Consider the following 72089-nt stretch of genomic DNA (forward strand, 5'->3'; position numbering starts at 1 on the left):
GCATTGCCTTTGTGGATGAGGACATGGTGAGGGCAGGGGTCTGCTGTGTTTCACAACAGATAAATAGAATAATTTGGCTCTTTAAAATACATTCAGCTATAACTGATAAATACAAAAACTACCTTAGAAAATCAGTGTAATTTATCTCATTAACAGCTTAAAGGAGAAAAACCATATAATCAAACAATAAATACAAGACACACATTTAATTCAGCATTTACCTGTGACAACCTCTCTTAGTTAACTTTCTTAACCTGGTAAATGGTAATTTAAAAAATTATAGGAAGTATTATGCTTAATGGTGACATGGCAAAATCAATATTAATATTTTCAAAGATGGGTAGGAGACAGGGATCTCCACTGTCAGCAGCTCTCTTTGGTATAGCATTGGAGATTCTAACTGGCATGATAACACCACAAAGCATGGGAATAAAAGGAAAACACGTGCATCATTATTTGGAAACGATCATAGTGCCTATCTAGAAAACCTTACAGGAATAGAACTAATTCAATGTACATATTTGAACTAATCAGGGAATTCAGCAAGATTGCTGGATATAATATCCATGTACAAACCACATTAACAGTTCTATACAAAAGGAACAGTTAGGGGTACCTGGGTGGCTCATTTGGGTGAGTGTCTGGCTCTTGATCTCAGGTCAGGTCACGACCCTCAGGGTCGTGGGTTCGAGCTCCTCATTGGACTCCATGCTGGTATTGCAGAGCCTGCTTGGGATTCTCTCTCCTCCGTCTCTCTCTGCCCTTCCCCTGCTCACTCATGCTCTCTCTCAAATTGAAGAAATAAGTTTAAAACACACAACAAAAAGAACAATTAGAAAATTCAATTAAAATGTCATTAAGAATAGCAACGTATTTTAAGGACCTAGGAACAAATGCCCAAAAAGTTACCAAAGGCATTTATGGACAAGCTTTTTAAACTTTATTAAACAACATAAGAGGAGACCTAAATAAATGGACAGGTGTGCCCTGTTACTGAATGGATGACTTGATGTTACAGTAATAGCAACTGTTATCTATAATTTCTATTCAAGAACTATAAAAATTCTGTATATTTCTTTTCATAGAATTAAAGCTAATTTAAAATTTTACTTAACAGAATCAAGAGAAGAGCCATGGCATTTTTGAATAAGAGAAAGGAGTATTTAACGAATTAAGACCTATTATAAACCTACAGTGGTTAAAAGTGTATGGTATTGGCACAAATGGTATTCAGTGGAATATAATAGTTCAAACAGAATCATGCACATATATGTACATATGGTGAAGGAGACATTGCAAATCCTTGAGTCCAACTACTTGATAAGTAGGGCTGAGTCAACCACCTATCTGCGTGGAATTCATTAAAATAGATCCCTACCTCATATCATGCACAAAAGTGAATTCCAGATGGACTAAAGACCAAAAATATGTAAAGCAAAATTTATAGAAATTAAGAGAAATAGCTTTATGACTTCTAGGGAAGGCAAAGGTTTCTTCAGATGAAAAATCAAAAGCTATAAAAAACATGAATTTAACTATGTTAAAATAAATGTCTTTTAATCAAAAGCTACAAGCAAATTCAGAAGATAAGAGACATACCAGGAAAAGGTATTGGCAGTGTGTACAATGACAAAAATTTAGTATCTGGAGTGTAGAAAGAATTTCCACACATAACTTGTTAGACAAACGGGCAAAAAAAAAAAAAAAAAAAAAATAAGAACAGGCAACACAGAGAATAGGAACCCCCAAAAGCTAATCCTTTTACAAAAGGATTTATGTGCGACTCCTTTAATGTGGGAAATACAAAATAACAGGCTACGAAATGCAGTTCCACCCCTTTGCTTTTGTAAGAAATGACAGTCTCTCTGCACCATTTATTGGTCCGGTTGTAGGCAAACGTGAGTCAATTCCTTGCAGGTGGCAGTGAAATTGCCATAACCACCATGGTAGCAGTTTGGCAATACCTGGAAAATCATACTTGCAGATATAGATCCTAAAGGAGTGGTTCTCAAAGAGTAGTCCACAGACCATCAGCTTCAGCTTCATCTGGGAACTTGTTAAAAATTCCACATTTCAGGCGCTGCTCCAGACCTACTGAATCTGGGTGGGCTAGTTGAAGGAGCTCTCCAGGTGATTCTGATCATGTTAAAGAAAGAACCATTGCCCTGGCGTAAATTCTTCATGTATACTTATGAGGAGACATTTAGATTTTTATGAAGCATTGTTTGGAATATGGAAAAAAGTTGGGAAAATGTTTATATTTTATTCTGTTCACCTAACAGAATATGATAGAGCAATTAAATTAAAGAACTAGTTCTTGAATGTTTTGACATGGATAATTCTCACATGCAATGAGAGTGAAATATCCATGTGGGGAACATACATGTAGAACAGTGGTTCTCAGCTGCTAACATCTACTGGATACAAGCCAGTTATGCAGCGACTTTCCACCATGAGTAGGATGGCTCTCAAGAAAGAATTATTTGGCCTGTGGTAGTCTCTGTAATGGTTCCCAAAGAGGTCCGTGTCCTAATTTCCAGAACCTGTGAGTGTTACCTTCTGTGGCAAAAGGAATTTAGCAGATGTCATTAAGTGAAGGATGTTAAAATGGGGGAGTTATCCTGGATGGTCTTGTTGGACCTGAAGTGTAATTACAAGGGCCTATCTAGAAAGGCAGGGAGAAGGTCAAAGATGAAGAAGGCAATGTGATAATCAAAATGGGGAGAAAAGGCTACATGATGCAAGGCCACAAGTTAAGGAATGAAGACATCTTTATTCATTCATTCATTTATCTTTTTTTAAGTTTATTAATTTTGAGAGAGACAGAGACAGCATGAGTAGATGGGCAGAGAGAGAGGGAGAGAGAGAATCCCTAGCAGGCTCCTTGCTGCCAGCATGGAGCCCAGTGCAGGGCTTGAACCCACGAATCCGTGCGACCATGACCTGAGCTGAAACCAAGAGTCAGACACTTAATCAACTGAGCCACCCAGGTGCCCTGAAGACATCTTTAGAATTTGGAAGAGGCAAGGAAGTGAATTCTCTCTCAGGCCCTGCTGATAGATTGATTTAAGCCTTGTAAGACTCCTTTCTAACCTCTGACCTCTGGAACGGAAAGAGAATGCATTTGTGCTGTTTCAAGCCATTGAGTTTTGGGCCAATTGTTACAGCAGCAGTAGGAAACTAATACACCATCGAAAATGTCAATAGAGCCAATGTGGGGAATTCCTGGTACAGAATGCCATTTCGAGAAGTTAAAGGTTATACAAAGCCATACTACATATTTTTAGTAAATTCCTATTTACTTAATATTGAAAATAATGCATGGGAGTGGTAAGCATCAACTTCCAGGCTGCAGTAGACTTTCACGGGGTAGAAGGAGAGGAAGGTGGAGAGGACGTAGTTGGGATTTAGCTATGTCTGTAAAGAAAGAAGAAAGAAACGTGTAATGTACGGAGCAAGATGTTAAAATGTATAAACTCTGGTTGGTGGGTGTGCTTTTTTTTTTTTTTAATAATTTCTATACAATTTAAAATTAGAAACAATTTTTTAACAGTGTTGAATTGCTATCATCTTAGCTTTTGTTAGCCTCCCAGTAGCTAAGATCAATGATAAAACTTGTCTAGAGAGGGGGCTGCACCCTAGAGAAAGATCACAGGATGTTAGTAGGTGCTAAATTGTACGTTCTATTACCTTTGTGGCCTGTTCACAGTTGTTCATGTCAGCAGAGCTTGTCCTGTGGTACATACTAAAAGAAACCCTTTCTTGGCAGTCTTTCTCCTGACAAGAATGGAATCTTTCCTTCTCAGAGATACTCCTTCTTTCCAAATCTCTTTTCTACTTCAGGACCCAAGAGATGTTATATAGTCCATTCTTCCCCTAAAAGTCTACACCTGGCAGAATCTCTGAAGGAGGCTCCTCTCCCTGTGTGTCCCAGGAACCTGTCTGTGTTCATACTTCCTTATTTTTGAAGTCCCCTGGGCCAGGGTCCGGATAAGGCCTGGCTTCATGGATCATATTATTATTGTTTTTTAAAATTTATTATTTATTTTTTGAATCCTTATTTTTGAGAGAGCAAGAGAGAGACAGAGACGGAGGCAGAGTGCAAGCAGGGGAGGGGCAGAGAGAGAGGGAGATACAGAATGTGAAGGAGGCTGCAGGCTCTGAGCCTTTAGCACAGAGCCCGATGCGGGGCTCGAACCCACAAACTGCATGATCATGACCTGAGCTCAAGTCGGATGCTTAACTGACTGAGCCACCCAGGCACCCTTATTCTTGTTTTCCCAAGTGGTAGGGGTCTACTTTGTCTTGAAGATGCTCTATCTCCATGTTGTTGTGATTTATAATAAGAAATCTATATTTGGTCTTCGTTCCCATTTCTGGCATAGAGCTCCTGAAACCATTGGAATTTCCTAAGTGATGAGAGTAGTCAAAATTCTTTCATTATGTTCATGAGGTGACTTCTGGAAAGCAATGAAGAATGGTGGCTGGTCACCAGAGAAATATGACTGGAACTTTCAGTACCACCCTTCTCACCTCTGGGCAGGGTAGAGGGGTCAGAGATTGAGTTCAATCAACAATGGCCAGTGGCTTAATCAGTCTTGCTTATGTAATGGAATCTCCATAAAAACCCAAAAGGACAGTGTTCAGAAAACTTTTGGGTAGGTGAACACATGGATATTTGGAGACAGTGGCAGAGTCTGCAGAGAGCATGGAAACTCTACACCCTTTCCCCACATCTTACCCTATGTACCTCTTCATTTAGCTGTTGATTCATATCCTTCATAAACCCTTTTAATAAACTATTGTCCCGAGTTCTGTGAGGCACTCTAGTAGACTGATTGAACCCAAGGAGGGAGTCGTGGGAACCTCTGATTTAGAGCCTGTTGGTCACAAGCACAGGAAACAGTCTGGACTTGCAATTGGCATCTGAAGTAGAGGGCAGTCTTGTGGGACTGAGCCCTTAACCTGTGGAGTCTGATGTTCTCTTTGAGTAGGTAGTGTCAGAATTAAGTTGAATTGTAGGACAGCCAGCTGATGTTCACAAATTGCTTGGTGGTATGAGGAGAAGCCAACATGTTGGAATTGTGTTCAGAATTATTAACTCCTGAGGACAGATTTTATAATTGACTCTTAGGAGCCTCTTGTCTCACGTATTTTAATAATTATCTGTGAAGGCAGGCAAAATTACATACCATTTCAATCCCTCTAAGGGTTAATTCCCAGTTAGATTGAAAGTTTTGTTCTGAAGTTTTCGTGGCTATGTCTTCCAAACCTGAACACAAATTCATTCCAATTGCATCGCAGTCTCTATAAGGTAAAAATGAATGGTCATGGTTTCACAGGGACTTCTGATATTTTGGAGTTTGTGCTTAATCTACATACCTCAAAAGAATTTTTACTTTTGTAAACCCTTTCACTATTGTAAGGTATTATTCATTATTGAAAAATCATGCCAGTTACCAGTCAATAACTTCCTCTGTTTCTTCTCACATGATTACTTGTATTTTGGTTATTCACTTTCAATGGAGCATATAAGAGAATCGATTTTTTTGGACACATTTTCATGTATTTATATACCAGCAGATGAAGCATGGTCGGATTTTCAAACAGCTGGTTTTTCAAAGTATTTTTCCAGACAAAATCTCAACTTCAACGTGGTGCAAATTATTAGAACCCTGTGGGGATATTTAGTGCTTCTCTGAGATTTTGGAGAGATCCCAAGAAGAAATCTGTAGCTCTGAGTTCCAAAATTCCCGTGGCTTAATCCTTCAGGAATAATAAAGGTAAAGAAGGTAACTTAATCAGCAAGCTGTGCTTCACTCCATACAAATGATTCCCATTTCTATTCTGTCTCATCTTAGAAAATAAATACTTTCCTGCAGAAACTGAGAATGAATCAGAATGACTTATAGATTCCTGCAGAAGTCCACTACAGATAAATTCATTCAAATGTCGCTCCAGGTTTAAGTTTGCTGGAAACTATTAGCAGAATTATTGGAAAGGATTTTACTAATAGTGCTTCCAGTTGAAGTGTTGGGAGAAAGTTGAATTATACCGGAAAGGGCCCTTACAGCTCACGAATAACAAAGTAGAGTTATTTTACCTTGGGCCAAGGGACACCGGAGAGATAGTTACACACACATAAACAAATCGAAAGTCCTAATCCTGGCTCACAAGATGCTCAGCGGTATGTCCCAGATCCCTATATCACTGCTTGATGAAGGTGAACCCAATCTTACTTACATTTGGAATGTGGCATGTCAGAAGGCCACAGTGTTTAGGCAGAAGCTCCTGATCAAAGGATTTTGCTTAACTTGGACAATCTCTTCTCTGACATTATTTTCTCTTATATATAATTGGGCTCAGTGATTTTTAAATTTTCTTCCATTCTGTTCCCCAGTCAATTGTGTTTTCTCAGTTATGAGCCCAAAGATGACTTCTGAGCTAAATCCTGGATGGAAAAAGCACTTAGTAAGCTCCTAAACTTTACAGACCAGGCTTTAGGAGGATGACTAAAGGAGGCAATATAGCTATTAACCTTTTGGACACTCTTATCACGTTCCTAGGGTTTTAGTTGCAGGTTCATCTTTCACATGGTGGGGTCTCTTGGTTTTGGTGAGCTCAGTTTCTTTATCTCTAATGGGGATAATAGTACATGCTTCATAGTTGCTATGAGGATTAAATGAGATCATCTTAGAAAACCCTTAGCCGTATGCATTTTCCACAGAGAATATGTACCATGCATGTAGCACTCAGGGTTTGATCAAAGAAATAGAACTTTGGAAATGCCAAGAATGTGGGATTTATCAAAGAGGATTGACATAAGATTTCTGAATGGCTCCTGCTTCTGTATCTGATGTTGGCTTTGAAGTCACAGGGAAAAATTCTTAACCCCATAACATACTTCCTCTCAGCTCACAGGAAAGTTCTAGCACAACTAGTTGATGGAGTGGATTCTTTGAACATTTTAACAGAGGTTCCCAAAGATATTGCCTACAGTTTATGGTAAGCTATGGGGCAAGTTCTCAAAAAGAAGAGCAGATTTTAAATTATTATTGATCTCACGATCAATTGTTGATCATTCTGTTATGTTGATCGTTATGCTATTATTTGTGTAGGTTGGTCAATTAATGTTGCCTCAAGCATGGAAAAGAAACAATGAGTTTGCATCTTATTTATTAAAATGCTTCCTTCCATCGGAGACATTTGAACCACAGGATAATTTGGGTTGTCATAAAAACAATAAATTTATATCTGTACCACACATTTTGGTGAATTGAGAGGAAGAATGAAAATGTGTGCCCTCACTGAAATGCCACACAGGTATGTCAATGTTCCTTGAGGAATTGCCAGTGTTTCTCTATGATGAGACTAGACCTGAAAAATGCAAGTGGATCTGAAAACTGCCACGCTGTGGTTTTAAAATGAAGCCCCAAACTTGGTTATTACTAAAAAATTTTAGCTCATTGGTTCTCCTTTCAGATATGAGGTTGAGTATGTAATGTATGCCAAAGGGATGTTTCAAAATCTATATGTGGTATATAGATTCATAAACTTAGCAGATGCTTTAGAAACTGCAAATTAGGACCTCTGGTTCAAGACCATGTGGATTTCTAGAAATTCTTCTATGCTTCCTGCTTTAGAAACCAAAAGGAAAAGAACATATGTGAAATCTAAGGGAACATCAGAATAAATATTTATAGTCTGGAAATATGCACTTCAATTTGTCACTCAAACGACATTAATTCCAACTGCTGTAAATGGCAAATACCTGAGATCTTTACATTGGTTAGTGTTGTGGGCTTGGCTTATGAGGTGCGGCTTTGGTGCCCTTCGCAATGAACAAATTCAAGATGGAAAGAAAGTGAAACCCAGAGTCAGAAACTCTTCATTCTGTAGTGAGAGACTATGACACTTTGTCTAGGCAATGACGGTGAAATAGAAAAGGATGAACGAGTGAGAGGAAGAAAAGGCTGTGCTAATGAGTCATAAAAATCATCCAGGAGCAGCCCAATGTGTGGTACTTGTTAAAATTATGCAAGGACCTTTTATCCTGTGGAGTTCATTGTTGGACTAATAATGTTAATTTAGCAGAAAAGTTGATTTGTACGTTGCAGCCGTGTGGTGCAGTGGTAGGGCGCATGGAATTCTCGGTGACACTGGACTTTGGTTCAGATTCTGTGTGTCTGCTGCCTGTCCATCCCTGAGGAAGTAGGTTAGCCTCTCTACGAATTAGGCTACTCATGTGGAAGTGGCTAATGGCAGGGTTGGGTTGATGAAATCAAATAATCATTTAAACCTCTCAATACAGTGCTTAGCGCATATTAAATGCTCATGATAATGATGAATTTAATTACTTCCTTTTAGTCAAGTATTACCTGAAAAATGTGTGTGTGAAATTACGTAAAGCCAGACTCCATAAAATGTCCTGCTTTCAAGAATATTACAATTACCTGGATACTGAGTTCTTGATATAGTTTGTCCGTCATGATTTTAATTCCATACTCGGGACTCAATCTCCTTTGTCAGGTTCTCTGCACATAGGCCATTCTCATCTGTTTTAAATGATCCAGGGAACATCCCCAGTAGGTGGGGGGAGGGTAGGATACAGGGGTGATTCTGGAAGGTTTGCCTCCTTTATGGGAAGAGCTGAGCATCCACTGCAAGTGTCTTGAGTCAGAACGTTCAGGATGACTTGGAGGTTAGGAGGGTGCGAGATATAGGAGATTCTGAGAAATAAAACCTCACTGCTTTTATTCCAGTCTCGTGGCCCCAGTGAATCCTGTGAGTCGTGAGCCAAGAGGACTTCTTACTATGAAGCTTCTCTTCTCATAAACGTACTCACAGGGGAAGTTTGCAAAAGCAGAACCAGGATTGTAATCAACAAGAGTTATAATAATTATTAAAGTTGTTAGCCTGAAGTTCATTTGTTCTTTTTCTTTCTTTCTTTCTTTCTTTCTTTCTTTCTTTCTTTCTTTCTTTCTTCCTCCTTTCTTTCTCCTTCCTTCCTTCCTTCCTTCCTTCCTAGCATAAATTTCCCTACAAAGGGAATTTTATTGAGGGCACTAGTTTATTTCACACTTAAAAGACCAACTGCAACCAAATGAAGTGAACGTAACCTCAAGATTTTATTGTCTTCATAATGTAACAAAATATGAAGCTTAGAACTGGATCACTTGGCTGTTTCTCTTCTTATCTCCTCCCAGTTCAGAATGCTTGCATCTCTTAATAGCCAGCATTCTCTTAGATCTGCAGTTGGGCTCAACACATTCAAGCCTCAGCACAGTCTTCTTTGTGGTTTTAGCCTTTTTCCAGAAAATTGGCTTAGTTTGCCTACCAGAGCCACTCTGCTTCCTGTCATAACGCCGCTTTCCCTGGACATAAAGAGAATCTTTGCCTTTCTTGTACTGTGTCACTTTGTGGGGTTGGTGTTTGCCACACTTCTTGCAGAAAGTCTGGCGGGTTTTCGGAACGGTCACTATGGCTGTGAGAAGGGTATCAGCACAGAAAGCTCTCTTTCTTTCTTTCTTTCTTTCTTTCTTTCTTTCTTTCTTTCTTTCTTTCTTTCTTTCCCTCTCACATGTCTAACTATTGGTCTCCTATTCTTTTACTTTCAAGTTAACACATCACCACTGAATTAAAATGCAGCAATTATTCATGATCATTCAGTGCATTTCGTTTTTCTTTAAAGCCTGTCTATGCCTGATATTACAACTTTTGATAGCGAGGCAGTTAAATGAAAAAGACAATCTTCTGTATCAAGATTTAGACTAAGGCAACTTACATTCCTAATGGTGTAAGCACTTTTGTCTGGTACTAGTAGAATGGATACATATGAGGGCTGTTAATTTAGCTCTAATGTGAGCTGCATGGGAAACGCTATAGGGGTTCTATTTAGTTTGTAGTAAACAACTTCGGAATCAATGTGTTTTCTTTACTGAAGACTTGCTTAGTGCATTGGAAAAAAATTCTATTAGTTTGCCTCATTTGGTAGTCACCACGCATCCTGACGTTTGAGCCAGTGGCCCCCATTAAGGCCGGCATGACTGTTTGTAGCAAAATGAACCAAGCCATCTGAATTCAACCTCAGTGTCATCATTCAAGCAAGCCAGACAGAGCCATGATTTAGGATTTTCCCAACATTTTATGGCAATTTGTTTCATTTGCCACAGGCCCGTAATGATGCAAATTGCCATAAAGTGGGATAATCAGGCAGTGGAAGTGTCATAAAACTGCAGGAGAAACAAATTTCCATCTTGGAACTTTGCATGCCGATGAATGTGGGGAAGAGTAAATGTGGACCTGGCTTTGCTGGTGTTATCTGGTTGCCAAGCTCTGTGCCAAGCAGAAATGATTCCATTTTGTCAATTTGTATTCATTTTGAGGCCAAAGAATGGGAGCAAAAGAGGACCTGAAAATGAAAGGAAGCCCCCGGCCAAAGTCTCTCCTCAGGTGTCTGGGCTGCGAGCCGGCAAGGGGTGATCCAGGGGAGAGGAGGCCAAATGTGTGCCATTAGATAGATGGAGGATAAATTAAAGGGCTGTCACAGATTGGAGTATTTTGGCCTTCTGAAATGTCATGGTACTTCTCCTGCTATGTTTTTGGGATCCCTGCCCTGCCTTGAACAGCCCTGCCTCTCTTCTGCCATGAACAGCTAGTGCCACGGAGGGAACCAACAGGCTGGAAATGGAATTGTTAGACCAAAGCTCTTCAGGCTGTGCTGAGACCTGGGACGTGGTTGAAATGAAAGAGTCCACTCTCACATATTCATTGCTTACCCTTGGAAGTGAAAATTTTGTTGTTTTTTGGTTTTTATGTTTTTAAATGCCTGAGAAACAGACTCCCTTTGTCTCTCTGCTTTTTTAATTTTCATTTGTTCTTCTCCTGGCCACATTCCTACCCTCTAGATCATTTACTTTACATGGTTCAGGTATCACGAGTCATGCCTTGAAGGATCACACAGCCTGAAATTTCCAGGTCTCACTCCACAGCTGATAATGGGATTGTTCTGTCTTTGCCCTTTGTTTGTATGTTGTCCATTTTGTTTGCTGTTTTGCAAGATTGCATTAATGGCACTGGTTTGAAAGCGCCCCAAGGACACATTCCGTAGCCTCACTCCTGCTAACTGAACTGGTTTTGACAGATATCTTAATAACATTTTAGCTCATTGCCAAGCTGCGAGGGGTAAGAGCTACATTCATTGCTCGTTTCTTCCTTTTTTAAAAAATGAAATATATCCCAGGAAGAACTTCTCTAAAGTTCTCTTCTGATTTTATTCTGTAAACTCAGTTTCTCATGGACTCCCCAATGAACAACTCCGCTTCCTGATTTTGACACTGTTGTGTCCTCAAAGTGACACAGTAAGGAGGATGAAAAAGTGGTATCTTTCTGGCTCTCCCAATGGTGATATTTTATCTATGGCTTTCACATATCGTCATTTTCATGTTCTTATGTTTCCTATTTAATTTAGTTTGTATTCTGTGATGTTCTTTTTAATGTGTTTAGAATATGAAAGATCCTGTTTTCAAACACTGCAACTGCCTGGTCTCAGATAATTGTAGCTGGTGTTGATTACACACACTTACTGAGAATGCACCACTGTGGTATTCCTTTACCTGCATGACCTCATTTTCAAAAACAAACCCATGAGGTGTTGTCCTTTCAAAATATTGTTTCATTTTAAGCGACAAAATGTGAACAGGATCATGTAGAGTGTTGAGTAGACTGATTTTCTTTCAAGCGCAGGGTCAGCTCTGCTGGGCTCTACTTTGTAAAGATGTCTTGCAGGATACACGGTCACACTTGATAATTGTGCATCTAAGTACAAGGTGGAAATTGCAGTTTGGAAATTGGAAAAGGCCTGAACAGATGAAAATTACATGATTTTTGGATACTTGGAAAAATTAATTACTTGGAAATGCATGTGGTATTGGTGAAATGACTGAACTTGATGTGGGAGTAGGGTTTCTCTTGAATGATCTGGTCTGTGGTCTCCACTAAAGTTAAAGTGCAAAGAATTAACATTTGCTTCTGGTGCCTCTTTAAACTTCCTTACTTCCTTCAAAGCCGTCTTCTTCCATGATGTTCTTGTCTTCTAAAAGTTTCCATGACTGTCTGGGTGTCTACTGTTTTTTTTTTTTTTTTTTTTTTTTTTTTTTTTTTTAGCGTTTATTTATTTTTGAGACAGAGACAGAGCATGAACGGGGGAGGGTCAGAGAGAGGGAGACACAGAATCTGAAACAGGCTCCAGGCTCTGAGCTGTCAGCACAGAGCCCGACGCGGGGCTCGAACTCACGGACCGCGAGATCATGACCTGGGCCAAGGTCGGACGCTTAACTGACTGAGCCACCCAGGCGCCCCGGGTGTCTACTGGTTTTATTTCTCCAGGGCTTACTTCAAGTCTAGCAGGACCTCCCTCCTACTGTTCTGTTCATAAACATTTCCTTTCAAAAGATTCTTGGTTTTTTTTCCTTCAATTTTAGGCAACTAAATGTGAACAGGATTATGTAGACTATTGAGTGGATTGACTCCCTTTCTAGCAGAGGACAAGTCCTCTTGGGTTCTTTTTTCTACAAATGGTGTCAACCAGCTTGAGCCCATTTTCCACTCTTATTTTCATCTTCATGGATAAGAAAGAATAAATAGAAGATATAAGGGGAAAGACAATGGCAAGGAATATTTTCTTGGGGGGCTTAGTGGTCAGGGTTAGCAAAGCATAGCAGTGTGTGTTTTGGTACGTGTTTATCATTGCAACCTCCACCAATTTTCATGGGATAAATACTCCCAAAGGAGCCTTTTCCAGGCTGTCCACATGATGTTACTGAATGTAGAGTTGGGAAGAGATGCTCAGACTTCCTAGAACATGCCAATTCTAGCATGCCCCTTTGCACCAGCTGGCCAAGCAAGAACTCCAGTTGAGGACTGGGAGCGAAGTTGACAGTGGCTGGCAAGGTCCTTTGGACAGATGAAGGGCCTATGGTATTTGTTCTGGAAGAACATAACTTTATTCAAATCATAAAGCCATTAAAAATGATGTAGTTAGTGAAAATTGTCAAAACCTCTAAGAACAACTTAGGACTAAGTGGTTGAATTTCTATAAAGAGTCTTGAATATTTTAGGGGATAAGATTAATTTTATAAATGTTATGGATTCTTGAGCAGGTGATTTTTGTATTTTTGATTTAACAAAAGGTTATTTATTCATGGAAAAAAAAATAAGGCAGCAAGAAAATACCAAATCTGTAACAGAGGCACAGCTTGCAGTGGATATTGTTATGTTAATAAATGAAATAAATACAGAGCTGTGCTGCAGCCCAATGCCAATTCCCCCCCCCCCACCCATTTCTATCAAATAGAATGAACTTTACATCTAAAAGGGCTGAACAAATGTTTGTGAGAGGGCATTGGTGTCTAGATTAGTTGCAACTTGGGGCCCCTGGGTGGCTCAGTCGGTTAAGCGTCCGACTTCAGCTCAGGTCATGGTCTCACGGTTTGTGAGTTCGAGCCCCGTGTTGGCTCTGTGCTGACAGCTCAGAGCCTGGAGCCTGCTTCGGATTCTGTGTCTCCCTCTCTCTCTCTGCCCCTCCCCTGCTCATGCTCTGTCTCTCTGTCAAAAATAAATAAACATTAAAAAAATAAAAATAAATAAATTAGTTGCAACTTGCTTTTTGTCCCACTATATATTAAGGCCAAGATAAGTACACTCAAGTCACTTATGTGGCTGGCACAAAATATTCATTAACAGTGGAAGAGTTAGGGACGCCTGGGTAGCTCAGTCAGTTGAGTGTCCGACTCTTGATTTCAGCACAATCCTAGGATTGTGGGGTTAAGCCTCACGTCGGGTTCTGCACTGAGTGTGGAGCCTGCTTAAGATTTTCTCTCTCTCTCTGCCTCTACCCCCAAGTCGAGTTAGAAACGGAATTAAAAGAAAAAAAAAAAACAATGAGAATTTCAAAAGATCTAGATCTGGAATGATGGGATGAATCTAATAAGACCACACTTACTAGGTGAAAATGTTAAGCCTCTACTGACCCAAAGGTCAGTAGTCTAACAGCCCAAATATGAGTGATTTCAGGTAATTGTAAACTTGATATAAATCCCCACCTTGGGTATCATGTAGATGCTGCAAATAAAATATAACACAAGGGCACACACTTTACTTGGAGAACATTGTACTATCTGGAGGAAGGGAGATCATTATTTCACTGTACTTTTCATCTATTAGTTTATCTCATTCACCATACTCACCCATTCATTCACTCATTCATTGACTCAATTAATAATTTGAGGATCTATAAAACCAGATAAGTGATGGATACAGAGTCATAAGATAGGCACTGCAATGCCCACATGGAGCTTATATACGGTCAGTTATTGTTCAGACTATGTATAAAGTACAATGGTTGGTCTTGGATATGACACTAAGGGAGTTGGTAAGAAAGTAAAATCTTCCCACAGGCTGGCAGTAAGATCAGTCTGGAATACATTGTCAGTCATGTAAGGAAGGGCTGAAGTAACCAGAGGAGAGAAGAGTTTAAGACCATGCCCCGGCTTTCTACAAATATCTGAATAATCATCAAAGAGCTCATGTGTTCCATATGGGAAGGGAAAAAGAAATGAGTAGTTATATCTGGATGAGTTGGGAGAGGAAGAGGGAAGGTTTAGCCAAATATGTAATTCTTAATCTGAGACTTGAAGGATGAATGGGGCATCATCATCATCATCATCATCATCATCATCATCATCATCAGAAAGGGTATTTCCTCAAGAGGAAGGAGCACTGTGTGCAAGTGCTCAAAGCCACACGATGGGAAGATCTTTGGTAACTGCCTGTGTTTTTGCGTGTTTGTAGTACAGAGAATAGGAGTTGGAGGGGAGAGTTGAAGGGGCGTGGCCAAAGATGAATGTGGAGACAAAGTCTTGGGTCAGATCCAGGAAGTCTTTTATGCCAGGGAGTTTAAATTCTATTTGAAGTCACTAGGGGAGGTGGGGGTGGGTGGGAATCAAAGAATTACAGGCAGGGGAGTGACATACTTAGATTTATGTTTCAGAAAGATCACTCTGGTGGCAGTGTGGAGGAAGGATTTGGGGGAGGGTAAGTTTCCTGACTCAAAGGGAAGGAGGAGTTTCTGACATAAATGACCCTAGGACTGTATTTTTAGGTTGAGTTTATCTCAGAGAGTCTGAAATGCATTGTCTTTGTAGCTGTGGTTCTTTTACACTGAGCTGGGTTGAGGGTCAAAAAAAGGTGTCTTTTCTTTCTGTACTCAGAACGCAGAGTATATAGTTTTCTCTTGGTGTGTCTGGTTCATCTTACCTCCTTCCTTCCTTCCTGCCTCCCTCCCTCCTCTTTCCCTCCCTCAAAGATGTATTGAATATCTCATAGGTGACAGCCCTGTTCTTGGTCATGGAGACATAGCAGATATACAGATAAGTTCTTGAGGGTTGGGAAGGGGGAGGAATAGAGACAAACAATAAACAAGAAAACACATGAAAGGTAATTTCAGGTGGTTTTAAGTGCTGTGAAGTTACTACAACAGAGTAACTTGATTGGCAGTAGCTTGGGTAGGAATAGGTTTGTCAGGTGGGTTAGTCCAAGCAGTCTTTCTTAGGAAGTGATACTTGAATTGAGACCTGAATGAGGATGAGGCAGTCATCTTTAGATCAAAGGGAGGCTCTCCAAAGAGGAATAACCCACAGGATCAGAATTATTTTGTCATATTCAAGGAAATTTTCGTGCTATATGGAACGAAGACAGTCAATGAGTGGGAGGGTAGTACTAGACAAGGTCAGAAAGGGAGGTAAAAGGCAAGCAAAATACAGTCATAGGATTCATAGGCCTTGGTATAAGGTTGGGGTTCCATCTTACCTGTATTGTAAAGAAATCACTCTGGCTGCTTCTAGTGGGAGGTGGATTGCAGTGAGGCAGGAAAAATAGCAGAGAAACAAAATGAAAGTTATTGTAGATGTCCAGGTGAAAAAAAATATGGCCTCTACTATGGTGGTGGCAATGGTGATGGAGAAAAGTTGGTGGGTTCTGGGGATCAAGCCAAGAGAACTCACTGATGGATTAGATATGGGGAGTGAGACACAAGAGAAATCAGGAATGAGCCCTTGATATTGTGGTTCACCAATGTTCCAGTTTTGGGGAGATAGGAGAGGCTGAGGGAGGAAAATAATTGGATGGGAAAACCAAAAGTTCTCTTTTTTCTGTGTTAGCTTTGATATCCTTGTCAGGCTTTAAGTAAAGATGTTAAGGAGATGGTTAGATACCTGAGACTGAAACTTAGTGAGGTGAGGTCAAAGCTGGAGATAGGAATTCAAGGGGTACTGGTATTAAATTCATGATGGTATGATTAGCAGCTCACAAGGTGTTCACTTGGTCAAGTGATGGTGGTCTCTCCTAACTCACTACACCAGCACACTTAATATTTGGTAGATACTTAATAACTGTTTACTTATTGCCCTGAACTATACTAGACTGTTCCGGAGCATTAAAGATAAGTACATTGGGGCGCCTGTGTGGTTCATTTGGTTGAGCATCCAACCTTGGATTTTGGCTCAGGTCATGATCTCAGTTGTTGAACTGAGCTCCACTTCAGGCTCAGAGCTGAGGATGGAGTTTGCTTGGGATTTTCTCTCTCTCTCTCTCTCTCTCTCTCTCTCTCTCTCCCCCCCCCTCTCTCCCCCCCTCTGCCCCTCCCCCACTAGTGTGCACGCGCACGCTCTCTCAAAAAAAAAAAAAAAAAGAAATAAAAGATAAGTGCATTACTTCCAAGTATTTTGGCTGCTTCCTACCAAAAATGTATCTTTGTCTTTATGGTTAAAGTCTGGGAGGATATACAGAAGGATATACAGAGGATATACACAAAAACATTTTGTGTTTGTTGAACATGTCCTCTTGGGCACGTGGAAAGAAGTTTACAAGAGTGTTTCTTCTCCATCTCCTCCCTTCTGTATTTAGAACTCATTGGCTTCTAAAGAGAATTCAAGCATTGGGTCTCTAGTCTTATTGGATGATTTTAATGATATTTCAAACTGAAATTTTAAGCCATATAAAATTGCTCTTTATAACAAAATATCCTCAGTATGCACATCTAAATCTACATCACAATGGGAGTTAGTATCCCCAGAACTGCAGTCACTTGGACTTGGATCCTGATATTAGTGTTCTTTTCCTTCTGACTGTTCTAGAATTTTTTATTTCTGCCTCAATAAAATACTACCTACAGTTTAAAATACTGCTTAACATTTGTGCAGTAATCTGACTGTAAGCTTTCATTCTTTTTTTTTTTTTTTTTTTTTTTTTTTTTTTTTTTTTTTTTTTAACATTTTTTATTTATTTTTGGGACAGAGAGAGACAGAGCATGAACGGGGGAGGGGCAGAGAGAGAGGGAGACACAGAATCGGAAACAGGCTCCAGGCTCCGAGCCATCAGCCCAGAGCCTGACGCGGGGCTCGAACTCACGGACCGCGAGATCGTGACCTGGCTGAAGTCGGACGCTTAACCGACTGCGCCACCCAGGCGCCCCAAGCTTTCATTCTTAAAAATAAGATCACAACTAGTTTAAGGCATGAGAAATGAATATTTTCTTTGAACAGCAATTCAAGTCATCTATTAATTACTAGAAAGATTCTGGGTGCCAACTTTTACTGATTTTTCTTATTGTTGGCACTCTGTGTAAAGACAGACTGATGATATACTCTTGGTTCTCTTTCCTCTCTTATTTTCAAATCTTTATTCCATTTCACGAATGCTTTTGAAATCCAAGTAATTGAAGAGCTTGACAAGATTTGGAAGGGACGAGAGTCTGGTCGTGATGATACAGCTGGTCCCAGGGGAAGGTGAAAACACTACTCTTAGTTGTCTTAACATTTATTTCTATTATGGAGCCTTTCTCATGGCTCTGCAGACCAAATTCCAGCTGAGGTTTGTACTGAAGACAGCATGATATAGACTCTCACGGATGGGGCTGAGAAATATTCTTTAAAAATGCATTCTGTTCATTTCCCGGGAAAGATATGAAGGCATATTTTCAAATTACCTAATCATTAATGTTAGGATGAAAGTTACTGATTCTGTAAAGTTTTATAATAACAATCTAGGTTTTATTTTAAATTAATGTCACAGGTACATTAGATAAAAATGTTCAGTTCATTTGTTTATATGTTAATTATATCTATTTCACGACATGTAATACACACTTTTTACATCATGTATAATGCATTTTAATTTATTCACTGTGTCGCAATTGAGTTATCTCTATGGATTTCCTAATTTATGTTATAAAAAACCTTTGCAAAAAGATAAATTCTTTGTTCCTACTGATCTTTAAAACAGATTTATGGCTTTCAAATAATAGCCTCAGAAGTTAAAATTTTAATATCATTTTAATGTATTCTCTAAACACTACTTCAACATTAAATCTTGCTTTTAACTCTTGTATTATCCTATTTTTCATTATACTTTACCAGCATGAGCATCCGACACCTCCTTATTCTCTCTTTAGAGGATTATATATTAAAGTTGGAAGACCTTCAAAGTTCATTTCATAAATGGGACGATTGAGGCTGAAGAGAGCTTCTCTCTGTATCTGCATAGTCCTATCATACTGATCTCATCCTTATAGAGAGTGACATTTTCAACATCACCTTCCTTAGAAGTAATAGACAAAATCCAAAGAGACTGGTTGAGTTTGCAAACATATATTCAACCCCCAAATTCCCATGAAAGGAGCATTCGCCCAAAATGAGTAATAAATTACCTAATGGGACATGACCCAGTAAAGGGAAAGCTGAGAATGTGACCAACTGAAATTTGGGATATAAGCTGTGGCGTCCTTGACTAATGCATCTGCCTTTCTTGTGTCAACTAAAATTCCCACGGTTCATTTCTAGTAGTGCGGCCTTCACAAAGAGGGCATGGCCAGAAATTTTGTTTAAATACAGAACGTAGCCCAGGAAATGGGAAGGAAGGGTGGTTTCAATAATGCGGCTCGGAGAGTATGACAGATTTTATGAGTTCTGAGCATTGGGGAAAATTTTTTTCTCCTTGTTCTCAGACTTCGCTACTCCTCAAATTAAAAAGCCAAGAGCAGTTTGGAAAGAGACTCACGGTAGTGGAAGAAAGAGTGGGTGGCAGACGTGCCAGATCAGGAGAGGTGTGTCAGTAGCAACGTTTTGCAGAGTGAACATCTACATTTCCCGCACGTACACGGGTCTGTGCACTGTGCAGCAGAACCATGGATGGCTCCAGTGGTAGAAATGTACTTGTTGGAGCCTTTGTCTTTAAAGTCTCTGAGAAATGGCAGAATGCCAGATGGAGATTTTTTTTTTTTTGCCACCGGTATTCAGATCTTTGATGTGGGAAAATGACATTACAATGGAGATTGCTTAGGGGAAGACAGGTGGACAGGTGTATCTCACCTGCCACTTGCAGTTACGGTTTTAGTGCTTAGAAGGAGCATATCTCGTAAATAGCCCCTCATTATCGTAAGGTCTTGTCAGACGCGTTTCTTTCTGATGATGACATGTGTCACACTGGTTCTAAGAAGAAGTATGACGCAGAAGATAATTTGTTACTGAAGACCCAGCTGTCTATTAAATCTTTTTTCCTTCTGCCTCAAGTTTGCTTCCCAAACCTGTTCTCAGCAAAGGAATTGTACCCTCGCAGCAGCTTACAGTGTCAAAATCAGACAATGGCTAAAACGGTTAGCCTTCTTAGGATATTTGCATTTTATCAGAAATTGAAATCTTGAACCAAGGAAATGAATGCCTGAGGTGCAATTTTCAAGCAGTTAATGAGCTAACTAATAAGGATTTTGTTTTTAGTAGCAAGAGGACTTTCTTCTTACCTTAAAATTATGCCAATTAAAAAATAAAACCAAACAAATGAAATAATCCATGGGCATTTGATGGGTAAAATTTATATTCATTTTTATTTTAATTTCAAACATTTCAACAGTATTTCCACTTCCAGAAATTATATCTATGTGAGCTTTAGAAATATAAAAATGTAATTATTGTGCTATAAATTTGCATTTTTTGAGTTTTTGTTAAATTGACATATAACTGATGTATTAGCTTCAGGTCTAGAACATGATTCAATATTTGTATATATTATGAAATAATAACCACACCTAATAAGTCCAGCTAACATTTGTCATTTTCTTGTGATAAGAACTTTTAAGACCTACTTAGCAACTTTCAGTATTTTTAAAGTTTAATTGAAATGATCTTTGTACTTCCTCTACCTGATCCTGGATTTGAATACATGTTGTATAATTTGAAATATCTTTGGAATTCTAGACTCAGGACTAGAGGATCAGTGGGTAAATTAAACCTTGGTCTAATGCTCTCACTGACTTGATGTGTATGTTTTGGAAGTCCTAGATAGACTTGATGTGTATGTTCTGGAAGTTATAGATATAAATATATAAAACAGTATATTTTGTGACGCTATCCCAACTAGGTGATAGCCTTGAGAGGGAAGAAACAGATTATAGTTACAGGGGTTCATCAGTGAGCCAGGACTAAGTAGAGAAGATGCATTGGTGGATGTGATCAATGATAAAGAAGAGAGAGAACTTGGAGTCTGATGGGCAGAAGTTTCAAGTGTGGTTCTCTCATTTATTAGCTGTGACAGTTTGTGTAGTAAGTTTATCCTCTCTGAAGATTAGTCTTTTCAGAATATGTAGTATATGTAGTATATATAGGGGAAATAACATACTGCATAAATTGGGAATCATGGTCTAAGCAGAACATCAAGTTCAGTATCTAAGATGACACAGAAATGAAATAGGAAAGAGAACTTCAGAATTCAGATTTTCAGGCTTGAATTAGGATGTTTATTGCTTTCGAATTGTGACCATGGATTAAGGTTTTTTTCTTTGAGTTGGAAGCCAAATGTATTATGAGTGAAGCAGCAATGATAATACCTGCCAGATACAGTTACATCTCCTAACACGGAGACCAACACCAGATACACCTTATGAGCCTGCCCTAATTCCCTAAGGTACTGTCACCTCCCAGACCTTCAGTTATATGGCCAAGGACTCTGCTTGGATCCGTGCTGCTCAGCTTAGTGGAGCTGACGAGTTGTCACTGAGCGGCCAAATATGCTCCATATTTTTGACTTTTTTTGCTACTTCAGGACTCCACTGAGACCCCCATAAGAATGCATGGGATGTGGAATGATGCCACCCAGAAACATGGGGCGGTTTATTCCTTATGGCACATATTTTCATCAGTGTGCATCAGGGGATGGGGAGAACATGGAAGATAAACCCTCACCGACTCCACCACCATGTCTGAGTTTATCCACATATCCTATCTGAAGAAATCCCATAGGGCTGAACTAAACTCACCTGGAGAGATGTATGGTTGATTCCTGGCCCATCATGATGCCATGACCAGTGTAATAATGCAATAGCTTGCCTCCCTTTTCATCCTTCTCTATCTTTTTAAACTTATCCCTCATTTTCCCTACGCTAGAACTGCACCTCTCGAAAGTATCAACAAAAAATTCTTAAGATTCTTTTGCCTAGAGAAGCCAGACTAAGATGATGCTTAGCACTTAGAAGTTGTTCATTAAATATCAATTTTCCTTTCTTCCTTTTTAAAAAATATTTAAAAAAAATTTTATTTTTTTTTTTTTTTTAGCGTTTATTTATTTTTGAGACAGAGAGAGACAGAGCATGAATGGGGGAGGGTCAGAGAGAGGGAGACACAGAATCTGAAACAGGCTCCAGGCTCTGAGCTGTCAACACAGAGCCCGACGCGGGGCTCGAACTCACGGACCGCGAGATCATGACCTGGGCCGAAGTTGGCCGCTTAACAAACTGAGCCACACAGGCGCCCCTAGAAAAAATTTTTTAAAGTCAGCTCTTTGCCCACCTTGGGGCTTCAACTCACAATCCTCACATCAAGAGTTTCATGCTCTGCTGAATGAACCATCCAGGAACCCCTGCCTCCTTTCTTCCATTTCTATTAATTTTATCTGGCTTTGCTCAGTTTAAGGCTGAACTTTGACTTTGGTGTCTTAGTTGCCTCCATTCCTTGTCTTATCTTCCTGAACTCATATTCTACCTCAGGTACTGATTTTTCATGTTTGTTTTTCATTTGGGCCTGAAAAGCAATCTATCCCTTTGATGTTTGGTTTCTAGAAATCTTGAGTTGGTCTAAATAGACCCTGATAGAATGCTCCTATGTAGGCTCTTAGCTTAGAACTCTCCATGTACAGGGAGTTCATGATTCATTTTACTTGTATGAGATTTATTGATTCCTGAACTTTGCTAGGACAGCCATTTTGATTTGAGAACAGCATATACATCTGTATTTAGACTTTAGTGAGTCTTCCTATGGTTTTTTAATGATAGAGTCATTGTTCGAGAGAATAGAAGAATTTGGGGTCATGCAAACTCTAGATTATTTTCATGTGAGAAGGTGTCAATCTGAGGAATGAGAGGGTTTCCTGCAGATTAGAATTCTCTCTCCTATAGTTAGAGACTTATGGCAACCCCTTTTTAGTAGATCTCATGCTTAGTTCTCAATAGATAAAGGTAGATTTTGGATATCCAACCTCAGACCCATCTTGGGAAGCATAGATACTTCCTGTTTCCAGACCTGGTAGGTGACCAGAGTGCCTTTTCATCTCTGTTAGATGTGTGAGGACTGGGATAGTTCATGCAGACTTCATGGAGGAGTTGAGGCTTGGGTGTCACCATGAAGACTGTTGATTTTCTATAAGCCCGTGTTTCTGGGTTTTCTCACAGCATACACTGCTTTGTTTCTTCATCCCAACCAGTCAAAAATCCTAATGGTTAAAGATCCATTTCAAATATCACTTTCTCTATGTAACTCTTCCTCATTTTCCTGTCTGAAAGTAATTGCAACCTCCTTTGGGTTTCCACATGCTCTGTTTATGTCTCTTTTTAGAAAAAAAATTTTTTTTCCTTAACATCCATTTATTTATTTTTTATTTATTTTTAAATTTTTTTTTAACATTTATTTATTTTTGAGACAGAGAGAGACAGAGCATGAACAGAGGAGGGGCAGAGAGAGAGGGAGACACAGAATCCGAAGCGGGCTCCAGGCTCTGAGCTGTCAGCACAGAGCCCGACGCGGGGCTCGAACTCACAGACAGATCATGACTTGAGCTGAAGTCGGACACTCAACCGACTGAGCCACCCAGGCGCCCCTGTTTATGTCTGTTTATATACAGTCTTGTGTTATTGGCACACTTGTTTTTTTGTACATGAACAACTGCTTGAGGGCAGGGGTGGAATCTTATGTATCTTTGTGTCATGTCTTAGCACAGCATTTAGCACATAAGGTATTTCAAAATATCTGTTGTATTGAATTTTCTCTGTCCTTCATCTCAGACATCTTGAATATTTAGTTTGTGCCAAGAACTATGTTAAACATTATGTAATTCAAATCAATTCTCCTAACTTGGACTCAGCAAAGATCACTAAGAGAATGTCTTCTGAATTATAGTCCTTAGAAGAGACCAATATTCAGAACTGGGAGTTTTACAAAGAGCGTTTCAGGTGGGGATCACTGATTGGTTTGAACAGATCTACATGACTCTTTTCCCCTCAAGATCACTTTCCCCCTTTTGCCTTTGAGTCTTTCTCTGCCGCTGTCTTCGAATTTTCTCTGATTTAAAATCTTCCCAGCTTTCTCCCACTTTCCAAATGACTTAGACTTTAACCCCGTCAAGTGTTGTAATTTGTGGGAATTTAAGGTGGCTACAGACATGCGGTGTTCTGCTCTGTTTCCCATTTTATTTTCTGTGGAGGGAATACTCCTTCTGAGAATTGTTTTAGAACAATTATTAGTTGGTAGGTAAAATGATGCTGTTCAGATTCAGTATGAAAGGCCACCCAGTTTTTAGAGTAAAGCTTTCTGTAGAGATGGAAGTATTCTACATCTGTCTTGTCCAATACGGTTGACACTAGCTACTTGTGGCTAATTGAGCCCTTGCAATATGGCTTGTGTGACTGAGAAACTGAGTTGTAAGTTTTATTTGATTTTAATTAAAATGTAAATAGCCCTGTGTGGTTAGAAGCCGCTGTACTGGTCATTGTAGGTATAGACCAATGACAGTTATTGTCTCACATTTTTCTATGAACACATAAAAATGCCCTTGGATAAGTACTTCTGGATAAATACTACCAGTATTTTGGTACTTTTGGATAAGTACTTTGGATAAATACTACCTGTATTACATTATCTTCCCTTTTGCAGATTCACCATGCACACAAATGTGATAAAGGCTCTAAGAAATCTTCCTTCAAAAACAAAATCTGTTTATATTAGTTTAACCCAGAATTGTCTGCTCTCAGGTGACCGTGGAATCCACTCTCCCCCTCCTCCAGCATTAATTCTTTTTTTTTTTTTTAACGTTTATTTATTTTTGAGACAGAGAGAGACAGAGCATGAACAGGGGAGGGGCAGAGAGAGAGGGAGACACAGAATCTGAAACAGGCTCCAGGCTCTGAGTGGTCAGCACAGAGCCCAACGCGGGGCTCGAACTCACGGACCGTGAGATCATGACCTGAGCCGAAGTCAGACGCTTAACCGACCGAGCCACCCAGGCGCCCCCAGCAGTAATTCTTATAAACAACTTGTGGCCTCATTCTGCAGAACTCTTGGAAAAAGTCTCCTTCAGACCATTTTCCCTATCAAAAGCTTGTGTTATGTGTTTAGCCAGGCTTGTTCCCTCTTCTATTTTGTGGAAACAGAAGGGTGACTTAAGTAAGCATAACGGGTAGCTTTCTCTAACCTTTACACAATCTGTTCTGAGGAGATGGGGCGTTTATATTTGCCCCATAGGCACGAAGCCATGGAGACTCTGAAATGACGCTTTATGGAGGGATGGTATGTTTTCTAGATATAGCTGTGGCTGAGCCTGGCTCGCATTTAGTCCTTGGAACCATATGTCCCCAGTTTGACCTAAGCCACAGGTAGGCCTCCTTTTTGTGGGCCTTAGAGAGACAATCATCTGTCCCCCACTGGAGTCGCTGTTGTCATGGGTTTATCCCACCAACAATAATACAGGAAGGAGTATGATAACGTCCAGTTGTCTTTTCCTCTTACTCGTAATAGACCAGCTAGTGATGCTTCAGATGAAATTGGTCTGAAGGCTGAGAGCAGGTCCATTATTGGGAGCATTTGCTTTAAATTATGAAATTCAGGAAGGCTTGTGGCAGAGAGGCGGCCAGTTCTGCCGCAAAAGGCGCTCGCTTGTCTGTTTCTTGCATTCTGTTAAATATTTCTTATTTCCTCAGAATACACCACAAGGACCATTTGACTGTCCCCTCTGGCTTCTGCATCTTGCTTCCAGCATGAACAGACAGGTAATAACCGTTCAGCAGGGCCATTACCTCTTCTAAAGACTATTATCAAAATGGTCATTATACATAATGGAGATTATTACAGGCAGCCTGAGAGATTTTTTAGATACATCTCTCCAGTAATAGGTGGCCTTTTTTAGCCTTATATATCTGTGGGGATAATACCAGGGCACAGAATACATGACAAATGATGATTTTTAGCAAAACTCTGTCAGCTTTTAATGCATTAATTGGATTGTGGATTTAAATTGTATTTATGCAGAAACTCTTACATTTTACTCTTGGCAAATACACGGCATGGCAGGAACATTTCAAGAATAGACGTTAAAATACATAGAATGTATCGTCCATGTTTATACTATGCAATCACATATGCAAGGATACTGGCAGTAATGAATCCTTTGAGAACAAAGTCTTTTATAATGAAGTGGCTGGTCTGTAGTCAGCCAATCAATAAGTATTTATAGACCTTGGGCTTCATGCCAGGCCCTGGAAATATGGCAGTTAGAATACACAGAGGGAAGCTTAGACACTTAGGGTCTAGAAGTCTGTTTTTTTTTTTTTTTTTTTAAAGTCAAATCTCAACATTTTAGTCCCATGAAGATAAAACCTCCTTATATATCTTCCTTTTGTCCCCAACTATTTGAAGGTTAATAGGTCCTGTTCCAGGTAAAATGTGAATTTTGCTGTGTGATACACAGTTGGTTGCTTACCAAATGGCCTTTCTCCCTTAGAGCAATGACTTTATTATTGTTTGGTCGGTAAGGTATAATATATACCTTAAGTCAAGTATAATAAGATGTTAATATGGGCTTCTTGGCATTTCAGGAATGACTCATGACCCAAGAACAAAAAAAAGTAGTTGCCTAGTAATAGGTCATTCCAAAGAGCGATGGTGGTGGTATTGGGTCACTGATGCCTGATTTGCAAAAGAGGTATCAAAAAAACCCAGTTTTGTAAACCCTCACCCAGCATCCTTTTTGGAGTGTAAACAGTTTGAGGTTAAAGTGAGTAGGGAGAGTAATTTTTGAAAAAAGTTGTTGGAGAGCTGTGGCATTTTGCTTTCTCACAGTGGGACTTACCCCTCACTTGATAAGTGAGAGGGTTTTGAAAAGAGCACAGAGATCTTGTCATTGGTACTCATGGGGTTGATAGAGCAGAAGGAACTAGTACTTGACCTTTCCTGAGAAAGGCCAGGGACTTTGGTTAGCAAGTTACTCTCATAACCAGGCAAGGAAAGGTGGCTTCGTGGAATGTGTGGTACTAACAGATTTTATGGTGCCAGTGATAAATGAGTGTTTTGTCTGGGCCAGATAGGGTCATTGAGGAGAAAGAGCTGAGCTGTTCTGGAAGGAACCTACTGAGTCCCCTTTTTCCAAGAGGGTCATCTGGAGGGGCACTAGAACTCTTCTTAGAGCTGATGAGGGACAGTTGTTATGGCCTGATGCAGGAGACATTGCATTTATGGGTACCTCAAAGATGTCCCAGCTTTAGGAATTTCTTTTGCAGCACATTTTACTCATCTGCTCTGTATCTTACGATTGAAATCGTCCTGTTTGGTACATTGGTAAAATAATATCCTGCCAGTTTCCTCTCTCTGGGCCTGCCTTGCTGAAGATGTTAGTCCCTACTTTGGATGTCCTGTAGGGTTGGCTGCACTCCCAAACCTCCAGTAAAGAGAGAGGAATCTACAGTTGGTCATTATTTTTTGCCCACATGGTTTTTTTTTTCTGTTTACCCCCCCCCCCCATAATCTCTCACCTCCCACATGCTCTGTGACAATAGCAAGATTTTCCTTCTGTTAACCTGCGTGTAACCACCCTAAATCACTTTCAATCAGCATAGTTGACTCCATCTTTGATTCCATAGTTAAGCACCTGTCTCCAAACTGGCCAGTTGGCATAGTCACATGTGTTTAACACAGTGATTAGTTCTGAGATGTGATCTAAGGTGATCTGAGGAATTTTGCCGGGACTATTTAGAAGAGGTATTTTCTTTTTACTAGGATTGCTAAGCAGGTAAGATGTAAAGGAGGGGTACTGATGGTTTACTTGCTTCTTGTCAGCTTACCTCAGCAGAAAGCATAGCCAAGAGTCAGCCAGAAAGATTTGTGGTGACCCCATTTGAGCATCTGTATCCAAACATGTCTGAAATTATAACCATTCTACTTATAAGAAAAGAGTAAATTGCCCCCCCCCCAACCATTTTGTATTGGATTTTGTCATTTAGAACAAATAAAGATCTAACTGAGGAGTATTTATATTATGGTTAAGCTGCTCCGATCAGGGGTTAAAAAAATTATTTCCCTCCCTACTTTCTAAGAAGGGAAAGTTTTAAACGTATGGAATGAAGAAATAGTAGCAAATTGATTTCCGTATGTTCTCTACCCAGATTTTAACAATTAACTCTATCTTTGCTGTATATTTTAGACATTATGACATATTATTCTAGATATTTCAACACATCTAAAAATAAAGAATTCTGCTGTATAAACACGATACCATTATCCCACTTAAGAAAATTGCCTGTAATTTGCTTTATTCTAATATTCAGTCCATATTTAAACTTCACTCTTTTTTTCCTAGTATGTCTTTTACAGATGAGTTTAACAGAATGAGTTTCCATTGAAGGTTCACACATTGATTTTGATTATTAAATCTCCTTAGAACTGTTTCCCATCATGTTATTTTTTAATGACATAGACCTTATAAGGAGTCCAGGCCAGTAGTGCTAAGAAATGCCCTTCATTTTGAATTTGTCGGATTGTTTCCATATGATCTCATTTAAGTCATGAAATGCTAGTAAGTTGGAAGGTGTAACTGTACCCTGTGAACTACTAGTAAATCAGACGTTATGTCTAGAAGCTTGATTATGTCCAAGTTAGTGTTTTATTTCTTTTTTAAGAACACTTAGAGATAAATAACAAGCGTTGGAAAACAGGGAACTCTTGTGTACTGGTGATGGGAATGTAAATTGGTGCAGCCACTATGGAGAACAGGATGGGAGTTTCTCAAAAAATTAGAAATAGAAAACCATATGATCCATCAATCTGACTTCTAGAAATTTACCCAAAGGAAATGAAATCACTATCTCAAAAATATATCTGTACCCCCGTGTTCATCACAACACTGTTTATAGTAGCAAAGATGAAGAAACGACTCAAGTGTCCATTGACAGATGAATGGATAAGAAAACTGTGATGTATATTAGGGAAATATTATTCAGCCAAAAAAGAAAAAAGAGGAGAATTCTTGCCATTTGTAACAATAGGTAAGGACCTTGAGGGCATTGTGCTAAGTGAAATAAGTCACAAAAAGGAAAATATTATATGATAACACTTATCTTTGGAATCTTAAAAAACTAAACTCACAGAGAGCACATTGGTGTTTTCCAGAGGAGGTAGGGGGCAAAATAGGTGAAGGTGGTCAAAGGTAAAAACTTGTAGTTAAAAGATAAATAAGTCTTGGGGATGTTATGTGCAGCATGGTGACAATACTTAACAATACTGTGTTGTGTGTGGAAGTTTCTCTTTTTTTTTTTTAATTTTTTTTTTAACATTTATTTATTTTTGAGACAGAGAGAGACAGAGCATGAACAGGGGAGGGGCAGAGAGAGAGGGAGACACAGAATCTGAAACAGGCTCCAGGCTCTGAGCGGTCAGCACAGAGCCTGACGCGGGGCTCGAACTCACGGACCGTGAGATCGTGACCTGAGCGAAGTCGGACGCTTAATCGACGGAGCCACCCAGGCGCCCCTGTGTATGGAAGTTTCTAAGGGAGTAGATTTTAAAAGTTCTCATCACAGGGTAAGTTCTCACCCAGGTGGGCGGCTCAGTTGGTTAAGCATCCAATTCTTGACTTAGGCTCAGGTCATGAGCTCACGGTTTGTGGGTTCGAGCCATGTGTTGGGCTCTGCACTGACATTATGGAGCCTGCTTAGGATTCTCTCTCTCCCTCTCTCTGTCCCTCCACTGCTCATGCTCCCTCTTTATCTCAAAATAAATAAATAAATCTTAAAAAAAAGTTCTCATCACAAGAAAAAATAAAGTACATGTGGTGATGGATGTTAACTTATTGCAATCATTTTGCGATATATACATATACCAAATCATTATGCTGTACGCCCAAAACTAATAAATGTTATGTGTCAATTATATCTTAATTAAAAAACTGCCCTAAAATTTCATAGGGATGTGATATTGTAGGTGATATGGTAACATGTTGTTCCCATTGCTCACATAGGTCAGGTTGCTTAAAACTAGGGATGCTGAGCTTGACTGTTTTGCTTGAGATGGTGATTCCTATCTCATTATATAGGTACAATTTTTTCGTATCCTTTATCCTTAATAAGTAATCTATGTTGTTGTGAGATCATACTTTAGCATCATGAAAATCCTAAAATACTTCCACATTTGTTTTCCTTTTTCTGTAAAGAAGAGTTTTGCTTTCTTCTCTCCCTACCTCCATTTGAAATTTTTCTTCCCCTCTCCTTTTTTCTTTTTCTCTTTCTCTCTCCTTGCTCTTTCCTTCCTTCTTTCCTTTTTTCTTCTTTCCTTCTCTCTCTTGTGTTCCTTTCCCCACTTTAGAGTTGGTATGGTGTTGATGGATTTGTTTGGTTTTGTTTTTATAAGAATGTCTTTATTTTTATCTCTTTGAAGGATATCTTCAATGGGTTTTGAGTTCCAGGCAGGCAGTTCTTTCTCTCAACTTTGAACATACTATTCCGTTATCTTCTGACTTGCATCGTTTCCGTTGAGAAGTCAGCTGGCAGTCTTACCGTTGCTTCTTTGAATGTAAAGTACCTTTTATTTTTGACTACTTTTAAGATCCTTTTGTTTCCTTTATATTTAAATTGTTTTACTATCATACACATAGGTCTAGTTTTTCTTGTATTCTATGGCATGACAAGAATTATAGATGTCTCTACTGAGAATTATTGAAATCTCACTACATCACTCTGTTTTAACTCCTCTAGCTTTACCAGTTTACTTATTTTGCTATCGATTTATGTATTATTGTCACTTTCTAATTGAAAAACAACACAAGCCCACAGAAAAATATTAAAGTTATATATTATAATATCGTAGAGACCATCTTGTAATGGTAGGTTGCAGCTAGTCCTCAAGAACAAACTAGAGCAAGGAACTTAAATCGTAGGTAAGAATTTCTTACCATCTTTTTTTTCCCCATACAGCTGTTAGTTTTTATATTCCTTTTCATACTTCTTTTGTTCCCCTTTTACTGCAGACTTGAATCTATCTATGCATACATAGCAGAAAAAAAGTGCTTAGAGTTTCTAAGTTTATGCCTTCTCCAATCAAGAAAGCAAACAAACCATGTCTATAATGTACACCTAATTCCTTCCCTGAGAAGAATTTCATAGCCCCAGTGGCAAGAAGGGCAAAGCAGATCCATCCAATTGGCCCAAGCCAGACTGGGTATTTTTAAGGTCATGGCTTCTGAGAGGCCAATGTTGTAATCGTATGTATTGAGGGGGAGAATTTGGATAGACAAGTCAGTAAGTGTTGGCTACAACTTCCCATTGTCTGTGGAAGCCGGTCCCTATGTTGCTTTACTTTGTAGAAGACGAGCTTTCCAGAATGTAAAAATGTCTTGTATGTAGACCAGCTAAGAGTCATCTTAAATATTATCAGATTTTAGAAACTTAAGATACTTTTTGCCAGCTGTAGGGTCCTGATATCCATAAAACAATCTTTTGGAAAGCTAACCTTAAGTTGTACTTCCCCCTACTCAAGCTCTTGCCCTAGGCCATATCATTCTCTTTCAACATTTTTGTTTTTTAAACTATGTTCTGCTCTTCCCTAGGTGCAAGATCTCTGTGTGTATGTTTGATGAGTACTGTCACATCTTACAGTGTTTTATGTGATGTTAAATAACTTTTATACCATCTTCCTTTTATCTGATATTGCAGAAAGCAGCCCTCTGGTTCTTTAGCTGTTTTGCTTTTGGAGTAACTGGAAAAAAAGCATATCACAGGAATGAATCTTCTTTATTAAGAAAGGAATAATCCTCCATAGATTTGATATCTCAGAGCAATGTATTTAGCATCATTTATATGAAAATGAAGTATATGCTTAAAGCCCAACAACTGCTTAGATGTTCTTAAAGTAAAAAGTTTTAATTTACTTCAGGATCTGAAAATATCAGCATAGACCTCATTTAAAACTATGTTTGACCTTTTTTTTTCTTTTGCTTCTTGTGCTTTTACTGTATACCCTTAATGTATGTGTGTATGTATACATGTGCACACACCACATTTTAGTAATTCTGACATCTAAAGGAAAACCCTTTCCCTCACATTTAAGGGAATATGCAGTTTTGTTCTCAGATAAGAAGCCAACAATAGTAACAACATTAACAATAGCACTGAATGATTCTTTGAAAAGATTTTCCTGTTCCTTATTCCTAACACTGAGAAAGTCCTTAGGAAGCCATCGTTAATTTTTGCTAAGAGAAACACCTAAATTTTTGAGACCAGGCTTTAAACAATCTTGTGAGCTCATCACATTTCAAGAACATTGGTATGCAGGGGATACAGTTGTTATAATTGGAAAAGAGGATCGTCATGGTTCAGCTTTGTCTATGGATTGTGATATAGTTAACAGCATCCAGGAGAAGCTATGTTACTGAACAGCCAGGTGATAACAAACTATTCCCTAAAGAGTCTGTTCTGGTATATGATTTTCAGTTATAATAATGTGTGCTGGCATGTTCTGATGAACTTGGTGAGGCATGTTCAAGTGGCCCAGTCTTGTTGGCTTCCTAACAGCTCCTCAGAGTTGCTGAGGGGCTGGCCTGGTTTTGTTTTCCAGGCTCCCTGAGTGCTACTCATCAAAGCAGCATTCACCAAGCATTATGAATGGTACATTGCTCCTCTGAGCAGGTTAGAAAACAAGATGCCTGGATCCAGGCCCTTCAGTATGTACTTCTGCTCTGATAGCCTTCAAGCCCATTACAACATAGGGCATAGGTGGTGGGTATGGCCTCATTTCAGAGGAGAGCTGCTGGTGACATGACATACTCTAGTCTGTATGCATTCTGTTTCAGTGTAATCCTTTAAGAAGATTAGGTTTTTTTGGTGTGTTTTTCATTAAGCACTTTGTAACATAGGTCCCTCATCAAAGAGAACATAGCGAATGTGTAAGTTTTCTAGAGCTGCCTTGGCACGTTCTACTAATTTGGTAGCTTAAGATACCAGAAATGTATTCTTTCACAGTTTTGGAGCTAGAAGTCCAAAATCAAGGTGTCAGCAGGTTTGCTCCTTTTGGAGTCTCTGAGAAAGAACATGTTCCATGTCTGTCTCCTACCTACTGGTGTTGGCTGGTAATTCTTGACATCCCTTGGCTTGTAGCTGCATCACTCCAATCTCTGCCTCTATCATCCCATGACTTTTCTATATATCTCTCTGTCTGTGTGTCTCTCTTCTTCTACAGACATCAGTGATTGAGTTTATTGCCCATCTTAATCTAGTATGTCCTCAACATACCTTACTTATATCTGCAAAGACTCTGTTTCCAAATAAGGTCAACATTCACAGGTACTGGGGGTTAGGACTTGAACATACCTTTTTGGGGGGCACAGTTTAACCCATTATAGTTGTTTCTTCTGTGCAACCCTGTTTAACTCACATGACTTCTTTTGTCCCCCATTTCATTACTAAAATCTAAGTTCTGCTTTGTCAGGGCTTTCTTTAGTATAATTGATCATTGACTAGAACTTTTAAAAATGTTATCACCAATTAACAAGAACCATCGTGCTTAATAAGACCCAACAATACTAATTCCAAAATATACCCAAGGTAGCTAGAGTAGGGAAAAACCATCTAAGACCATGCTTAATGGGTAACATTGATACTTCCATTGGACAATGTTCTCAGCCATTTAATATATCGAAACTTAATTCAAGAAACAAGTCTTTGATCCCTGCTGAGGGCAAACAACGGTATTGAGATCTGGGGATAATTAAACAGATAAGATGTACATTTGATTTCAACCTCTATTGGTGATCCTGAACAATAACTGATTATTTTTGAATTATTTTAAAATAGATGTATAATATCATGACCCAGATTCATGGAACCATTTTCTAATCCAGTCCCTCTAAGAAAAAATTATCTTGGTGGCCACTCTGATCATATAGTTAAGGTTCTGAGACATCTCTGTTCTAAGCTTAGTTTGGAAACATTCAGTGTGGAGCAGAGTTTTCACTTTTCTTTCGCAGATATCTGGGTCTGTCTGTCATGTTTCAGAATTACCTTCCTCCATCACTTTGATAATTCCTTTCATTTTAGTTGGGACACCAGAATCTCAGCCCAGTGTGTTTTGAATTCCCATAGAAAAATGCTAGTCTGATAAAGAGGAGAGAGCCCTTCTGTCCCTCACATCCATGTGGACTTGACTTTTAGCTTCTCTGCTCAGCGCATTTATATACTTTTTTTTTTTTTTTTTTTTTTTTTTTTTTTTAGCAATATGGCTAGTGTCTTATCACTAAACCTGACTGATCAATCTGTTACTGTGGGAATAAAGTGTGTGTGTGTGTGTGTGTGTGTGTGTGTGTGTCTGTCTGTCTGTCTGTCTGTCTGTCATTGGGGTGGGGGGAGATTGGAATCCCTTACTTTAAAATCCACATTATTGACCACATAGTATTTCATTCATGAATAGGCATGGTTTAAATGATCATTATCTTATTGATGGACCCAAATACTGTTTTCAGTTTTCCCCATTTGAAAACTTCTTTTTATTCTCATACATTGTAATAAGATTCATTCATGCCAGGTGATTTTTGACCTTCATATAGTTATCTTTGCTGTTCCTTCTCCCTAGAATTCTCTTTCTTCTGTTCTTCATATGGCTGTTATGGCTGTCATGAGAATGAGTTTCCCATGTCTTCTACCTGTAGTGTGACTGACTGAAGGCCCCTTGATGGTTGTTGTGCTTAGAAATCTATCAATGACTTTGCATCGAGGACTTACCTCCCAGGGCTGCTCGCCTGGGTGCAGTGGTTGAGTGTTGTGAAGATTGCGTGTTGTGAGGATGTTTGGGGAGCCTTATTCCTAGGAGACATGGGGCTTTTTTGTCTGGTGACTTGGACCCCAGAAGTCCATGGCTGCTTTGCCGAATCTTTGTTATATTGCACAGCAGCCCAGGACTCTTCAAACAACTTTCTCTCCCTCGTTCCTTTACATGGGGTCAGACTTGCGTGATGGCCTAATGACAATGTCAGGCTTCCACTTCTCCCTCCTTCCAACAGAGGAATTTTCTCAGATAAAATCTTTACTCCTTTGATCCCATCTTGAAATCTGCTTCTTAGGGGACCTGGACTAATGCCGCTGGCTCTGTGTTCCTTACTGTTTGGTCAGATGTCCATTTGTACATGGCCTTCACTACTGTAGTCGCTTTCCTGGTTATTATTTAGCACACCAGCCCACTGTTTTATTTCCTTTATAGCAGTGGTTACGATGCCTAAATGCTTGTTTGTTTGTTTGGTTACTAATTACCTATTTCCTCTATTGGAATGTAGTTCTCCCTCGGGCAGGGACATGATCAGCCCCAGCATTTTACTGTATTCCTGGCACATCATCTATGCTTAACAGATACTGTTGAATTAATGGATGGATTCTGATAGATTTCTAACAAGGGGTTGAGAGTTTTGAGGAAGAAATGTATGAGTGGTAATTAGGGAAGCTGGCATGTTTTGGAGGAGGGCAAGACTAAACTAGATACTATTAGGCAGTTGAAGACACTATATGGATCCTGGTCTCATGAGGGTAATGAGCTAAAAGAGATGATACATTGACTTATGTCCCTAATTCTCTGGGATAGCTCCATTTCTGTCCTGTCAACCATCTAAGGGAACTCACCCTTGTCAGGGTATGTGTTCTGAAAAACGACGGCCAAAGTGACAAAGAAGGGTGTCAGTATAGTGTCAAAGGCAAGCTTTGTTTTAATTTAACATGGCGCTTCAGTCTGGCCCACCTGTTTTCCCTCCCTCATGATGTGGGGCAAAGGGTTGGACCTTCCTTTGCTTTAGTGACCAGGGCAGACCCCGAATTAGGGTCAGGGGGCAAGAAAAGCTGTACATTCTCTTCAGTGACTGTTTTAGTGGTGGTAGTATGTGCCATGTTCAAAATTCTCTAGCCTAATTTTAGCCAGAGGACTGTTTCCGTCATTGAGAATTTTCCTTCTCATTTTGAACAGTAACCCTCTATCCAACAAGAGAATTTGGCATTTTGGCCTAAGACAAGGTAGAATTTAGATGTGAGGGTGGTGACTAATTAGTCCTGGAATCAAATTCTCCTGTCTGGCCATATCGGAGAATATAGGACAATTGGCAGAAAAATAAAAAATGACTCCTGAATGCTCAGAAGTTGTGCCGGTCTTGAGGAAAGTTGACCTAACCTTAATGGAAAATTTTCTTCTTGTTGGGATCTGAGGCTCAGATTTGTGGCTCTCAGGATAGGTGAATTTGTGTGCTGTGAATAACCAATAATGGATTCCATTTTTGTCTCAGATTCTTCCAGACTGATATTATTCTCTTCAGGCAGATTCTTAAAGGTAATAAGCCTATTAGCTACCCTATCTTTTGGGCAAAAATTTCCACTTTAATGTGTATTGCACACATGTATTCATGCACATGTGGGTACCAATGCACACAAATTATTACATCTGCTCCTGTTTGATATATCTATTTAACTCAAGCCTGTAAAATGTAATGAAAATGCAACCACGATCCATATATATATGGAGAAATATATATTAAGACCAAGATACACAAGCCAGAGAAAGACCTGGACCCAGAGGGAGAATCGTGCTATTAGCTGAGCAGTGCAATCAGAGAGAAGGTATCCCTTTGCATGGGGTCCAGATTAGAATGGTCAAAGCTTCAGAGAAGGCGGCATTAGCCTGCCTTGACATTAAGGGTAGAGACAGAAGGAGAGGAGCCCCGCCAGGTATTTGTGAAGTAAAAGTTCCCCTTTCTTTTAAAACACAATAGCTTGTGTAATTTTGTCACATGCATCTGTTGCTCTCCCCTCTTAACTCTGTGCGGAAGTGCTCACCCGAGCATTCACGGGAGCAGTTCTCCCTCCCACCCCTGACACCTGCCACGGAAAATGCTGCATTATTCATCGGGGAGCTAATGGCAGGTGATGAGATCTTTTCACGCTACATCCCTCTCAGTAGGTGTTTACCACTCCGTTCACCAGCAGCCCTGCTATTACTGAGGGGCCAGAAGAACCCTACACACTTGCTTGCAAGGTAATGGGAAACGTGCTCAGCTTTCTGGGCTCACAAGTGCAGATGAAGGTTATCACCAGGGCAGCTGTGAAGCCCAGGGCGGGAGGAAGGTGGTCACTCTAAGCGAACAGCTTAATTTTGGAAATCCATACAAATCATGTCAGAGCCATGATAATCCATCTTCTTTAGCTCCCAGCCTTTCAGCAGTGACTGCACTGTAATAATTCCCCCCGATTCACCTGTGATCTCTATAAATAACCGGAGTGAGGGAGGAAAGGAGGGGAGGAAAGAGATGAGTTTAGCTTAGTGTCTGATGAGCATGCCAGCGAGGAATTTATCTCTGTCTAGTAAGCAAGCTGCGGTCTTCTCCGAGAGTGGGCGGGGTGTGGCAACGCACAGGAAGCTAGCAGGGGGACAGTCCTGCGACCCCAGCTCAGTGCTCTGGTGTCATTTGAAACCAGCTTGACAAGAGAGGTAGTGGTTCCACTGATTTATCTGAAAGCTGTGACAAAAAAATTATGGAGCAATACCATGTCAGCACGTGGGAGGGATAAAGGAGGGGAGGCTATTTTATCTTCTGGTCCTTAATTCCGTGGGGAGCACATGTTATCAGAGATTCCTTTGCCACACCACATTTGCCATCGTAACCATCGAGTGATTCTAACTTTTTTTATTCGCTTTTTTTCTGGTGGAGTTTTTGTTGTTGTTGTTAGGGATAGCAGGACTTGGGGGTTACTGTTTGGGGTTACAGGAATGTTAAGTGCAAGAATCTAGGTAGGAAAAGTCACTATGGTCAAGACAGCCTGGTAGGGAGGCAGTCAAATTTTTGTTTGCCCTGCTCATGGTAGCTGATTTGACAGTTCTTCCTGATGGGTGCTGCTTCTCAATCCAGGGTCTCCCATTGGTTTCTCTCTTTCGCCTCATAGGCAGTGTGGTGTAGTGCAGGACAGAGGGTCTTGGAGTTAAGGTGGGAAAGATGTGGGTTTTAATCAGCTCTTTAGTAGCTGTGGGAATTTAAACTTTTCGAGCCTTTTATTACTTGTATAATGGATATATAATTACAAGTCTAGGTTTACTTTGAAAACTAAATAATAACCATTTAGTAAGTCCTTAGCAATGGCTAACTCCTTCCATTCTTTTGAACTTAAGGTGAATTTATTTTTCCTTTCACATGGCCAAGGAAAATTTCTTTAGGTAAGTTGACAAGTCTTCTTCCATGAGGGAAGCAAGTTCAGACACTCTAATAAATGTTTCAGATTGGCCCTTGGTCAGTGGGTTAATGGTTAAGTAAACTGATACACATCCATACCGTGGAATATTATTCAGCAATAAGAAAGAGCCAAGTATTGATACACACAACATGGATGTCTCTGCAAGGGAATTATGCTGAGTGAAAAAAGCTGATCCCAAAAGGTTATACACTTGGCCTTTGAAGAAGATACTGATTAGGTAGCAGGGAAGGCACTCAAGCAAATGGGCACTGGCATCAGACCAACGTGGTTACGAATTCTGGATTCTGCTTCTTCCTAGTTGTCTGATCTTGGATAAGCTTCTTATCCTTTGTGAGCCTTAGTGTTCTCATGTGCATTTGGGGCATAAAAACACCCATCTTGTATGGGCTGCTCTGGTCATTACGTGAGAAAGTATATGTAAATATTATTAATTGAGTGACACTATGAGAATAATCACGAACACTTAATTTATGCCAAATACCCCATTCCTTAAAGACATTAAGTGAGGATTAGATAGTAACTTCCTGAGTTGGCTGAATGTGTCTGAAAATAGTACTCTTCATGGAAATGGTCATGATGTCAACATCCACACTTGAAAGAAACTTCAGTAAAACTTCGGAATGGCCTATCAGTGAATTATGGAAAGGGCTCCTTAATTGCTTTCTGTATTATTATGTTCAAATGAATATCTGGCCCCAGGGGCGTGAATAAATCTTTAGTATTATGTGTCATCAATTATGCCGTGGTTTGTAACAGTTCTAGGACCACCTGCATATTTACATGCTTGAGCAAGTGCTTACAGATGAAACAGAAGAGTGAATATTATAGGCTGTAATCATTCATTCACAATTTCTGATGGTGAACTATCCTTCTTCCATTTCCTGTTGGTCTAGGTACTTACTCTTTCTGCCTAGTGTGCTAGAAGTTAATTACGGGAGTCTAAGCTCCAAAGCCCAGTTCTATCAAATTTATATGTTAGCATTATAAAGTACGGCATTTCTAGTATTAAAAAAAAAAAATGCCCCACTGTTTCAAAGCTAGTGTGACCACAGCAGCATGTGTACTCGCAGAGACGTGGAGAAGAGAGTAGGAGAAGCTAGTGCTGTGGTGCTGTATGGACAAATGTGTGGTCGGATCAACTCTGAATGTAGGGCATCGAGCACGTGTGAGATGGAAGGCCAGCCAGGTAGAGCGGGGTGTGCGAAGACAGGTGCGCATCTGATTTTGTTCCTGACGCTTTTGTTACCAGTTAATCTGTGTATTTTTGGTCAAGTCACATGATCTCTGAGCCTCTGACTTCTTAGCGGTAAAGGTGTCGAGGGTGTGGGATTCTGGAGTCAACAGAAACTGGGTTTAAATCCTTGTTCTTTTGAGCCTCAGTTGCCTCAGATGTAAAATGGGGTAGTAGGATTTATTGCATAAGATTTTATGAGGTCTAAATGAGGTAATACATTTAAATACCCAAAACTTCTGCACTTCTAATAATGCCCATCAAATGTAAGCTACTATTTTAAGTGTCTGATTGAATCAGAGAGAAAAAAAAAATCCCTGGATCAATACTATGGAGAAGGTTGTTTCTGTGCCCCTAATTCATTTTTTCCTCTCACCATGTACGCAGAATAAGGACTCCCTAAAATGTTCCGAAATTCCTAGAACCTGTAAATATGTTACAAGGAAAAGGACTTTGCAGTTGTAATGAAGGGTATAGACTTTAAGAGAAGACGATCCTGGATTATCCCCATGGGCACAGCCTAATTACATGAGCTTTTAAAAGCAGAGAACTTTCTCTGGCTGGAAGCTGGAAAGTTTCTAAGCATCAGAAGGGTTAGACATGCCATTGCTGGCTCTGAGAGCAAGGCCCATGTGCAAGAACTGTAGAGATGCCTCCAAGAGCTGAGGGCAGCCCCAGAGGATAGGACCTCAGTACTAAAACCATAAGAAATTGAATGAGTTGGAAAGCAGATTGTTATCAGAACCTCTCGGTAAGAGCCCAGCCGGCTGACATCTTGATTTCTGCCTTGTGACATCTGGATTAGAGAAACCCATTGAGCCAGCTCAAACTTATGACCTAAAGAACAGTGAGATAATAAATTTATGTTGTTTTTAGTCACTCTGTTTGTGGTTATTTGTTATGGCCGTGATAGAAAACTAACACATTATTTGACCCCCTTCACATCTCTTCCCAGACTTGTTAGAAGTTAGCTGCAATTTCAAGGATGTTTCACAAGGATAACATTACCCAGAGTGGAAAGGTATCTATGAAGAGATTTATGTATTACAGATAGGGGAAGCTTATCAGCAGGGTTATGGGCAAAATTATATATATGTAAAATTTATTTATAAAAATTTATATATCTCTCTCTATATAATTATATATAATGAGATGAGATTTGGGAAATTTAAAAACTGAAAGCAACATTTATGACTATTTCCTTGTTTTAAGATGAAGAAACTAAAAGTCAGAAGTGGCCAATGGACTTGCCCAAGGTCAAATTTCCAACTACTTGTCCTAGGCTAGACTAGCCACCAAATTCTTGTGATGTCCTCTCTTCACTCTACATGGTATTCACACCTAATGGATCCCAGTCACATGGTGGGGCATAGAATGGCAAAGTGCTGAGGGGGAGGTGATCAGGAATGTAAATGGTGTTTTTCTATTCAATGAGGAATCTCAAAGACGAGCTTCTTTAAAAATGTTTTACCTGTTAGCATAATACCCTCCAGTTCCATCCATGTATTTGCAAATGGCAAGATTTCATTCTTTTTGATTGCCAAGTAATACTCCATTGTATATATATATATACTACATCTTCTTTATCCATTCATCTGTCGATGATGACTTTAAGAGACAAAACAGATGAACATGAGGGAACGGAAACAAAAATAATATAAAAACAGGGAGGGGGACAAAACAGAAGAGACTCATAAATATGGAGAACAAACAGGGTTACTGGAGGGGTTGTGGGAGGGGGGATGAGCTAAATGGGCAAGGGGCATTAAGGAATCTACTCCTGAAATCATTGTTTCACCATACGCTAACTAATTTGGATGTAAAAAATAAAACAATCACAGCCAACAACAACAAAAAGTTTTACCTGTGAGTAAGCATAAGGCTTCATTCACCCTCCATGTTTGGCTTATGCATCTAGAATCCTCACCTGGTTTTATCTCTCAAGTGCTCTTCTTTATGTGTAAGCTAGCATGGTCATAGGTAGATGGAAGTCATTGAACAGCACATGAGGGATTAGGTTAGGTGACTGCTAAGATAATTTCCTGTCCCAGAATTGTTCAAAGCACTCAAGGTAGTGATTTATGTCTGCTTAGACGGATGCCATCCAGACCTTGACCAGTGTTGAAAACAATTTCCCAGCTAGCAATGCGAAGAGATTATTCCATAAGTCGGCCATGTTTATGGTATATTGTCCATGAAATCACCAAGCAGACATGTCACTGCATCATAGAACCTTCACCCAGATTCATATACGTAAGGTGCTATTGCCTTACAAGGCATTTATGAGATGTATGATAGCAGTGGACAATAGAGGAGCTATTTTTCTCTTTGTAATGCTGAAAATATGGCTTTCTTTTTGGATCCTATTAAAATCCCAGTAGATGCGTATATACTATGACAGTGAGTGTGATTGTTTTTTTCTTCTGTTGCTCCAGAATTGGTGATGAAGGCTCAGAGTTGAAGAGTGTACAAGTACCCCTCATTTAAATAGGAACACCAAAAACTGGGGTTAGACACCTGTCCAGAGCTTACTAAGAAGAGGCACAATCTGCCCTTCTTATTCAACTATCTCCCCACCCCAAGTTGATAAAAATAGGACTAGACTGGTATGTGTTAGTTTGCTGTTGCTACCCCAACAAAGTACCCTCGATTGGGTGGTTTGCACAACAATTTGTTTTCTTACAGTTCTGGAGGCTACAAGTCCCAGACCAAGGTGTTGGAAGGACTGGTTTCTCCTAAGGTATCTTCTTGATTTGTAGATGGCTATCTTCTTCCTATGTCTTCACATTGCTTTTACCCTGTGCCTGTCTATGTCCAAACGTACTCTTATAAAGACACCAATCATGTTGGATTAGGGCCCTCTAGTGCCCTCATTTTAACCAAATTGCCTTTTTAAGGACCCTGTATCTAAGTATGGTTAAATTCCAACTTTCTGCTGCTCTTAGCTGAAAAGAAAACCACAATTGTTAGCATGGCTGCACATTAAAAACAAGAGAGGTTGAAGGTCAGTTATATCCTTGGCCTGCCCAGGTGACATCTAGGCCAAACAAGCGGCTATCCCACCCAGTGAAGAATCTGAAGTAAGCATTGCTCCTGAGGCTGCTCAAGAACTGTGCCTGTATTATCTTTGTTAATGGTTCTCATCCAAGGTGGATTGGCCCTTTAGGGGATACTTAGCAATTTTATTTGCAACAACTAGGAAGAGAGTGCTCCTTCATATAGTGAATAGAGGTCAGGGGTGTTGCTAGACATCCTACAATGCACAGGGCATCCCACACACAAAAGAATTATCCAGGTCAATATGTCTGTAGAGTTGCTCTTGAGAATCTTGGTCAGCATGGAGGCCATAACATTGGCACTTGCTTCTATAACAGCATAGGCCACCACCATTGCATAGAACCAGACTAAATGAAAGGGAGACCAGTGATGTCTCCTCATGACTGACAGATGGCCAGTTACATAGGAGTGTCTCTGCCTTTTTTTATTTCTCCTTCTTAGACTCAACTGCAAGGATCAAGATGGAGGGGAGGAGAGGCAAAGAAATGACACAGAAGTATGCCATATTCTCCCATTCTGTAATTCAAGGGCATAGTGGGGAAGGAAGAGTATACAAGCAGATCACGCCTTCCTCTTCACATTAGGCTTTTTGAGCCACTGAGCTAGTCTGTGATACAAGAAGTGGTTAGCTTTTGAATTGGATATGAGCTTGAAATGTTGACTGGGATTGATTGTTTGATTGATTTGATTTTTGGACTAGGTTTTTAGAAAGTGCCTGGAAACCTACGAGGTTTGCTTGAAAGGTCCTTAAGTAATGGGGAGGGGGAGCTTAACAGTATTCAACTTGAAAATGGTGACGAAATAAAACCATTCCTTGGTTGAACCCCTAATGGCTTGAAACTCCTTTAATAGGAGTAAACATATAATGTAAACATGGTATGTACCTGTCTTTAGGCTGGCACTCATGCCCTTTAAGAGCTTGCCTTGTAATGCTGCCAATGGATGATGCATTCCATAGAGGGGAACCAGGTGTTTGCTCAGCTCAATGTTCTAAGACTTAGGAGTCCTAAAGGAGGTAATGATTTTCTGGTAGAAGTGCAGTATCTTACTTATTCATCTGGCTGCATGAAATTGAGTGAGAACACCTAGGCTCAAACCACAATTTAGCTACTGAGCTTAAGGTGTGATCTTTACTTAGTTACGTAACTTCTGTTTTGAGTCCAGTTTCTCCATCTACAAGGTGGACAAATATGATTTAGAATGTTATTTGTAAAGTTTGCTTAAGGTTTACTGGGGCTTGGGGGTTTAACTTCTTATTATTCTTTATTTAGCAAAAGTTTTCATAGCTGTAACGCAATGGTAGCTACTATTTACAGAGCACTTTTCTCCTTGATTTTATTTATATAAATTTCAAAACCGAGCAGAACTAGTATATGGTGATAAAACTTCAGCATGTTGTTTACCTTTGGCTGGGTGGGGTCATGAAGAAGTGGCTTCTGGAATGCTGGTGATTTTTTGTTTTCTTATCTAGATGGTGGTTACAGGAATTTTCAGGTTTTCAGTTTGAAAAAGTTTCTTTTTTTTCATTTGAAGTATAGTTGACATACAATATTAGTTTCAAGTGTACAGCATAGTGATTCGACAATTACACACTTATGAACTGCTCATGAGTGTAGGTAGCATCCATTATCGTACAAAGTTGTCGTGATATTATTGGCTGTATTCCCTGTGCTGTACTTTTGATCCCAGTAACTTATTTGTCTTGTAACTGGAGGTTTGTACTTCTTAATCTCCATCTATTTCTAAAACGTGCCATACTTTTTTCTGAGTATTGTTGAGCACCAGATAGGAAATGTAGTCTTAATTTAACTTACAGCAAGAGACTCGTAAAATGTTTTTGAGGAAAAAATAAGTTTAAGTGATTTTCATAGGAAAGATGGTGACTACCATTGTTTTTGAAGTCATTTGACAGATTACTTTAGAAGAAATTATAAAATCTGAAATTCTTTTTCTGCCGCCTTCTCTTCCTGCTCCTTTGGGCTCTTCTCCAAAGTGACATAACTGTCACCCATGGGACCCTAGTGCTTTGCCTGTCCTCTCTGGTGCTACTGTAGGGCAGTCATTTGAGGAGCGATGAATCACTAAAACTGGAGTCTTAACCTATCATCTCACTGTGAGGATGAGGAACATTGTAGACAGAATCTCAAAATATGGGTATCTGATGGCAGAAGGGGAGATCTCTTGTCCCATTTCAGTCTCAGGTAAGGTCTTTTTTGGGCACCGCTGCGCCCTCTGCTGGGGGCCCATTAGAACTCCCAGAAAAGCCCTCATGGTGGAAAGTCACCTTTTAGAAAACAGTAGGTACTTTTTTCACGTGGAATGATCAAGCAGGAAAGAAAATCCCTCCTAACTCTCTAGAGAGTCAGGAATTTAGTGTCAGGAGGGGAAGATGGAACAACATGAGGGCTCTGCATTGTTAAGTAGTCGTCCTACTTCTTTTGTTGTATCCCTGAACACAATATTTACAAAGGGAATGGGGAATGTTTGGTAACTGCTTACAGGTGGGCGGTACATCACAGTTTTTCTCAGATTGATCAAGATTCACATTGCATGCCTTTTATGTGCAAGGAATTGGGATACAAAATTATTAAAACATAGTTCTTAGCTTCAGGATCTTATCCTCTGGAAAAAACAGACGCGTTTGACAAATAGACATGCTTACTGGTTTGGGTAGTTGGTGATGAACATGTTATAAATAAAAGGATGGTGAATAGCTTGAAAAAATTATGGTATGTTATTTATAGTCCCATTTATGTAAAATATTAGTGTATACATGATCCCACTTAACATAAAGAATTAAAATATTAAAAATACTTTCAAATGTTATAAAAAAATCTAAAAGTCATATGTTGATTTTTTATAATTTATTAATTGTATGATTTAAGGACATGTTTTTTTCTTAAAGTTTATTTATTTTGAGAGAGAAGGAGGGAGAGGGAGAAGGAGAGAGATAGAGAGAGAGAGAGAGAATGAATAGCAAGCAGACTCCATGCTGTCAGTGTGGAGCCCAGGGTGGGGCTTGAACTCACAAACCATGAGGTCATGACCTGAGTCAAAATTAACTCAGCTTAACTGACTGAACCACCCAGGCGCCTCTTACAGACATATTTTAAAATTTGATTTTGAAGAATAAAACTTTTTTTTTTTTGTATTTTTAAGATGTGCTAGTTGCAAAAAAAAAAAAAAAGAAAAGACAGAAATAAAAAGAAACAATATGTAAAGATGTAAAGAAGCCAGTGAAACACTGCGAGCAATCCATTTTCTGAATGCAAAAACACGAATGAGCTGGCCTATATCCTTTGGGGCTTTTTCTTGAGCATACATACAACCATATCAACATATCTGAGATGATGCTGTGCTTTTTCATTTCAGGTCTCCCTTTGTCCATGTTAATATATTTTATTTATATTGTTTTAAAAGAAAGGGTATAATTGTTTATTATCTGGCTTTCTGGAGGTATAATTGACTTAAAAATTGTACACGATGAAGGTGTACAACATGATTTGGTGTACATGTTGTTTACTTTGGCTTTTGTAAGCAGAGAGGGGTCTGACATGAAAAGTCTAAGTTTTTCTGCTTATTCTTCCTCCACCCTGGTTTCATTCCTCCAAAGCAACCACTTTTATACACTGCTCTTTTTAGTTCCCCTCGTGATTAGTTTTGTAATATATATACCTGCAATCCCTTCTCTTCCTTCTCTTGCCCTCCTACTTCTCAATATCTGGCAGCTCTCCTTTTAATTTACATAGTCACAGTGAAACATTTACCTTCCTTTCTGAAACCATAATTATTATGGGCTTTGTCTTGAGCTTTTACTGAAGGCTGGAAACCAATAAATATTATTTGTTTTAATGGCCCTGTATATATTATTCACCGTAAATTCAAATAAAGGTGTTGGATTGCATTTCCTTCTTTTTATGTCCAGTGTTAAGACAAAAATGCCATTTGAAAAAGAATGTTCCTAGTGTCAAAGTCAAATGGATTCACTTTTATTACATTTTTGCCATATTTTAGCATGACTCATATTTAAACAATGGCTTTTTCTAGTAGCTCTTCTGTTTTTCCTGTTTTTTTTTTTTTAAATTGGCTTTTTATAAATGAACCTATCCTTTATTTACTGAATTTTTGTTTTTGCCTAATAATTGTCAAATTAATAGTAGTTTTTAACCATATTCTCAAAATTACTCCACCTCATTTTTACGATACACACTACTTCCTTCTCCTTCTAGACACATCAGATCCCTGCTGTGCCTGGGCTGGTCACTCTTTTAAAAAAAAAAATTAATGTTTGCTTATTTTTGAGACAGAGAGCCAGCAGGGGAGGGGCAGAGAGAGAGGGGGCACAGAATCCAAAGCAGGCTCCAGACTCTGAGCTGTCAGCACAGAGCCCGATGAGGGGCTCAAACTCACAAACCGCGAGGTCATGACCTGAGCCAAAGTCAGACGCTCAACCGACTGAGCCACCTAGGTACCCCCAGGGCTGGTCACTCTTGTAATCTGCTTACAGCATCAACAGTTGTTAAGCCTTGAGTATGTCTTGCACTTTTGGGGTAGCTTCTCTTGTTTTGGAATCCTATGTCTCCTCTGTCTTGGTTTCAACTTCATTTTGTGTCTATAGTACCTGTTCAAATGTCAGACTTAACAAATAGTGCTTGATCTATCAGCATTCTGTGTCTGTGCACATCCCAACATGCCTTTATGTTATCATAATTTTTCCTTGGTATTTTGTATGGCTATAGAATATCAGATTCAGAATCTTGTAGAACTTTGAATACGTCTTTAACTTTTCACAGGCCGGGTTGCTGATGAGAAAGAAGGCTGATATCGGCCTGATCCTAGATGTACTTACTTGTTTTCTAGATGAACTCTAGTGTGGCCCTTGCTTCTGGAATCTGTTTGAAAGCAAGAGCACATGCCCTGGCCACAGATAATGGTGTGTGAATCAGGCCCAGAGGAGGGAAATGGGGGATCTGGGAGAGACGCAATTTGGAGGTAGGATCTGCGGGGCTCAGTGGGTCTCCTTTTGAAGCTTGGCTTCACTTCTCAATTTTTCTGAAAAGCCTAGCTGGAGATTTGCATTCTTCAGGCAGTCATGGTCAGTGGGAATTAATGAGTGCCCACCATTTACTGAAGTGTGGCACAGCTGAACTGAGGGGTATAACATATCCAGCCTGTGTTTTAAGGACGCTAGATCCTTCAGAGGTAAAATACAATTGATGCAAGCCTTTGTCTTTCACTAGTAGTTTATATTTTGAATTCTGTTGTGTTTGTTTTCATCACTGAGGAGCCAGAAGGTAACCACAAGTTGCAGTTTAAGTTGGTATTATTATTGTTTTTATATTGTTATTATTATGAAATGGATGTCCGCCTTTGTGGGTGACATGACACATGTACTATTGTGAATTGTAAATTGTGGTTTTGGAAACACTATATGGTAAGCCACACTGGCAAGATGAGTTATATAAAAAGGGCTGGACGTATTTTGGAGTACATCTCTGCTTATCCAGGCGAATCTCGAAGAGTCTCTCGTCTATACCAGGCCTGGATATATCCTTGTTCAATTGCAACTTTTCCTCAGGGCCTAGAGATAGAGCTTTAGAGGTGCAGATAGGTGTAGGTTGACATACAAGAGGCAAAATGGAGCACGAGAATGGTTCAAGTGTTCGAGAGATGACATAGGAGTAACAATTTCTTCGCTATTAAAATCTTTATGTGGAGATTTGTGACGTGAATAAATCAGTCTACTGAGAAGGCGGATAAAAGCTCTCTCTTTTGTGTAACTAGAAAAATAATAGCCCCTATCCAGGAGGACATTTTGAGGATGTCTCCTACTGACACCATGATTCTGCCATGTTCTAAAATATTTATTAAAAGAGATTAGAATCATCAATAATTGTTACTTGATGGAGGTTTGTGGAAATATGCTCTTGCAAGCTCTGAGAACCATGTGGTTCTCTTCAGAACAAATAATGAAGGTCAAAAGCACCATTGATGCTTACTTTGCCACAGTGCATTAAAAATAATATTCTTTGTCTGAAAGCTGCTGAATCTGATACACCACTTTGAATCCTTCTAGTGCATTAGCAGGGTATGACATACGATGGTGGCTCTATGTGTGGACGACCTTTGTGCTTAGAATTAGGGGATGACAGTAGGCAGAGTAATTTCAGTTACCACATACCAGAATTATAGATCTGTAGAAGGCTGTTGGAATCACAAAGCTGAGATAAACTTGTCATGTACAAGAGGAATTTTTATCTGAAAAGTACCTCTTTTTCATAGTTCTTCGTAGTGAGATAGGGTCTATGGTGGGGGAGATAGGCAAGGGACAGGAAGAAAACCATGGTGCAGTGACTTTCTGCTTCCCTGGACAAAGCACTCAACTCACCTGGTGTTTTGTTTTTTTGTTTGTTTGTTTGTTTGTTTTATTATTGGTCAAGTAGCTTAGGTTGGACAAATCACCATCCTGTTGGATTTTTAATTTTATTATTTTATCTAAAATTAATTTTATATGCTCATTATTCCCTATACAGTTGTTTTTTTCTCCTTTTCAGTCTCCTCTTTGCTTGTCTCCTCTTTCTTTCTCTTAGTTCTTTCATAGTTATTTGGTCATTCATTAGTTCAGTAAGCACCCATGGAAGACATTCTCTACGTAAAAGCACTGTGTGTTATGGTGGGTCCAAAAATGGGTAACAAATGGTTCTAATCCTAAAGGACCTCACAGCCTAGTTAGGTTGAGAAGAAAATATCTAGATGTTACCTTTGTGCTTTGAGTTATTTCGATGCTTTGGGAGTAGAGCTCTTCTTTTGTGTGTATAGATTCCCCTGGTATATGCCGCAGAAATACACAGGGAAAAGTGAAGAAGTTAACTGTGTGGGCCTGGTGTTCATATTGCAGACTCTGGTCCCTCCATCCTTGATTCCTCCTTACCTTTCATTTCCATCTGTGGTAAAAACTAAGATACCTCTGTGACACCTCCAGCTCTTTTGGAAAACTCGTACTTGAAGGCTATCGTTACAAATCCCTCTTTTGCCATTTTCCTCCCATATTCATTGGATTCATTACTATGATTATTTAAAGGGGCCACCTAGGGGGCACCTGAGTGGTTCAGTGGGTTAAACCTCTGACTCTTGATTTCGGCTCAGGTCATGATCTCACAGTTCATGGATTCGAGCCCCGTGTCAGGCTCCGTTCTGAAGGGTGGAGCCTGCTTGGGATTTTCTCTCTGCCCCTCCCCCACGTGTGTGCTCTCTTTCTCCCTCTCTCTCAAAATAAGTAGACTTCAAAAAAAAAAAATAAAGGGAGCGGCTAGGCTCAATTCACAAACTGAGAGAAATTCAGTTTCTAGAGAATTCGGCTAGAGAATTTCAATTCTGACTTTTGCAACATTTCTTTGTTATTCTCTTAAAAAGTGCAAGATGGATACTTTCCCTCAATGCTTCCTGGATCTCTCCTGTTGAAACAAGACATCCATTTCTGACACTTCAAAAAAAGTATCTTGGTGGCAAGAGACTCTTCGTTTCCCGCTCCCGGATCCTTCTAGGCACTCTTTGTGGCAAAGCTTCCTCAGAGCTGCAGGGCAAATCCCCAAAGCCCTGGCTCAGTGGGTTCCGAGTGGGCCTCCCTGGCATTCAGCAGAGTGACTGATGACAGCACTGTTCATCATGCCAAGCTCTCTCCAGAGCACAGGCAGGAAGGCCCCTCATGTTCGCTTCAGAACCACAGAATCTTCATGCAGATCTATTCTGACGCAAGTGCGACAGCAAAATAATTTTCCAAATGCTTTACGACCCCAGGCACCTCTAAAATAGCTTCACTTGTCACTTCCGTAGCCTCAAATCAGAATTAGACTAATATCGAGGGGGCTGGCAACGGCACATTAGCCTGTCAAGCAGGAAGATCTGAACTTACGGGGAGTGTAACACGGTCTGCAGATAGAAACTGTAGAGGAAAGTGCATTTGGCTATGTGACGTGCGCTGCTAGTTTAATACGGACTGAGGATTTGGAGAGGATTGGGAAGGGGTCTGAATCTGACAGTCCTGATTTGCATAACGCTTTACAGTGTGTAATATATTCCCATATACGCTTTCTCTTTTTATTCTCATCACAGACTTGTAAGTGAGGTGGGGGGAGGGTATTGTCTCCACATTAGAGAAACAGCCTCCGACAAGTTCAAGACCTGCTTCAGGCCCAGGTGGAACTGTTTGTGTCCAGCGTGGTGGCGGCTTTCACTCACCATTGCCTCCTGAATAGCTAACACATTGCCTGGTGTATAGTTGGCACGTAAAGAGTCGCTAAATAACTTACATAGTGGCTGAGCTGGAACTTAAATCTAGGACGCTTCTATCTTGAGGTGAAGTGTTGATTGCCTTCCTTAGGGGAAAAAAGTAATTCAGAATCCTAGCATTGCTGTGGACATGACCTTTAAAACTTGGCTCCAGAGCAGTAGGGGGCCTGATGGCTAACCTGGGCTGGGAGAGCTGGGTATTCGAGGTATGGCAGGGCTGTCGATGAGTGTCAGGGATAAAAATGGGCTCGGGTACCAGACAGACAGGCAGCCGGGGAGAAAACTCCATTTACATAGCTCAAGGACTCTAACTAGGCTCAGCCAGTCTGTAAGATTGATATTTCAGCTACTTCTTCCCCTTCTCCTTATGAGGAACTTGAGGCAGGAGAAGGATTTTGGCTAAAGTCACCTTGAGTTGAGGATGTTTTTAGTCTGAAGTGTAGGTTCTCAGTCACTACGCGTTTCTACCTCTGTAGGACATGGTATTCACCCAGCTACATGGGGATCAGCTAAGCGAAATCCAATTCATCATGTGAGTCTTGTCCCAGATCTAACGGGGCGACAGGTGTGTGTGTAGCACCGTGCCATGTGATTGATGGTGTGATCAGGGAGACAGAAGCATGCAGAGGCCCATGCCTGACAGAGCTGAGACTAGAGGGCTTGCAGCAGGAAGGGGGCGTAGCATGAGAAAGGGTGGGGAGAGAAGCCCGCCTTGGGAGTGATTGGAATGCCCCGTCCCAGGAGGCTGTAAGTGAATCACAGCCAGATCCGGAAGGGTTGGCTGTGTCCCATGCTGGGGTTTGAACTTGAGGATGAAGCATAAGAAAAGCCACTGGAGAAATCCCTGCAGGGAGTTGCTTTGAATAAATGTGCATTGTAGAAAGTCACTCTTCATAATTTCTTAGAAGTGTTTGCGATTTTGGAAACTCCCCATTTTACAGAACCACCATATTTCAAAAAATAATTTCTAAACTAGAATTTGTAAGGCCTGGGGGGAGATTTAAATGCATATTACGTAGTTGTACATGAAAGAGGGCAACACATGTAATTAATGTGGATGATGCTGCATACATTAGGGGATTCTCTTTATCCCTCAGGGCAGGGTCTGCAGCCCATCTTTAACCTTTCTGGCTTTCAAAACCCTGCAGGATATTAAATGTGTCAAAAGGCCATTTACAGTATATTTGTCTATGGTAGGGAAGAAGACTGCCTTCTGATCCATGTAAATATTCCTTATTGATTTAAAAAATTCAGCCTGACAAAGTATAAAGTAGATATTTAAAATGTGCATAGTGCATGAAATTACCTCACATTACTAGTAAATGCATGCCTTGTAGCAATTATGTCACTTATGCTTACACTAATTAAGTGTTGATGTGTGAGCAGTAAGTTGCAATGATGTCGTTAACTAATGTACATAAATATTCCCTTTAAACTGTAATTGCACTTTGCCACAACGTAAAAGGAAGGCAAGCTTAATTTAGGAATTATGTAGGACTGTCCTTGGAGAAAATGTTAAGGAACTCAGGAAAAGGGAGGGTTTGGTTCCCGAGCACTGTTTCAATTACAAGAGTGGGGGGAAGAAGAAATGGGGAGGGGAGAAAGAAGGGTTTCAGGAGTGTCATTTACAAATGTGTTGAGAATATTTGCCAGTTCTTTTTGAGACACAAGTGATGTCCAGGCGCCCAGTATCATCCGCACAGACTGAGTTTTACAAGCTGAAGGAGCCAGCAAGACTTACCGCACACAGTCTGCAGCAGACAGTATGCTGCGTTTTTGTCACCAGCACTTAGCTGATCTTTGGGAAATTTGCGGTGGCGTGCCCATTTCCTGCAGTGAAGATTTACGATGCCCAACAATGATGTGATTTTATTTTTAACTCTAAAACTCCGCAAACTCCCTTTGTTCCCCCAGAAACTAAAGCCCAGCCAGGTAGCATGAGAGGGGATGTGTCGTCCTGAATTGCTTCTGCAACTCGAGTTAATTCAAGATGGTGAGGCTTCTGTGGTTTGGGGTCAAAGAGCTCAGAATTCGCTAACTAGGTGTCTGAGCCCTCCCTCCGGGGCAGGGGTGGGGGGGCACAAATTATTCTCATTTTGTGGCTGATAATGACCCCCCCTCTGAAAATAGTAAGGTTATTTTCTAAAAATATTCCTCCCTCTGCCAAGAACAAAAGAAAGACCGGTGCCTCTTACAGAGCTTAAAAGAAGTTTGTTGACTCATGCTAAGAAGGAAACTAGCAAAGAGGCCTGGCTGTAATTATTAGTGACAGCATCTGGGGTAACAGCAGTCAGCAGACAAACCTCAATTAGGCTGGCAGCCCCAGCCCCTACTGGGGCAAGAGCGTGAAGTGTGTGGTAAAGAGTTTGAGATATTTTCACTTTACTTTGGCCTCCACTGTTAGAGTTTAGTTTGTCAATTGAGATTTTAACATCAGGTGAAATGAGAGGCCATTTGCATGGTATTTGTACTTGAAGTTTCTTAATCCATAGAATTTTAAGTGACATCTATGCTTAGCATGATATTATCAGGGTGCAGGGGCACCTGGGTGGCTCAGTCGGTTAAGCGTCCGGCTTCAGCTCAGGTCACAATCTCGCAGTTTGTGAGTTCGAGCCCCGTGTCGGGCTCTGTGCTGACAGCTCAGAGCCTGGAGCCTGCTTCGGATTCTGTGTCTCCCTCTCTCTCTCTCCCTTGCCCACTTGTGCTCTGCCTCTCTCTTTCTCTCAAAAACAAATAAATGTAAAAAAAAAAATTATCAGTGTCCAAAAAATATTACTTTTAGGTGAAATCACTCTATCGGGATGTAGTTTTAGTACCTGTATGACTTCATTTCCTTGGATGGGCCACGTTACCCTTGAATCACTCAGGAGAGACCATGTTTCATTAGAAGGACACATCACCCCACACTCTCTGTGGCTTAAAACAACAAAGGTTTACTTCTGGTTCATGTTTCATGTTCATCACATACCATCAGAAGGTTCTGTTCACAATAATCCCTTACGGGTCTGGTCTGATGACAGGAGAGCCAGTCTCCATGTCTGAAGGAAAAGAGGGCTCTGAAAGGCCTCACAGGGTAACTGGAATGGTCTGCAGTGGCCCCTCTTCCTGGCACACCCCACCCAAACATAAGAAGGCAAGTAAGTATAATCCCACCATGTGCTGGGGAGGGAGAGAATTAGGTAGGTTTGGCAAAACATATACCACAATATTTACTTTTCTTACACTGAATTTCATCTTAGAACGAAATGTTTATCTAGTGGCTTCTCTAAGAGAGTCTCTGTGCTAGTTAGTGCTTTTTTATGCTATCTCAACCATCAGCCAAGAGGATGAAAAGGAAGATTCTTGTGATTGAACCACTTTATTACCAGCTAGCGAAAATGGACATCGGCCCAGTTCCCATCTGCCACACCCACTGTAAATGAAATGTCAGTGCCAAGCACAGAGGATGAATTTCACAGTCCATTTCTTGGTACAGTTTGAAGTTCTGCATTGCCTATTTTTAAAATTAAAAGATACTATATTACACAAATAGATTGAATGCAATTATAAAGAAGGATATAATTAAAAATACCAGCAGCAAAATCTCTTCCAGAATTAAAATGACTAAAAACAATATTAATTTGGACGGAAATTTGTATTGAAGATTTCTTTGAGGCTCTCTGCACTGAAATTTAAATCCTTAGGTGGCTCAGATGGTTTGGTTGGGCACCTGAGCTAGTAAGCCATTAATTTTTGGATTATTTATATCTTAGACCGCACAGTTCTTCTTGCTTCTCCAAAGATCTCTTCAAGTACTTCTTAGAATTTTAAGCAGCTGACATTGAGCTTTCCTGAATGGAGACGAAAGGAATCATTTGTATGTATTGAGTCGGTAAAACAGAAAACAAAATGCCTACATTTTGTTATGTAGGTTAAGGGGATGGGGGGGATTGGAAAATGTGGATTAGACGGTAGATTCTTTATTCCACGTACCTGAAAAATGCCACATTCGTTGTGGGTTGGGTGTATTTTCGGGTCTCGTCAATAAGTAAAACTGTAATTTATTAAAAGCAATCACAACTTAGAAGACGCCAGACTCAAGTCTGAAAGACAGAAGCTGCATTTGTTTCTTGCTGGCTCAGAGGAGCCTCAAACTTGCAATGCACCCTTTTGAAAAAAAGTGAAAGTCAGGGTTTATGAAGAGTTTGGGATAAGTATTGGGTTTGTCAGGTTAAATTTAAAGGAGGCAGCACTGTGATTGGTGAAGCAATTAATCGGATCAATTAACACCAGTAATTAATTGTCTAGGGTCTGGCAGTAGGTAGTGTGGTGATTGTTTGCTGACTGAGGGATTTAACACAAGGGTTAGGTGTTTGAGGCATTAGTGCAAAGTTCTTTTTTATATTCACACAAGGGTTCAGATCTTACCTTCAAAACTCTTTCTTTCTTCCACTGCCTATAATATTCACTGAAGACTTCCATTATATGAGAAGTCTAAAGCTAATCCTTTTCATATTTTAGCTTATAGGTGAGATATAGCAACCAAAAGTTTTTGAACCTTTACCGTATGACAGGGACTTTGCTTTCCAGTGGCATTTATCATCTGAGGCTGGTAAGGGAGTCAGAATTGAACACAAGTAAGTATTAAAAAAAGTGGCAAGAGCTAGGATAGAATACCATAGTGAGGACGTGATGGAGAGAATACTCATTTGTGCCTCGTTCTTTAGTTAAGAATAACCTCATTCTTTAGTTAAGTCTTAAAAGGTAGGGCAACATGTGTAAGGCCATAAGTTGAGTTGAGAGATTCTGGGCAGAGGGGAGGTATGTGGAAAGGCAGAGGACTGTTTAAAGCCATGCTTTTCAGGGGACCACGAGCAATTCTGTGTGCATTGTGGAGTAATTTGTGTTTCTCCTTCCCCCACCTCTCACTTTCTCCCTGGTTTCCCTAGGTCTTGCTGTGAACTTGAAGTCTAGTTAACAGAGGGGATCTTTGGGAGTACAATTGAAGTTGGCAAAAGACTAAACATTTTCAACACAATAACTGTGCTGGAGATATGGAAAAGAAAGATCTAATTGTTTCTAAGATATTTAACCTTGAACTAGTTCTTAAGAAGAGCCTGCTACCTCTTCCGTCCACAGAGTTGGTAGCAACTACCCACTGCTAGGTCCCAGCTGGCTCAGAGGAAGGAATTTTCTTTTATGCTGACAGCCCCTCCTGAGATCCAGAGATAAAATAAGTGGAATGGAGGAGAGAAAAAAAAATTATGAGGATGAGGGGGCTGTGTTTGAAGAGGAAAAAGAGAGAGGGTATAGGATATGTTAGGATGCTTTAAGTGATAGGTTTGGTGTTCAGTAATAAAGGGAATTTACTGACTCATTTACTCAATCCAAATGCCCACAGTGTCCTCAGGAATGAAACCTCATTTGTGTGTGTGTGTGTGTGTGTGTGTGTTTGTGTGTGTGTGTGTTTCTCTGAGTATTGTGCATCACTCTCTGCCCACACTCATGTTGACTTTATGCTCATTGCAAAGTAGGTGGTAACAGCTACAGGCTGTAAGTTTCCTTCTTCACAGTCAGGGGAAGTAACAATGTCTTCCCACATTCCTCCAAGTCCAGAGCTTTATTATGACTGGAGCATCTTAGATCATGTGCCTGCCTCTGAAGCAATCCTAGGAGCCACACGAATGCTCTGAGCTGTTTGGATCAGGGCCAATTTATGTACCCATCCCTGAACCATTCACTGTGGCAAGAGAGGTGCCATGGGCTCGCCTAGTTTAGGCCAATCCCAGCCTCTTGGAGTCAATCCAGTTCAAGCTTCAAAGCTTTTTCTCAGCAGGAGAAAGGAGAAATTGGAGAACTGAAGAAATGTTCTCCAGTAGGATAATATTTCGTCTGAGGAGGCAACCACAAAGTCCACTTCATGTGACCCTATGTGATACCCCAAAATCTATACTGAAGACCTCAGGCCTTTTGAAAGGCCTGGCTTTCCTCTTCTTTAAGGCCTGGAACATAAAAGGTGAAAGTCTCGACTGAACAATTGCATGTACTGCTGACTTCATGTGGCAAGAGTATGTTCTTTCAATTCTAGACTGCACCTACCCTTTACCCTGGGGCTAGAATCACAGCCATGTCATGGGTGAGGAGAAGGGGCCAGATTAAGGAATTTAACATTTATCTTGAAGAATTTTAGAATTATCCCAGAAGAATTTTGAGGTAAAAAGGTTTATAATGAGGTTTATGGTTTGGAAAGGCAATGCTAATTACTCGAATGGACAATAAATAGAAGAGACTGAAATCAAAGAGAAGATTTAAGAAGGGTTCTAAGGGTTTAGAGCACCTGGGGGGCTCAGTGGGTTAAGCATCTGACTTCGGCTCAGGTCATGATCTCGTGGTTTGTAGGTTCGAGCCCTGCTTCAGGCTCTGTGCTGACAGCTCAGAGCCTGGAGCCTGCAGGCTGCTTCAGATTCTGTCTCCCTCTCTCTCTGCCCCTCCCTGACTTGTGCTGTGTCTCCCTCCCTCCCTCCCTCTCTCTCTCTCAAAAATAAACATTACAAAACATTTTAAAAATGGGAAATTGTTATCCTTAAAAAAAAAAAAAATGGTTCTCAGGGTTTAATAAGTGAATCAATAGTGGCCATAGTGAGGGTTTGGTGAGAGAGAACAGAGAGTCTGTGAGGAATGGCTATAAACATAATGGCACCTTTTTCTAAAAGGAAAGTAGTAATTACAAAATACTCATATCCTGACACAGACCAGAAAAGTCATGATTGTTTTTTTCCTTTTTGTTTCCTTATGGATAGAATAAAGATAGTTTGCAAAGGTCTGAAACTCCATTTCCTTTCATCTGCTGAATTTCCGACCACCAATGAATACAGAAGCATATGTCTTTGTTTGTTCTTTCTTCCTTAGATGAGGGACTCTGAAGACTGCTGTTGCCTCCTGTGTTGTTCATATCAGTAGAGGTGCTAATTGTTGGTGGGGTTTAATAACTGCAAAATCAAGGGATATTGTTGAAAACACAGGTTTCATATTATTGACAAATTCCAATATTCCTAACTAGTAAGTCATTCTGAGTCTTGAGAGTGAACTCTCTCTAGATTAGAAATGTTAAAGGTCAATGATTGGGAGAGACTGGCTGTCTTTGTTTTATTCCTTAATGGTTTTCTGAAAAAATTATTATTTTATTTTTTTATTTTTTAAGTTTTTTTTTATTTTGAGGGAGAGAGACAATGCAAGTGGGGGAGGGGCGCAGAGAGAGAGAGAGAGAGAGAGAGAGAGAGAGAATGAGAATGAGAATCCCAAGCAGGCTCCATGGTGCCAGTGCCGAGCCCTATGTGGCACTTGAACTCACGAAACCATGAGATCATGACCTGAGTCGAAATCAAGAGTCAGACGCTCAACTGACTGAGCCACCCAGGCACCCCTCCTTAATGGTTTTGAATGAAGCATGATAGATGGAATTGAAACATAAAAATTTAGACCAAATCCAGCCGACTTGGATTTAGAAGTCACTTTGCTCAGGAAAGCATGTGAGTTTCATTCACACTGCCGGCAAAGGGCGAGGTAAGCTGATGATTAAACAAATCTGTGCTACCTCATTGACAGGATGTAATGTAGGTTTCCCACCGTTAGCCCTAATGGGCCATATAACTGTTGAAGTCATTTGTTATTTTTTATATGGACAATTGGAATCTTGTCTAGTTGAACAAAGGTCTCGCGTTGCTTTACGATACAAGACAGAAAAACTTGGCAGAGAAGAATCATTTGGAAAAGCTTGACATATATAACTGACCAGCTCCTGTTCGGTTTCATTACTGTGGCTTAGGAAGTAAACCTGGGTATGTGAGCTAGATTGGCTCGGATATGTTTATTGCTTTTTCTGTACAGGGAAATTCCAGAGTAGAGAGAAGAAAGATTTATAAAGTAACTGTTGTCTTCACGTGCAGGTGTTGAGTGGGCTTCTACTACCAACTTCATTTTCTGCCTTCGGTTGTTTGGATCTGAGAAGACTGTACAAACCAGGTGAATCTTAGTGATTATACCCCTAGATCTCAGTTTCTGCAATGGCAATGGAAAAACAATGCAGCCTTGAAAATTTCTCCTGAAGATTAAACATTAGTATGTTTAGTATTAAACATTAGTATGTGGTAATTATGAAATGTCCCTAATTTCGGGGTTTGGAATTGCCCTCTCCCACCGACTTGCTATCACGTGGAAGCCCAGAAATAAGGCTTTGGTGTGGGAACTAAGGCTTTCCATGGTCTGATCTTGCTTTCCTGTCCAGCTCCTCTCCTTCTGTCTGGCCCCACTGCCTACACCTTCTACTCTACACACCAGACATAATGTCATTTTGGTCCACTTAAGGTTTCCAAAGAAACTTCTATCTCATACTCCTGGGTGTTCTCTCATCTCACCCTCTCTACCTAACATGCTTGTCATCTGGAGGCATTTTAATCACTGTCCAGGTTTCTAGACCCTTCACGCCGTCCTCCAGAAACCAAGTTGGACTCAAGGCAGATGTTGGCAGTAAGGCTGCGTGTGAGTGCTGAGGGGAAGGCTGAGGAAGGTTTCTGAGGCTCCCTGTTTTTTCTTGATGATGGATATAGAAAGCATCGGGAGTCAGTGCTATCTCTGACTTTACGGATGGGGCATCTGAGTCACAAAGGGTTTAAGTAATTTGTCCAAGGGAACAAAACAAGAAACTTGTAGACCTGGGAATTGGACATAGGCAGTCTGACCTAACAACTAGGGCATTTCCTTTGTGCTATACAGAGTATGGTGAGTGACAGTTGGCTTATCCCTTTCCTGTCCTGCTGTGCCCTTTCCTTCACTCTAATCTAAGCTGCGAGGCTTAACAAAACTTCACTGAGGCCATAAGAGCAACAGGAAGGACTCATATGCAGGAAGAAATGTTGGGAGTGAAATAACTATTGGAATGCAAAGATGTGCTTTCTTTGGTGAACTCTCACTCTTTCTCTCTTTAAATAGTTGGCTTCTTCTAAGGATTCCCACCTCCAACCAGTGGGAAGAGTGTTCCACTGTGTCCCAGTAGCCTACCTTTCTTTGGGGTTCTTTATGTCCCCCCCCCATGCCCTATCTTATATCCATTTCCAAGTCAGTTTATCCATTCTGCTTATTTATTTATTTTTTAATGTTTATTTATTTATTTTGAGAGTGTGTGTGAGCAAGGGCGGTGCAGAGAGAGAGAGAGGGAGAGAGAGAGGGAGAGAGAGAACCCCAAGCAGGCTCTACTGATGCTGTCAGTGCAGAGCCCGACACAGGGCTCACTCCCACGAACCATGGGATCATGACCCAAGCCGAAATCAAGAGTTGGATGCTTAACTGACCGGGCTACCCACGTGCTCCCGTTCTGGTTATTGATTGCTGAGTAACAGACAACCCCAGATCTCATTCATTTAAAAGAATATCTTTTCTACCTAACATGATTTTGAGGGTAGAATGATGGATAGTGCTCAGCTTCTGTTCCACTTTGTGGTGACTGGGATCATTGGATGGTATTCAGCAGAAGGTAAGGCTGGTATGGAGGGACCAAGAATGCTTCCCTCATGGCTTCAGAGGGGATAGCCGGAAGGATGGATTCAGCCGTGTCCTCCCCTTTTCCTTGTAGTGTCATAAAAACCTCATGGCTTCTCCATGTGGTCTCTTCAATAGGGCAGTCAGATCTTTTCATGATATCTTAGGGCTTTCTAGTCTTTGAATATATTCTTTATGATACATGTTTGCCTTTTGACTTTAAAAATCCAAGTCGTGAATGTTCTAGGAGGAGGAAGTGGAAGCTGCCGGTCTCGTAAGACCTAGAAACTGGCACCTGTCACTTCTGCCATATTCTATTGGGCAAGGGGTCACTGAGTCTGCCCAGATTCAGAGGGAAGGGTCATAGACCCCTACCTCCTGGTGGAGGCAGTGTCAAGTAGTTAGTGGACATTGTCGATTGACCCTAGTAACCTTCTGCAGAAAGCCACTGTGTTCACACTGAAGGCAGGGAGACAGTGTGGAGCAGTGGTCAGACACCTAGGCTCTGGCAATTTTACAAGTTAGGATCCTGACCCTACTGTTTTCTTGATTCATGCCTTCAGGCATTTCAGTACTCTCTGTCTCAGTTTCCTCGTTAAAAAAAGATAGAACTAACGCTCATCCCTACTTCATAGAGTGGGCAGTTAATGCATCCATTATGTGCACAGGACAAAGCCTGGAACCCACCGGAGAGCTGTAAAGATGACATATTGTTAGCAGCAGAGTAGCGTCACTCCTTCTTGTCTCAGTGCCTTTGTTCCTGAAGGAAGTCATGGTTGTCCTTTACTAAATGGCCCAATGACATGACATCAGCCTCCTTCCCAATAGAATTTCCACACACTCAAAAAAAAAAAAAAAAAAAAAAGCCCACATGTGTATCCTCCAAAAGAGCAGCCCCTCTTCACCAAAGCTGATGAAAAAATTGCTGGCAGATTTTCTTGACGTTGAGCAATGTAGGTTTCTGTGCTCTTAGGACCAGACTTGGTTATAGCACCATCTCACATCTCTCACAGTGCCTTTTAAATGGTGTTGAAATTAACTGTTCAATCAGCTCTCCCCTATTAGACTGTGAATTAACTGAGAGCAGATACTTGAAACTTTACCTTTTCATTCACACGCTTTAGCAAGATACCTAGCAGTGGGTGTTCAGTATATCTGTAAAATGGGTGATGGTATTTTCTTCATTATTCAGGCAAAGTAGAGGTGGGTCAGAGTGACTGTAGAAGTTGTACTGGTGAATAAAATGTTAGAATTCCATTCTTACGGGAGGTTTTTAAAAGCTAAAAAAGCAAATCTATGTCATAAAGAATATAATTCAAGGGTGGTAATTAAATAATGGTTTCTTCTCTTAATAATGGTTTATTTCTTCTCAAAATATAGAGTGCGTCCGGAATCTAACTGAGATGCCAGTTTCAAATCTTCTTTTTGTTGCTACATGATAAGAAATGTATCATGGCTCCACTGAACTTTAGCACCCCCTGAAATTACAGCTTCTCTCAGTTGCTCGCTTTTTTGTTCTGGCTTATTTTATTTTATTTTTTTATGTATCTATCATTTCTCATCACTTTCTGAAGTTTTGGGCTTTTTACCTTTCCATTGCGTGGGCATAGAGTTCTGGGAAACATATTTTGTTTTCCCTCTTGGTTTTGTAATTCTGCCTTTTGGTTTTCCAGACAACTTCAGATTTGCACTTTTATCACTCCTTTCAGAGAATGTGGACATTGCTTTTGGTTCTCAGTGGCTCGCTGTTGCTCAAGGAGTATCCATTCCTCAAGGATTATGTATCACATTTAGGTCATTGTTCAGTGCCCCCTGTTTCCAAATAAAATCCAGCTTCTTGAGTTAGTTGGGTCCTAGCGGACATAAACGGAGTGGAGAATGACAATCACAACAAATGAATCATGGCCAAAGCTGCCCTAACGAAGGTCCCTAAACCCTACCGATAAAAAAAAAATATATTAACAAAGCTGCTGAATACACAAAGCAAAACTTTAAAAAAAAAATTAGATGTAGACAGTACTCCTTTACTCTTTTCCTTTTTGGAAAAAAAAATTTTTTTTACATTTATTTGTTATTGAGAGGGAGAGACAGAGCACAAGTCGGGGAGGGGCAGAGATAGAAGGAGACACAGAATCTGAAGCTGGCTCCAGCCTCCGAGCTGTCAGCACAGAGCCTGATGCGGGGCGGGAACTCATGAACCGTGAGATAATGACCTGAGCTGAAGTCCGGACGCTTAACTGACTGAGCCACCCAGGCACCCCTCCTCTACTCTTTTCCTAACTGGATCTCCCACCCAGATCACCACTGTAACTCCTAAGTGCAAATGTTGTAAAGTCATTATTACCCCTGGATCTTAACTTGGTTTACTGCAAGGATTTCTTTTACTTTACATGGCATGCTGGTTTAAAGTCTGTGACTGTGATCACTCGTTTTATTTGTTGATTTAATAAAGACTGAAACTTACAGGTTGACTTTTTAGCAAATGAAACTAGCTAATTTTTAACAAATATCTACTAGTGATTGCAATATATACATTGTGTTAAACATCATGGGGGATGTTATCATAATAGAATCCTTCTTTTTTCAGAGCTTCTCAAAGAGAATCTTAGATGTTAAACCTGACTTTTTTTACAGACATTTTTTTAATGTTTATTTTTGAGAGACACAGAGACATACAGGGCGAGTGGGGGAGGGCAGAGAGGGAGGGAGACACAGAATCTGAAGCAGGCTCCAGCTTCTGAGCTGTCAGCACAAAGCCTGATGCGGGGCTGGAAATCCTGAACTGTGAGATCATGACCTGAGCCGAAGTTGAACGCAAAACTGACTGAGCCACCCAAGTGCCCCTAACGCTGAATTTTTTTGAAGTCTCATAGTCTAATCTCCAAACTTAATGGATAAGAAATCTAAGGCCTGAAAGGCTAAGTGACCTTGGGAACTGCATTTAACAAACTTTTTTAATGCCAGTTTCCTCATCTAAAAGGTGGAAATCGTAATATCCAACCCATGCAGTTGTCATTAAGAATTACATGTGATTATAAATGTATAGTGCTTAGCCAACTCCTGCCCCCAGTAAGTTCCCAATAAATGCTACTTTCTTTTAGTATATTGTTGGCTATGGTTATACAAATAGGAGGTGGCAAAGCAGGGATACAAATCCAGTTCTCTCAAATACATTGTTTTATATAGTTCTCCATGCCATAAATGTATGGCTTTCCAGTCTGGGAAAAATGTCTCTTTCAGGAAAGTCATATTCAGAAATAGGTGGTGATTGTCAGATTGCTGTTTATTGTCACCTTATCACAGCAGAAACAAGAACAGTGCTTCAAACAAAAACCTCAACCCCCAAACTTTCTGTGTGCATGCACTGCTTAAATGCAGCATTAAGTTAAAAGTCAAATATATTTTTTTAAGTTAAGACTTTTAATATAGACACAGATTAAATGTCACCCATTTGTTCTGCTAAACATCCCAAATGCTACAGGATTTGCTCCAGATTGCAATTCCTATTAGATCTTTCACACGTTCGTTGGTTATCAGTTTATCTTGTAGCATTTATAGTAGTGGTCAGTCTGGGCCATCTCTTCCTGAGGGTCCGGGGTAAATCCTGCTGCTCTCCCCAGTTTGTATGCTTACCACTCAGAACTGGGCAGCAGCCAGTGCTGCTGGGAGGCTGGTGAATTGGATGCTCACCAGCTCTGTGTTCTTGGAAAGCCTATCTTCTTATCATGTTATGTTAAATATGGATGGGAAAGGCTCTCCTAATCTAACCTTCTGTGTTTATCCCGCTCTGAAATGCAAGTGTTCCTTTCTTATGGAAGCCTGGATGGAACAGAATTTGATAGAGTTCTACAGAGCTGCAACATGTTGCTGCGTCCTCAATGTGCATCTCGCTTGACCTCTGCGTTGTTACATTAGAGCAGGATTTCCCATGAAATTAGTGCCATAGGTAGTTTTCCCACTTTGTGGGGATTGGTTCTTTGAATATAAGCTTTATGTTTATATGAAATTACATGGACCTCTTTGTCTTCTCCTCCTCTTTTTTGATTTCAGATGTCTAGCTATAGTCACTCATCAGCTTTAACCATAAAAGCAATGGTGCTTGTATTAGTGTTCTCCAGAGAAATAGAATATATAAATATTCGACATAAGAGATTTATTATAAGGAATTGGCTCATGTGATTATGAAAGCTGACAAGTCCTACCATCTGCAGTCAGCAAGCTGGAAATCCAGGAGAGCCAGTGCTGTAGTTCTAGTCCAAAGGTAGGAAAAATCCAATGTCTCAGCTCAAGGCAGGCCAGCAGGAGGAATTTTCCCCCTCTTGCAGGAGGGTCAGCTTTTTTTATTCTAGTCAGGCCCTCAACTGATTCGATGAGGCCCACCTATATCATGAAGGGCAATCTTTGCTCTGTCTACCCACTTAAATGTTACCCTCACCCAGAAACACATTCATGGAAACACACAGAATAATGTTTGACCAAATGCCTGGGCACTCCATGGCTCAGTACAATTAACACATAAAATTAACCATCGTGAGCCAACATGTGTATAAATTAGACATATTATTCAACTAAGCCTCAGTGTCTCTCTTTGCATAAAGTGGGAAAAATAATACCAACTTCAATATGTTATGTCAGTGAAATGACATAATGTGTGCAAAACCCTTAGCTCTCTGTTTTAGTTTTGGATACTCATTAGATGTGTATTGGACCTTCTCATTCTGTTCTGTCTTTTAACCTTTCTGTTTATATTTCTGTATTGAAACATTAATTTAATACTCTCTCTAGTTCAGTCATTCCATATTCAGTTGTGTCTAAACTGTTGTTCAATGTATTGAATTTTAATTTCGGGAAAATATTTTTTTATATGTAGAATCTTTATTCAGTTATTTTCATTGTTTTTTAAGGTTTATTTATTTATTTTGAGAGGAACAGAGCCAGCACGAGTGGGGGAGGGGCAGAGAGTGAGGGAGAAAGAGAGAATCCCAAGCAGGCTTCACACTATCAGCACAGAGCCTGATGCAGGGCTAGAACCCACAAAACTGTGAGATGGTGACCTAAGCTGAAACCAAGAGTTGGATGCTTAACCAGCTGAGCCACCCAGATGACCCTAGTCAGTTCTTTTCAAACCTGCCTTGTCTTCTTTCATAGTTTCTGGTTCTTTTCGAGTGTGTGAAGATTTTAATTTATTTCTTCTTTTATGCCTTTTTTAATGGCCTCTCAGTAATGAAGGATTTATTTAACAAGATTCAAAAACTATAAACCCTAAAGAGAAATATTCATAAATAAAAGAATGGCAAAATATTTTTAAAATCTGATTTTTAAACCCTCTCTATACAAAATTAAAAGAGCAGTTACATATTGGGAAAAGATATTTGCAGTCCATATAACAAAATAAGTATTAATATTGAAAACATAAATAGAATTACTATAAAACAAATGGGAAAAATCCCAATTACATAAAAGATATTAACAGGCAGTTCACTGACAAGGAAACCCAAATGATAAGCATAAACAATTTGTCATATTGGGGAAAAGTAAAACAAAAATTATTAAAGAACAATTTATAATCTATCAGATTGGTAATAAATGAAGAGTTTGACAATAATAAGTATGAATAAATGCATGAAAATAGAAACTTTCAGAATTTACTGGCAGAATTGTAAATTCCTTCATTTAAAAAGAGGTTTTTCATTTTTATTAGTAAATTAGATGTTCATTTAATACATTTCAACTTATAGTTACTTTCCCCCAGTGAAACTCTTATATGGTCTACAGGTAGTCATGACAAGGATCTTACTCATATAGTCTTTCTATACTGGGGAAATATTAAAACAATCTGAATATCAATATGAGAATGGATTTGTGGCATAATGATGCAGTTGAATAATGTGTAGCAGGTAAAAGGAATGAAATAAAATCTATATGGCAATCTGGTAGAACTCTAAGAAGGCTGAGAAAAAATTATAGTAAACCAGCATTTACATAAAATGTAAAGATACGCAGAAATACTATATGTTGGTAATGGACTCATACTGGGGAGGAAAGTATGAAGATTGACAAATGTGTATGCAAAATCACAATAGTGGGTTCCTCACGGCAAGCAGGTGGAGGCGGTGGAACAGGGGAGATGTACAAGGGCTGGCTTAACAAGGTCTGTAATTTTGCATAAATTGTAAAAATAAGTGTATCAATATTAGCATTTATTAATTAACATGGATGTATGGGTATTTTTTTATTCTCTGAAATACTATATTAAAAATTGTTAGAAACAAGTAAAGCTCTCAAAATAATAATTAAACAGAACTTGGCCTGAATAAATTGTATGGGTGAAGTCAATTGAAGGGAAAAATAATTCATATTTACTAATGTACCTTTGCGTTTGCAAGGAAGGTATTTTTGGGATTGTTGTTGTATAATTGTGCATAGTAGACTTTTATGATCCTTAGTGTTTTGTTTTGTTTTGTTTTGTTTTGTTTTAAGTAGGCTCCATGCCCAACATGAGGCTTCAACTCATGACCCTGAGATTAAGAGTTGCATAAGCTGTACTGACTGAGCCAGCCAGATGCCCCGATGATCCTTAGTATTTCTGTTTTATCTGTTGTAATGTCTCCTCTTTCATTTCTGATTTTATTTACTTGAGGTCTCTGTTTTTTTCTTCATTTGTCTAGTTAAAGTTAGAGTTGTGATGGGGGCTGAAGTGGGGGACAACTTATGTTGCCATTTTGATGATATTCTGCCACAATTTGTTTACCTAGTCACCTGTTCATGGACATTAGGATCATTACCAGTTTTTGCCTATTATGAATAACGCTTATATGTACATTTGTGTACAAGTATTTGGCCGTATGTTTTTATTTCTTTTGGGATAACACATACAAGTGGAATTTTTAGGCCATATGGTAACTTATGTTTTAACTTAAATGAAACTTGCCATTTTCTTCAGTGGTTGTACCATTTTAAATTCCTGTCACTAAAGTATAGAAGTTAATTTTCACCATATACTGTGGTTTTAATTTTAGTTTCTTTGATGACTAATTATTTTGAGTACCTTTTTCTGCTTACTGGTGTGCATATCCATGCTTCTACTCATTAAGATTTTTTTGTTGTCTTTTCTTTTTATCTATAATTTTGAAGAATCCTTTTTATATTCTACATGTATGTCCCCCCCCAACCACCACCCTTTCTCTGTCTGTATATATATTTACCCTCGCCCAGTCTGTGACTTTTCAATTCATTTTTTCCTGTTTAATTTGATTTATTTAAAAAATTAAATTTATTTTTTAAAGTATGTTTAACAGTGTGTTATATTAGTTCCAGGTGTATAACATGACTCAACAATTCTATATATTATGCAGTGTTCAGCATGATAAGTGTAGTTACCATCTGTCACCAAGGTTACTGCAGTATTATTGACTATATCCCCTATGCTGTACTTTTTATGTTTGTGAAGTATTTATTTTATTACTGGAATTTTGTACTCCCTACTCCCCTTTATCTGTTTCACCCATCCCTCTGCCTACCTCTCCTCTAACAACTCCAGTTTGTTCAGTGTATTTAAGAATCTTTTGTTTCTTTGTTCATTTGTTTTATTTTTTAGATTCCACATGTAAGTGAAATCATATGGTATTTCTCCTTGTCTGACTTGTTTCACTTAGCATAATACTCTCTTGCATCCAAGTTGTTGCCAATGGTAAGATCTCTTTTCTTATTGCTGAGTAATATTCTATTGTGTGTATGTGTGTACATTACATCTTTTTTTGTTTAAATTTTAGAGAGGGAGAGTGCAGGTGGGAGAGAGGGGGTGAAGGAGAGAGAGAGAGAATCCCGTCAGGCTCCGCACCATCAGCATGGAGCCCTATGTTGGGTTTGATCCCACTACCCTAGGATCATGACTTGAGTAGGAATCAAGAGTTGGACATTCAACTGACTGAGCCACCCAGGTGTCCTTATATGACATCTTCTTTATCCATTCATCTATCGATGGACACTTAGGTTGTTTTCATATCTTATTTTAAATATCTTGATGAATAGAAATGTTAATTTTGATGAAGTCCAGTATATATTATTTCTTTTCTTTAAGGTTTTCCTTTTGTGTGTTCTTTTTTTTAATGTTTTTTTTTTTAAAACATTTTTTAACGTTTATTTGTTTTTGAGAGAGCATGAGCAGGGGAGGGGCAGAGAGAGAGAGACACACACAGAATCTGAAGTAGGCTTCAGGCTCTGAGTTGTCAACACAGAGCCCGACATGGGGGTTGAACCCACAAATTGTGAGATCATGATCTGAGCTGAAGTGAGATGTTTAACCGACTGAGCCACTCAGGCACCCCTGCTTTTGTGTGTTCTAAGAAACTTTTCTGTACATTTAGGTCATGAAGATATTCTTCATTTCTTCTAAAACATTTATAATTTTGGCTTTTTTTAGGCCTTCAATCCCTCTCAAATTCATTTTTGTGTATCTGAAATTATCTTCAATTCACCTTCAGTTTTCAAAGGGTATTGTCATTGGAGATAATTAATATTTACTTTTTCAGATTTTAAAATGTGTTGTGACATGTACTTTTTGGCTTTCATTAAGATCCAGTGTGAGTTAAGGGCTAAGGTTCATTATTATTTATTTATTTTTTATATATGCGTATATGTTCCAGCATCTTTGTTGAAAAGGTGTATCTCTTGCCATTCATTTGTTTTGGTACCTTTGTCAAAAATCAATTGATCGTATATACATGGGTCTACCTTTGTATTCTCTATACTGTTCCATTGATCAACACAACTATTATTTACCAATAGTTATTTCTTGTTACTTTTTATCCATGCTGCTAAGTGTTGCCTTTAATTTATTATAATTATCCATCCAGTCTGTAATATTTGCCTTTAATTACATTTTTTATTCCATTTATTTTTAAGGTAATTATTCAATGACCATGTTTATATCTGTTGTCTTACTATTTTTTCCTCATCTCCTTTTTGTTTCTCCCTTCTTTTTGGATTAAATTTTATATAGATTTCCATTTTATTTCCTGTATTTCTTTGAGGATTTATTGGTTTAAAACAGTGTTCTGGTGGTGGCTCTAGGGTTTATAATGTGCATCTTTAACCTACCACTGTCTATCATAAATTAATATTATACTATTTCATGTACAGTGTAAAAATCTTACAGCAATGTATTTCCTTTCACCCTCTTTACTTTGTGCAATTGTTGATATACACATTTCCACATTTTTATAAATTCCACAGTCCAGTTTTTATTTATTCTTTATTTAAAAATTTTTTAAAGTTTGTTTTTGAGAGAGAGAGAGAGAGAGAGAGAGCGCAAGCACGTTAGTGGAGAAGGGGCAGAGAGAGAAGGAGACACAGAATCCGAAGCAGGCTCCAGGCTCTGAGCTGTCAGCACAGAGCCCGATGCAGGGCTTGAACTCACAAACCATGAGATCATGACCTGAGCCGAAGTTGGATGTTTAGCCAACTGAGCCACCTAGGCGCCCCTCATTTTTGCTTCAAAGATAATTAAAAAATAATAAGAAATAAAAAGATAGATTTTAGAAATAGTTATCTACATATTTGCCATTTATAGCATTCTTCATTCCTTTCTGCAGATCCGTTTTCACCTCTGGCATAGTTTCTCTATGCCTGAAGCATTACCTCTAGGATTTCTTTTATTGCAGGTCTGCTGGCAACAAATCATCTCCCCTTTTGTTTACCTGAAATTTTCTTTCATTCATCTTTGTCAAACGCTATTTTTGCTGGAAATTGCTAGTATTCATTTGTACAGATTTTAAAATATGTTGTTCTATTCATTTTATGGTTTGAATGGTTTCTGATGTGTAGTAAGCTGTCCTTCTTATAATTATGCCCCTGTCTGTAAGATGTCTTTTTTTATTTCTGAGTGCTTTTCTTTTTAAAATTGGTTTACTGTAGTTTGGCTATGATAGGCTCAATGTTATTTTTCTAAATTTATGTACAGTAAAACCTTGGTTTGTGAGCATAATTAATTCAGGAAACATGCTTGTAATCCAAAGCACATGTATATCAAAGAAGATTTCCACTTGAGAAATAATGGAAGCTCAGATGATTTGTTCCACAATCCAAAAAAATTCAGGTGAAAATTATTACAAAACTGTAATATAATATAAAATAATGAAGAAAATAAAAAAATATAAAGAAAAATAAACAAATTAACCTGCACTTGCCTTTGAAAACCTTTGTGGCTGGTGTGAGAGGGCCAAGACAGAGGAGGCTTGTTGTGTAGGATGACTTTCACTATCACTAACGGAATCACTGCTGTCTCTTGGTTCAGTGTAATCTTTTTCTGCATGGGGGCCATTGTATATGCTTGTACGGATGTTGACATCAGTACAGTATTAATAAAATCTTGTCATATACTGTATTTAATGTAACTGGCAATAAGGCAGCAGAGGAAAGGGTCTATATCTGAGGCAGCCTGACCTAGAATGAAGCAAAACATTCCTAAGCTTACTCTTGTATGGAAAAGCAAATGTGTTCTTTTTTTTTTAATTTTTAATTTTATTTATTTATTTATTTATTTATTTATTTATTTATTTATTAAGTTTACATTCAAATTATTTAGCATATAGTGCAACAATGATTTCAGGAGTAGATTCCTTAGTGCCCCTTACCCATTTAGTCCATCCCACCTCGCACACCCCCTCCTGTAACCCTCTGTTCTCCATATTTATGAGTCTCTTATGTTTTGTCCCCCTCCCTATTTTTATATTATTTTTGCTTCCCTTCCCTTATATTCATCGGTTTTGTCTCTTAAAGTCCTCATAGGAATGAAGTCATATGATAGTTGTCTTTCTCTGACTAATTTCACTTAGCATAATACCCTCTAGTTCCATCCACATAGTTGCAAATGGCAAAATTTCATTCTTTTTGATTGCCGAGTAATACTCCATTTATACACACCCACACACCACATCTTCTTTATCCATTCACCCATTGATGGACATTTGGGCTCTTTCCATACTTTGGCTATAGTTGAGAGTGCTGCTATAAACATTGGGGTGCATGTGTCCCTTCAAAACAGCATGCCTGTATCCCTTGGATAAATGCCGAGTGCAATTGCTGGGTTGTAGGGTAGTTCTATTTTTAGTTTTTTGAGGAACCTCCATACTGTTTTCCAGAGTGGCTGTACCAGCTTGCATTGCCACCAAGAGCGCAAAAGAGATCGTCTTTCTCCGCATCTTTTGCCAACATCTATTGTTGCCTGAGTTGTTAATGTTAGCCATTCTGACAGGTGTAAGGTGGTATCTCATTGTGGTTTTGATTTGTATTTCCCTGATGATGAGTGATGTTGAGTTTGTTTCATGTGTCAGTTGGCCATCTGGATGTCTTCTTTGAAGAAGTGTCTATTCATGTCTTTTACCCATTTCTTCACTGAATTATTTCTCTTTTGGGTGTCAAGTTTGATAAGTTCTTTATTGATTTTTGGATACTAGCCCTTTATCTGATATGTCATTTGCAAATATCTTCTCCCATTCTGTCAGTGTTGCTGATTGTTTCCTTCACTGTGCAAAACTTTTTATTTTGATGAGGTCCTAGTAGTTCATTTTTGCTTTTGTTTCCCTTGCCTCTGGAGACGTGTTGAGTAAGAAATTGCTGTGGCCAAGATCAAAGAAGTTTTTGCCTGCTTTCTCCTCGAGGAATTTGATGGCTTCCTGTCTTACATTTAGGTCTTTCATCCATTTTGAGTTTATTTCTGTGTTTGGTGTAATAAAGTGGTCAGGTTCATTCTTCTGCATGTCGCTGTCCAGTTTTCCCAGCACCACTTGCTGAAGAGACTGTCTTTATTGCATTGGATATTCTTTCCTCCTTTGTCAAAGATTAGTTGGCCATATGTCTGTGGGTCCATTTCTGGGTCCTCTATTCTGTTCCATTGATCTGAGGGTCTGTTCTTGTGCCAGTACCATACTGTCTTGATGATTACAGCTTTGTAGTATAGCTTGATGTCCGGGATTGTGATGCCTCCTGCTTTGGTTTTCTTTTTCAAGATTGCTTTGGGTCTTCGGGATCTTTTCTGGTTCCATACAAATTTTAGTATTATTTGTTTTAGCTCTGTGAAGAACGCTGGTGTTATTTTGGTAGGGATTGCATTGAATATGTAGATTGCTTTGGGTAGTAACGACATTTTAACAATAT

At 39.6% G+C, this 72089-nt stretch overlaps 1 protein-coding gene across 1 annotated transcript; it reads right to left on the reverse strand.

Annotated features, from left to right (window-relative positions):
* Positions 1-9131: 9131 nt before the first annotated feature.
* On the reverse strand, positions 9132-60345 carry LOC132663408 (uncharacterized). Its single transcript, XM_081790865.1, has 5 exons — positions 60309-60345; positions 54393-54453; positions 52162-52250; positions 14691-14761; positions 9132-9584 (listed from the first exon to the last, which is right to left on the reverse strand). The coding sequence occupies exons 1-5, from the start codon at positions 60343-60345 to the stop codon at positions 9162-9164; spliced, it is 681 nt and encodes a 226-aa protein (XP_081646991.1). The 3' UTR covers positions 9132-9161.
* Between the last annotated feature and the right edge of the window lie 11744 nt (positions 60346-72089).

The sequence above is a fragment of the Panthera onca genome, chromosome D4 (genome assembly GCF_046562875.1).
Source record: "Panthera onca isolate mPanOnc1 chromosome D4, mPanOnc1 haplotype 2, whole genome shotgun sequence".
NCBI lineage: Eukaryota > Metazoa > Chordata > Mammalia > Carnivora > Felidae > Panthera > Panthera onca.

Bases quoted from the DNA above. Each gene is read 5' to 3' on its own strand.
- LOC132663408 (XM_081790865.1), bottom strand. From the start codon at position 60,345: ATGTCCACTAACTACTTGACACTGCCTCCACCAGGAG. The intron at 14,762-52,161 runs GTAAGTCTTGCT...CTTCCTCTTGAG, and splicing joins TCTGCTGCAGACTGTGTGCG to GAAATACCCTTTCTGATGAT. The intron at 9,585-14,690 runs GTCTCAGATTAA...ACCAATAGTTAG, and splicing joins ATGCCCCATTCATCCTTCAA to ACATGTGAGAGGGAAAGAAA.